The sequence below is a fragment of the Ovis aries genome, chromosome 7 (genome assembly GCF_016772045.2).
Source record: "Ovis aries strain OAR_USU_Benz2616 breed Rambouillet chromosome 7, ARS-UI_Ramb_v3.0, whole genome shotgun sequence".
Taxonomy (NCBI): domain Eukaryota; kingdom Metazoa; phylum Chordata; class Mammalia; order Artiodactyla; family Bovidae; genus Ovis; species Ovis aries.
In genome coordinates this window covers 11,939,866-12,000,813 of record NC_056060.1, presented here as the reverse complement: position 1 = coordinate 12,000,813, position 60,948 = coordinate 11,939,866, and the positions used below count along the sequence as shown (strand labels likewise).

Below are 60,948 nucleotides of genomic sequence, written 5' to 3'. Positions count from 1 at the left end.
GGACTTGGCTCTCACTCAAGAGAGATGAGACACACCCAAGGGTCTAAGCAGAGAAGCAACAGTTCATGACCGGTGGGTCATCAGGACAGCTCTGCCCATGTAAGCACGCTGGAGTGGCCAGCAGGGAAGCAGGCCCTGGATGGAGTGTGGGAAAGGCTGGTGAGTCCTCTTGCCTCTGTCAGGCAGGCTATGTAAGCAAACCAGAAAATTCCCAGGGAGAGGAACACTTGGGGTGCAGGGCATCCAGCATCAGGGTCAGGGAGAAAGTTTACAGAAGACAGGAGGGAGCTCCAGGGAATGGGGCTACAGGGCTCTCATGGAAGTTCAGGGAAATGCACCTTACTGAATTAAGCTCTGTGTTTGTGTGTGTGTGTGTGTGTGTGTGCGCGCGCGCGTGCGTTTGTGTGTGTGTAGATCTCTCTGGAAGGACAAAACTTCTTAGAGTGTCTCTCTGGGCGGGCACAGAGAGATTTCAAACTCAGCCTTCTGGGCTCCCAATATCTCTGTAACTTGCCTTCCTGCACCTAGCCTGCTCCCCCAGGCACCTACATGCAGTTTGGATGCCAGGGCATGAGAGGTGGAGAATCCCAAATCCTGGTCACAGGTCCATGCTCTTCCACTTTACTGACTGTGCGACTCTGCGTGAAAGCCGAAGTTCTGTCAAGATCCCCTATCCCATCTCCTCCCAGACTTCTGCTTTCTGCAAACCACACATGGTAACCATCTTTGCCAAGGGCGCAGGCTGTATGAAGAAATGATGGAGCCTGACCTGTGAGGCCAGAAGAGGAGGTGGGCTGGATTATTAAAACCGCCCCACACCGAGGGAGTATCTGTCAATGTGTCTGATGCCCACCCCCAGGTCTTCATCAGTCATTAACACCCTTTCGTTAATTAATTAATTAACACCCTTTTGAAGGGGGCCATTCACCTCCCAGGTAGATCCTAAGGCAAGAGAACCCAGGACAGTTAATTTTCCTATCTCAGGGGTTAGAGAGAAAGGGCTGAGTCCAGGGGGGCAGATGAACCCCGAGAGAAGAGGTGCAGTAAGACGGGTAACAGGGAGGGGAGTGTAATTGATAGTGGCAGAACCACTCTGTCCATCCCAGTATGTCAGTGGAACAGGGAGGGGAGGCAGCAACAGAAAACAGCACATGGCCCTGGGGTCAAAGCCAGGATCTGCTACTTCCTACTCAGGCCTCTTCTAGTCACTGTGACCTTTAGGTGTTTGGGTTTGTTTGTTTGTTGTTGTTTTTTTAACTTTAAGAGGGGAGTGCGGATGTTGCCCAGCTGCCTACCACTTAAAATTCTTGCAAAGCTTAAATAAGTCTACTGTGGGAAAACTCTCTGTGAATACTGTGTTATTATTACACACAAAAGGCATCTCAGTAAGGGCTGCTCGGGACCAACGGACAACTGAAGCCTGGAGCCAGCAGGCCGGTCTGGGCTGGTTCATGTGGTTGGCTGCAGAAGCTGACGAAGGTCTGCGGGCTGAGAGAGCCGAGGAGCTGGTGGGCCTGGAGACCGGAAGTGTGTTCAGCATCAGTCAGGAGGAGTGAGCAAGGAGGAGAGTGTTCTGCGCTTTAAGAAAAATTATCCGTAACTTGGAAATAGGCAAAAGGAGGACTGTGTGTCCTTTCAGCGTCGTTCTGGGGCAGGGTTGAAGCACTCAGAGTTATTTAATTCTTCCTGGGTTGGGAAGATCCTCTGGAGGAGGGCATGGCAATCCACTCCAGTATTCTTGCCCGGAGAATCCAAGGACAGAGGAGCCTGGTAGGCGACGTATGGTCCACAGGGTTGCAAAGAGTCGGACATGACTGAAGTGACTTGGCAAGAGACTGTACCTTTGTTCTACAATTTACTGTTTTAAAAAACTATTTATTTGGCTGCATCAGGTCTTAGTTGTGTCACATGGGATTTTTCGTTGCAGTGCAGGTTTAGTTGCTCTGTAGCATGTGGGACCCTAGTTCCCTGACCAGGGGTCAAACCTGTGTCCCCAGGATTGCAAGGCAGATTCTTAACCACTGGGCCACTGGAAAAGTCCCAACAATTTACTACTGATTAGGGTCCTGACTTTGTAGAGTTATATGCTAACTTGTAGCTCCATATACAAGTATGTATGTGCATATACGTGAATATGAAAAGGAATTTAGCCCAGTAGAGAACCACAACATTTATGGCATTATTCCCTATAAGATATTAACCAGCTTCACCTCTACCTTAGCAAACTTATTTTGGTGTGCCTTTTCCAACAAAATATACAGAACTTTTGCCTCTCAAATGGACCACTGAACAAGCCTTACTATTTTTTGGTTCCCTTCTTAATGAGTTAGATTTGACATGTGAATAAAATGACACTTTGATAGAACAAAAAAGTGATGGGCTCTGTGGCGTGGGCCAGCCACTTGGTCACTGAACCTCACATATCTCATCAACTGGGAGAAGGTACACAACTCTCAGGCTGAGGCAGGGCTAGAATGGGAAGACAGATGAGAAAGTACTCTGCACATCATTCACAGGATGGAAAAGTCAGGATTTATTATTGTGACTCATCAGATTAGGTTAATCCAGGCCTGAAAGGTCCCAGGCTTCTAGGTCCACGTTCTCCAGGGTTTGGGACATAGTTCAGGGGAAAGGCAGCAAGGGGCAATCCAGACACTAGGCTCCATGCCCAGGAGGTATCTGGGTGATGCTGTTACTTGCCATTTGTGACGAGGCCAGGATTTCCCACAGGCCTTGCATCTTGGAGGACGGAGACCATTTAGGACCACTCAAAGAAGTCTGCCCAGGGGCATGGAGCAGCTGGGCGACTGAGCTGGGCATCTGACCAGAGACCAGCGTAGGGGTATGCTAAAGGAGAGATAAGAGTCCTAACACCAGAGGTCATCACCAGATCCCTAACTAGCAGTCGCTATAGCCTGGGGTCTTTTAGGACCTTGTGTTTTTCTCTTTAAAAAAATAATTTTATTGAACTATTTACAATATTGTGTTAATTTCTGGTGTACAGCAAAGTGACTCATATATATATGTCTATATATATATATTTCCATTATGGTTTATCACAGGATATTGCTTTTAATCCTCTGTGCTATATGTAAGTAGGACCTTGTTGCTTATCCATTTTGTATATAATAGTTTGTATCTACTAAACCCAGACTTTCAATCCTTCCCTCCCAAACCCTCCTCTTCCTTGGCAACCCCAAGCCCTTCTTTATGTCTGTGAGCCTGCTTCTGTTTTATAGATATGTGCATTTGTAGGACCTCATCATTTGATTCTGCAGGTAGGAAAGTGCCCCGGCTCAGCTGACAGCACAATAAGATCTGTGTTCCTGCTATCTGCATACGTGCACAGCTGCACGACTGTGCGCATACAGACACAGACAATGATGTCAGCCAGGGGTCCAGTGAGCAATGCAGGCAGTCAAGGCTGGGAACAGCCAACCCTGCACAGAGGAGGTAGGTACACAGGCAACAGAGAGAGAGAGAGAGGCATTCCAGGTTCAGGGAATGGCAGCAATGGAGGCCATTTGTTTATTTACTAAGTCCTATCTGACTCTTTTGCAACCCTATGGACTGTAGCTCACCAGGCTCCTCTGTCCATGGGATTTCCCAAGCAAGAATACTGGAGTGGGTTGCCATTTCCTTCTCCAGGGGATCTTCCTGGCCCAGGGATCAAACCCATGTCTCCTGCATTGGCAGGCGGATTCTTTACCAGCAGAGCCACCATCAGACCTGCTCTAAATTGGGCTCATACTTTGAGTAACCTAAAGTCATGAAAATTAACAGTCCACCGCCCCTGGGATGATGACAAAAAAGGCAGTGGGCAAGAGACCTCCGACTGGCCTCTCCCCTGTGGGCCCACATCCCATTAAATGGTGCCGGGATCCCGTTCTCCCTCACAGGTCTCACTCCAGATGCTGTTCAGTCTCTCTCTCCACAGGCCAGGCCAGCCTCGATGCCTCCCCAGAGGCCTCCATCTATAGCTGCTCTGCCTCAGAGACAGGGCTCACAGACTCTTCCCATCTGCTCAGCTTTCCCTGCCTCTCCTCTTCTGAATCTCCCCCTTTAGCAGCTAATTATCCTGTCTGTCTTAATACAGTTTGTTTACTACCCTCCTGCCTGGAATAACATATTTTCCCTCTCCCTATTTTCCCTTTGTCCTGATTGCTTCAGTACTTTGTTTATTATATTGCAGGGTTTGTTTCTTGTTTGTTTTTCTAAGTTGCCTTCAGCCCTCTGCGGATCAAGACAAGTGCATGTAAACACTTTGTTGTTCTGGGCTAGACTCTAAGCTTTTGAACCCCTGTCTGGTAACTACAGTCACATTAGGTGCAATGTACCTAATTCTTACTTCACTGGCAGTTTCATTAACATCACTTAACCCACTCCCAGCCGGTCCTCAATTACTGGCCCTTTCACACACAAGCCTGGATTATTGAAATCCTATCCCCCATCCCTTCCACTGACGTTGTGACCCACCAGCTCTCAAGAGAGCCCAAGTAATTTGAGGGTTGAGATCCCGAGTCGACGCTTCCTGAGATTCTTGGATACCTTCACACAACCAGAAGTCACAAGACCCTGGACATCTCAACCAGGGCCTGAAGTTTCCGGCAGCTCCTAAGGTCACTCTCATAGACTCAGCCATAGCTCACAGAAGGCTCTGGGCATCTAGTCCGAAAAGTCCAGCCTAAGGATCACAGTTCTGGTGTTGTCGAGGCCACAGGCCCCCGGGCACCGGGAGGCAGCCTCAGGAGAAAGGTCTGCAAGGAACCGGGCCGTGGGAAGCCGGCCTTCTCCCTAAGCAGCCGCCAGGAGCCGCCCTCAATGGCATAGAGCAGGGTGAACACGCGGTTGACCGTATAGACGGTGTCGCCGCGCACCACGGCAGTGAAGAGCGCGCCTTTGCTGTTGACGAACTGACCGGGCAGCGCTGTCCACTGGCCCGTGGCTAGGTTGAGGCAGTCGATGGCGCAGTGCAGGAAGTCATCCTTAGGTCCGTTACGCACCACGTAGAGGCTGTCGCGGTGGGCCACCATGCAGTGGCCGTAGCTCTGCGGGCGCCGCAGCTCGGCCACGGGCAGCCACTCATCAGCCCGCACAGCGTACTCCACTACGGCCGTCGTGTCTGCCGGCTGCCACAGACACACGAAGAGGCGGCCGCGGGCATGTGCGCAGGGTACGCCGGCAGCTGGCTGCGGCAAGTCGGCCATGAAGCTCCAGCAGCCCGAGGCCGGGTCGTAGCGCTCCACTGAGCTCATAGCTGTCCTCTGGAACTCCCCCCCGATGGCATAGAGGTGGCCCTCGAAGCCGGCCAGCGCCGTGTCGTAGCGCGGCTGGTGGGGGCTGGGGAACTCGCGCCACGTTCCGCCGTCGGGGTCGTAGCAGAAGCCCAGGTCCACCACCTCCTTGTTGGGGCCCCGCACACCCCCCACAATGTAGAGCTTGTTGCCCAGCGTGGCCACGCCGGCCAGGAGCGTGCTGGCCTCCAGGGGCAGCGCGGCCAGCGTCCGCCAGGTGTCCTCCTCCTCATCCAGGTAGCACATGGTGCGCGAAGGGTCCTCCAGGAAGCCGGGCGCCGGCGCATGTGTGCTCACGGCCACGTAGCTGCTGGGCCGCAGGGCCGCCACGTAGGTGCGGGCCTCGGGCAGCGCCAGCTCGGCCGCCAGCTCGCGGGCGCCGTCGCGGATGAAGAGCGCGGCGCTGTGGAAGACGTCGTGCAGGCCGAAGGCTGCGGCCGCGTCGCACAGCAGCGCGCAGTTCTCCGACGTGAGGCTGTGCTCTAGGAAGCGCGCCAGCGCCGGCGCCTGCAGGAAGGCGGCGCACTCCACGGCCTGCAGCAGCTCGTCGGCAGCCGCCAGCGCTGGACGCTCTCCGCGCAGCACCCGCAGCGTGGTGCGGAAGCCGTCCGGGCTCAGCGCGCCCAGGTGCACCTCGGCAGCGCGCGCCTCCCGCATGCCCGAGCGGAAGAGGCCGCGGAAGAAGCCGCAGTGCTCCACTAGCAGGGCCCGGTCTGCCTGGAAGAGTTGGCTGCCCACCCACACCTGCACCGGGGTCTCTGGGCCCTGCGGCATGGCGGGCTCGAGGGGCAGAGGCTGCCTCTGGGGGCCTGGACGCAGCGGCCACGCACACTGGGGCTCCCCCCGCAGCGACAGAAACTTCCCCCGGGAGATATAAATATCTCCCTGGCTAAAGATAGTAGGGCTCATGTGATGTGGTGGCCAGCAGGCTGGATGGCCGAGGGCCCGGAGGGCATCTGGACACCTGCCGGGTCACTCACTTCCGTGTGATAAATAATAATAATAACAGTGACCATATAGTGGGCACCTACGGGCCTTAGGGCACCGTGAAGACAGTTTACAAAGATATCCCATTTAACCTGCACTAAATCAGCTGTAACCCCTTGTGCAGATACCCTAACTCTGACCCTCTGCTTCCTCAAAATGGGGCCAATAATTAACACCTATTGCACGGTATTTGGACAATATCTAAAGTGTTCAGAATGAAGGTCGGAGAATTTATATGGCTTTTCAAGGTCATTCAGCTGGGAAAGTGCAAGGACGAGATTAATACCTGGCCCACCCCTTGGTTGGTGAGTCAGGGGTACTTGGGTGCCAGACGGACAGACAGAGGTAGAGTCTGTCCAGGGCCAGGCTGGGGTCCAGGGCAGATTCTCCTTTGCCTTGGGCCTCTGCCTCTGAATCGGGCTAGTCCAGTTTCTTTTTGAGCCTTGATTTCCTACTCTGTAAAATGGATGGGTAACAGGTGAACGTTCAGTAAGGCCCTTGAGTGTGGGAGTAGTCTCTGATTGGGGATGGGAATGGGAAGCTGATGTCTCTTCCCCACTGGGTGCTCCCTGCTCGTCCATTGCTGTATAGCTCAGATCTTGGGGGAAAGAAAAGCGGCGCTGCTAAGGGGACTCTGTGTCTGTGGATGGGAAGGAGACAGGCTGCTTCTGTTTAAGTGAAGCCTTAAACTGCACTGCAGGCCTTTTCGTGAGCACTTTAACTTCCATAATCCTTACAACAATCTGACGAGTAGATGCTGTTATTTTCCCTCAGTTGATAGATGTTATCCATTTTTTGCTTACAGCATGCATGAGTCAAGTATTATTAAACTCATAGATGAGGAGACAGAGTCACCAGGAGCTTTGCTCACCTGGCCTAGGTGACGTGGCCAGAGAGCAGCACAGCTAGGACTGGAGTGCACCCAGTGTGATCCCAGAACCCACATCCCTAACCGTTGTGTTCTCTGTCCTCTCTGTGCTACAAATGCTGCGCGATCACTTGGTGTCAGGAGGTCACAGTCGGAAGGAATTTCGGTCTCCTATGATTCAACCCCTTCATTTACAGTGTGAAAGTGAAAGTGTTAGTTGCTTTCAACAAGCCTTTGCAACAGCCTGGACTATAGCCCACCAGGCTCCTCTGTTCATGGAATTCTCCAGGCAAGAATACTGGAGTGGGTTGCCATTCCCTTCTGAAAGGGATCTTCCTGTCCCAAGTATCCAACTTGGGTCTCCTGCATTGCAGGCAGATTCTTTACTACCTGAGCCACCAGGGAAACTTCAGAAAGGGAATTGCCCAGGGTTGCGTAGCTGGTAGCAGAGAGCCCCAGGCCTCCTGCTATCCATCTTGCCTGGAACTTTCCTGGGTTACCAGCTAAGACTCTGGATTCTAAAATGTCAGCCCGAGGGAGCTTAGTGGTTAACTTCTCTGCTACTTTGTGCTACAAGTAGGTTAACTGAGGCCCAGCCCCGTGTAGGATGTATCTTCCCCTCAGGAGATTTTCAGCTGCAGGTCTTCAGGAGGATGGAGTGGCTCAGTGGCTCACAGTGATAAAGCTGTACTTGGGAGGGGAGCTGGGGAACTTCTCTCCCCTCAAGACACACACATGCATAGACCCTTACGTATCAATCTGTAGATCCAACACGAGTGTGCCTTTCTTGCCAGGGAACTCTCAGCCCAGTTCACCCCATCAAAGCAGGGCTGGGGTGTGGGGACCACTTGTGTGAGCCTGGGAAGCCTGAAGCCTGGAGGCAGCAGCCAGAAATAGCCAAGACTCTCTGCCCCAGAGACCTGACAGGAAGAGGAGGAGGAGATAGAAGGGGTGGGCCAGAGTCCCCATGGATACTATACCAGGCCCTTTGTCAGCTTTTCTCCTTCCCTGGGGCTAGATGTTGGCTATAGGCAAGACAGTCCCCCTCTTGAAGGAAAGTGGGCTCTGCAGTGCCCAGGCCTGACTCTGACCTTGCTGGTGGCCTCCAGGACAGGAAGAATGTCTCTGTTCCCATTTCATGGATGAGGAAAGGGAGGCCTAGAGATGGAATGGGCCTTTCCTTGGTTATGATTGAAGATGTGGGATGGATTGAAGCCCGTCCACTTGACTCCAGGCCCTGGCCCAACTGCCCCTCCTCATCTGCAGTAGCCTTGTCTTTGGGAAGGGTAACTGCTACCTCCTGCCAGGCTCAAACAAAGGGCCACAGTTCCCTCCCCAAATGTCTGATTCCAGGTACCTAGTAAGTGGCAGACAGGCAGAACCCCGCTTGTACCTCTCCTGAGAGCGTAAGCCCCTCCAGGCTGAAGTTTGCGTGCAAGCCCAGTTTTCCCACAAGTCCAGCGAGTTGGGCACTAGCACACACACCCAACCCCCACCCTTACAGCCAGGAAGGGAAGTGAGGAGGAGGCCACCCAAGGTGGGGTTCTTGATTCTGAGACTAGATCCAGGATCTGCACTCTGGCTCTGTGCCCGAGGCCCCAGTGGGGTGTTTTCTGCAGCTGGTGAGAGTTTCCTCCACCCGGACAAATGTCCCTCTGGGACTTGGAGAGGACAAGGAGCTGTCATGGCTGTGGACAGCCCACGGAATTCCCAGGCCCTGCGCGACCCCACACCAACCTCCCTCTCTACTTTGTGAGGTTGGGGGTGGGAGCAAGCAGTGGGGCTCTGTGTCAGACTCTGAGCTTTTCCAGAGCGCACCCTGCCTTGTTTATCTCTTTCCCTGCAGTGACTGGGCCCTAACCTGAGGAGGAGTCCCCAGTCTGGTGGAGAAGACACAACCCCTGACCTAGGAGATCCTGCAGGCTGGTGGAGGACTGGGCTCAGCTCCTCCTGTGCTGGGCAATTCCTTTTGATCCTCCACTATAAATGAAGGGATTGAACCGTATGAGACTGAAGTCTTTTCCAATTGTGACCTCATGGCCTTCCTGCCTGATGAGTGACTCCTGGCCTTTGCCACCATAGTGATGTTTCTGCACACAGGGTAGTGATGTGCTTGCTTGTACTTGAAGAAGAGCACTGTACTAGGAGTCAGGATTCCTGCTGGGTTTTGATATTGGTATTATCTCTGACTTGAAAAAGCTACCCAAGTTGTCCAGGCCTCGGTTCTTTGTCTGTAAAGTGGAGCTTGTATCTGACTTCTAAGGTTTTGTTCAGTTTTCACATCTGACTTTATAATTGAAAAATCACAGAAGAGGTTATCATATTGTGCCTCCAGGGAATGCAGTGACATCTCAAAGGGAGCCAAAAACATTAGCTTTATATATGGAATGGCTTCTAAGGGTGGGCTGGGTAGCAAGGGCAAGACTTAGTCCTACCTGTTCAGACCTGTCTAGATGGGACTCATGCACCCTGGAGACATCTACTGAGCATCTGTCGAGCCCATTGCTGGGCGAGGAGCCAAATCCTCTGCATTTTGAGTGCCTGAGGACCCCTTATAAGAGCCTCAAAGGTGGGGAAGTGGTGATAAGGAGGGGTGGGATACTGGTTCTAGTAGAATCACCTCTCTCTTAACCTAAAGTGCCCAAACTTCTGGTCATTAAATAGTTTTGACTTCTTGGTAGTTGGGTAAGAAGTGTAAGCTATTTGTGTCTGGGTGAGTTCAGGAAACTATCATTTGCTGTTTGGGGCTATGGGCCAAGCTCTGGGTGGAACATTCTCATGTTATCTAATCTAATACTTAATATTATCCCTATTTTAAAGATGAGGTGTCTCTGTAATTCTTCCACTATGAAATGGGTGTGATAACCATCTCTTAGGATGATAATAAGGAACAGATGGATAAAAACAGACAGTGTATTGTGAATAATTATAGGAGATTATTAACATATTGGCTTAGTCTAATAGATATTTAACTTTATTGCAGCTCTGGGAATTCTGAGTGAGTTTTGGGGTCTTTGAAACATAGACCAAGAAGGCCATCTGAAAATCAATGATAATTTCTCATTGATAGGCATTCCAAACACATGTATTTCAAATCCTTTAACTCAAAGAGTCCTTTTAGTTCAACATTGTTCATAGGTTTTTACAAAATCCCCAAGATAGATTAATAATTTGGTGATGGTATTTTCATATACAAATAGTGAATATTCCTATTCAATGAATTCTACCCTCCAGGGAATGACATAGATGGAAAATGTTGAAATTTTTATATTTCAACCTGATGGGTCTGATCCAGTACTTCATATTTCCTGTGTCAAATTTCCATAATTACTTGACTGTATTTTTGGTTGTTTTGTTTTGGCCACGAGATATCACACTCTAGTTCCTCAATCAGGGATCGAACGTGTGCCTCCGGCAGTGGAAGTGCAGAGTCTTAACCACTGGATCACCAGGGAAGTCCCTTGACTGTATTTTTGGATAGATTTTGGAACTGCTGGTAGTGTTGAGAAAATAGTGATGTGTGAGAAAAAACATGCAGAGAGTAATATTCTTAAAAAAAAAAAAAGATAATAAACTGAGGCCCAGTTTATTCCATGGTTTGACAGTAAATGATGATTCCAAGGGCCTTTCTGGTCCAAGTGGGCACTTCTGGGCGCTGGACAAGCAGCCCACAGATGAAGAGGCTGAGGATGGAGAATGGGCATGGTTGCAGTTGTGAGGTGGGCAATTGTTTTCTTCCTAAACCTCACAGGAGGGGCAGACTTTGAGCACTTAGCGGTCATAGCTGAGGGTCTGAACAACAAGCTGGCAACCAGTTCAAATAATCTCTGAACTAGAAGGGTATTAAGGATCATCTCATCCCATCTTGCAAATCATTGTGGTATCTTCTTACAACAGCAGTCCCCAATATTTTTGGCATCAGGGACTGGTTTTGTGGAAGACAATTTTTTCCCACAGACCCGGGGGTGGGATGGTTTCAGGATGATTCAAGTGTACTACATTTATTGTGCAGTTTATTTCTATTATGATGACATCAGCTCCACCTCAGATCATCAGGCATTAGATCCTAGAGGTTGGGGACCCCTGCCTTATAACACCTTGAAATCTCACCCCCATTTGCCTTTAGTGTCAAGAGGTTCATTTCCTCCAAAGACAGTAGTCCCTTCTAATTATGGACAGCTCAGGTGGTTAGAGTTCACAAAATCACTAAGCTGGAAACTGCTATCTTGAAGCTCCCATCTACTAGTTGGTCTGAGTCTTAAAGACAAGAAAAGTAACTCCCCCCAAATCATATAAGTAGAGAAGTAGCAGAGCCCAAGATTATTCCCTGTTGTGCCTCTGGGGGTCCACAGCTTGCCCTCTCTCCAGCAGTCCTCCCGTGAGACCGTGTCTCCCCATAGCCCCACCCAGAACAAGTCTGTTCTCCCCGGGGCCAGCCCACAGATGTGGCCAGAACTTGGCTCCCACTTTTTTTCCTTCTATGACTCAAAGGCCATTAGCTGTGTGAGCGATTCTGGCCTGTGGGTGTAATCTAAACAAATTCCTCCCAACACCTTAGAGTCTTAATAACACAGCTGCTTTACCATGATCTCCCAGAAACAATTAGGCTGAGTCACTATTTATGTCCTGTCCTGGAAAATAATTTTCTCTCTTGGTTGAAAAGAAGTTATTACCATCAGGCTCTGACTCCAGTCCCTCCATCTGCTGACCTGGACTTTCCTGGTTTCTTCTGTGCGTAGGTGGGTAGATTAGCTGTGGGAGAATAGGGGGGTTGGGGTTGGAGGGGGATAGGTTGCAATGAGAAGTCTCTTGAGATGCCCACATCTTTCCCCACTCTGGTCTGGGGTGTATTTCAAAAGAAAGATCCCACAGGGTTCTAGAAAGTACTTAGACCTGGAACTCAGGGTTGATTTTGGTCACTCTCCATTGGGCCTGAACCACTCATGGAATTTTGGATTCATTTCCCCCTTCCTTTAGCATTATAGATGAGAGAGAGAGAGAGAGAGAGAGAGTGTGTGTGTGTGTGTGTGTGAGTCATTTAGGTCGTGTCTGACTCTTTGCAACCCTATGGACTGTAGCCCACCAGGCTCCTCTGTCCTTGAGATTCTCCAGGCGAGACTACTGGAGTGGGTTGCCATGCACTCCTCCAGGGAATCTTCCCAACCCAGGAATCTAACCTGCGTCTCCTGAGACTCCGGCATTCCAGGCAGATTCTTTACCACTAAGCTACCAGAGAAGCCCGTAGATGGTGTCACCAAAGCCCAAAGAAGTGAGATGACTTGCCTAAGGTCACCCATTTAAGATCTGGCACTAGATCCTAAATGTCCAGATTCCTCATGTTGGTCCTTTGCCCTTTCTCCAGCAGGTCCAGATTTTTCCCTGGGTTTCAAGGGCAATGACAGTTGATCCCTACCAGGTTCATCCGTCCAGGTTTTAGAACAAATAAATGCCCCCTTTGCATGCTGGGCCACTCATAAGCTCCCATCAGGGAGAAAACCTTAATCCCGGTTGGGTTAGGTTTCTTGAAGCTGGGCCCAGGTTGGCCATGAAATCTTAGTAAGGAGATCTTCCCTCGCCCCTTTCCAAGAAACCAGGGTCCTTTATGGGTTCTGCAGGTCCCACATCGAAGGGGAGGGTAATGTGGTTGGGGAAGTTGAGCGCCAAGGCTGAGGGGGCTTGCGATCCAGAGAAAGCACAAGGCTTGGATTTGAACCCGGCAGGCTTCCCGGAGGAGGAGGCGGGGCCGATGGGTAAGACAAAGGGAGGGGTGGATCTTCTTGCTGATGGGAAGTGCCTGACTGGAGGTTCAGACCAGGCTGGAAACATCCTTCCCCCCAGTCCCTCTACCCCGTTCCTCCCTCTCTCCGGCCCTTGCCCTTTCCCGTCGGGTCCTGGGGGGCGCTGCGGGCGGTGACGGCTCCCAACCTGCGAGGCCCAGCGCAGCCGTGGGGCGCGCGGCAGGCGGGGAGCAGGGTGAGCGCGCCCCGCAGGGGTCTCGTCGGCCCTTACAGGGAGTCGGCGGCGCTCGGGGCGGCCCCGCCCGCCGGCACCCCCCGCCCCCGCCCCTCCTCCCCGCCCGGGCTGGCGGGGCCGCGGGAACGCCGCCCGCTGGGCGCCGGGCCCGGGAAGCGGACGCCGACGCCGCCGGGCCCGCGAGTGCCAGGGGCCCGCCACTCGCTCCCGAGGCCCCGACGGGCGGGCACGCTGCTCGCGGCCCTGAGGCGGGCCCCGCGTCTCTCCCCGCAGCGTCGCCATGGCCTCGGTGTTCGGGAAGCCCCGCGCGGGCGGCGGGCCGCAGAGCGCGCCCCTCGAGGTCAACTTGGCCATCCTGGGGCGCCGCGGGGCGGGCAAGTCCGGTGAGTGGGGTGCGGGCGGAAGGGAAGGGGCTCGGCGGGGACGGGGGACACGGGGAGCGGTGGGCAGAAGCGGGAGCTCGGGGTGTGCAGGCAGGCTCTCCCACTGTCTTCAGGGGCTTTCTGCGCCCAGGTGAGCTGGCTGAGACACCGCGATTTTCTTCTGTGCCTCAGTTTCTCTGTTGCTTGGCTCTCCCTCTTGCTTTGTTTTCACCACCTCCGTGTCTCAGCTGTCTTGGGTTCCTAGCCTGCCTGTCCCTCTGTGTCTCCCCACTGACTGTGCCCTCCTTGTCTGTGATCCCAGCTGTCCCCTTTCGTGTCTCTGGTCCCTTGCTGGTCTCCTCCGCGCCTTGTACCACCACCCTCCGTCCCCTCTTCCGGGCCAGCAGATAGCCCTGGTGACTGGCCCCAGAGGGATCTGTGAGGCACTGATTCCCAGCCCGTGCCCCATTAGCTTCCTCGCAGCCTTGCTGCTTCTTGATTTCGGCCAGGGGTGAAGGGGCCCCAAACCCCTGAAGGGAGGTGATGAAAGGCACTGACTTTGGGGGTTTCCCAGGGGGAGAGTGCCACTCCCCACTCTCCACCTCAGTTCCCTGCAATTCTGGAACAAAGTGTGAATTCTTTTCAAATGTATTTGTTTCAAGCCAGACCCTTCTCCTGACTTTCTGGAAACACATTGGACTGTAATCTCAGGTGCCTTGGACTGAGCCTTGATGAACAAAGCTCTTGGATTTCTACTCAGGCCATTTCTAGCAACACTGAACAGCCTTCATCACTTCTGGTAGCTATCACCCAGCTGGAGCTCAGGTGGTGGGGGTGTCACTGTAGGCAAAGATCCAGAAAAAGGGTTCACAGCCCTCTTTGCCACTCTCAGTCCCAGGCAGCTGAAGGTGGGAGGGCGGAGGGGGCTCCTCCACTGGCTGTCTTCCAGTTACAGCCATTAGTAAATGGCCATCATGGACTCCGCTATGAGTTTCCTTCTTTGAGAGTCACCAGGGGCCTCCTTTCCACTTTTGAAGCCAGCCCCCTGACTCAGAGTGGGGATTCTGAATCACGCTGTCCTACGGAAAAGACTTCCCCTCGTCCCTTAGAAAATCAAACTGTTATCCGCAGCTCTGTCACTGGTACATTAGCCAGTGACTACATGAATGAAGGAATTTAAATGTTAAAATATGTGTTCCCTGGATAATTAGTTTGCAAACTGACCCTGTTAGGAATCCTGGGATAGAATTTTAAGGATTTTCTTTAAAATATTGTGCTTCTTTTGAAGAGTCCAATATAATAGTGAGCTGGCCCTTGGCTTTACGTGGCTAAAGTTCTGAACAAAATCAGTCTTGTGAATGCATTCCACCTGGAGACAACTTCCCTGGGTTTTATGTTCTGAGAGACTTGCCTGATGAGTGTGGAGGCCTTAGAGGCGAGACTTGAGGACTAAGGACTAGAGTGTGTTTACTTGGGACTCAGAGGGTTCATATCCCTCCCAGAGATTACCCATTGATCAGCTCAACTTCTACTCTCTCTTTGGCTTATAGCCAAGACTGGGATAAGTGCCCCCATACTTCAGAATCTCTGTGCCTCATCTCTGAAGGGGATCTCTCTCTTCAGTTTCAGTTTCACTAGGCAGACCCTATGGTAACAGTTGATGGGTCCAGACGCCTTAAGTAGGGCCTTCATAAACATAAACACCCCTTAGACTTGCCTCTCATTTCTTTGCTTGCTGCCTCCCCCACCCCCAAAAAATGCAACTGGGAAGGACATGTTCCCCATATTTCTGGTTTCATCTGAGCCTTTCAAACCAGCTCCCCAGCCACATTCCCCCAGAGAGCAGAGGGGTTACAGCACCTAGAAAAGTCTTCTCTAAAATGAGAGGAGCAGCCTCCAGTGTCCAGCAGCCAGACACAATGGGGATACTAAGCCAACTTCTTTCTACTTCTTGCAGCCCTGACCGTGAAGTTTCTGACCAGGAGGTTTATCAGCGAATATGACCCCAACTTGGGTAAGGACCCATCCACTCCTCCCTGTTCCTCTGGCTGTGTCCCATTGGACTCTCCCCTGCACACCCACATACACTGTGGTAGGTCCAGGCCTGACCGGAACCACGCATCTGGGGGCCAAGGGGAGGAGCCATCAGCATAACCCAGGCCATGGGCAAAATATTTTACGTTCCAGAAATGTACCCTTCCACAGCACACCCCAGATAGCTTGGGGCTTAGCCCAATTAAGAGAACTGAGAGACGTTGATTTGCCCTAAAATATTAGGTAGGATGAGACTTGAAAAAAAAAAAATCAAACATTGCAGAACATCCACATCCATTAAGTGTGATTCTTTCAGACCGTCATTCAGTATACTTTTCCAGAAAAGCTGGACAAGACATTTGGAAAATTCCCTAGTGATACTAGGTTCTAAACCAGTTTTTTAACCGCACAAGAAAATTAGTCTTGTTTGGTGGCTCTCTCATGGTATACTGGGAAAAGGGATGCCCTGGTGTCCCTTTTGAATCCTGAGTTTGAATCCTGGCTCTGTCACTTACTGGCTGTGCACCTTTGAAACAGTCACCTAACCTCTCTGAACTTTTGTTTCCTTATCTGTAAAATGGGCATAAAAATAGCTATCTCAGAGAATTACTGTGAGGATTAAAGAAATAATATACGTAAGAGATCTAGCCTAGGCCTTGACCCACAGGAGACACTAAATGCATGTTTTCTTCTCCTTCCTTCTTCCTTCTCAGATGGCTTCCCATCTTTGGTGGCTGAGATTCCCCCAAGTTAATCAAATCAGTGTTTCTGAAAATTAATTTTAGCAGCAGAATGCTTTCCTCAGATAACTGCTTAATTGAACCCCAATATCTAAATAAATACAGAATTTTATTAGTATAAACATAATTTAAGCTCACATTTATAGCATTTCTTTATGGTCAACTTTCCACTGAGAAAAATGGGGTGTCTGGATGCTCTCTGCTTTTTGGAAATGGGGACTGCAGTCTTAGATTATTTTCCCCATTCATGAGAATTGAATAAGCTTTTGTGGAACTCCCGAAGGCCCTCTGAGGAAATCCAAGGCTCTGGGAGGACCCTCGGGGTCCCACCCATTGAAACCTCCACAGTGAAGCACCTCTCACAGCAGGCCTCTGATGGAATGCCCCTGTGACACCAGAAGGAAAGAGCTCTTTAGCCCCTAGGTGTCCATCAGCCCCTCAGTCCAGGCTGGGATATTGACTCCCAGTGTCAGACCAGGAAGGGGACGTCATGGCTATTTGGTCCATCGGCTTTTAGAATTTGTTCCTTAATCAGCAGAATCTCTTCTTCCAAGGAGGTCTTACACCAAACCCCAGGGTGTCAAACAGAGAAAGCAAAAGGGGTCCCTGGCTAAGTCAGGAGTGCAGGGCAGGCAACTTGCTGACAGTCCCTAAGGGGATTTATTCCTCTGAGTTTGGGGTGACCACCTGCGCTTTGACACACCCCTCCGCTGCAGTGGAGAAGTAGACCAAGAACTTTCTGGGCCAAGGTCATCAGTAAGTCTGAGGGGAGCCCATTGATTAGCGGAGGTCAGTGACCTCTGGAGTGTGACACAGGACGCAATTGTGGGTGGCAGGGGGTGGTGTTGGGAGAGGCCAGACTTGAAGTTGGTCACTGAGGGGAGAGGGAGGGAGAAAAGTCACATAGCAGGGATGTCTGGGAAGGAAAAATGGAGATGCCCAAGGACAGTGCCTCAGAAGACAGATTCTGCCTGCCTCAATATAAGTATGGGACATACTTATAACTATTAGCTGTTTATCTGAAATTCAAATTTAACTGGTCATCTTGTATTTATTTGACAACCCACCTCCAGTCTCTCTCCTTCCTGTCCCCCAATTCATACACTTCAGGCAGGGTCCCACCAGGGGCGCCTAGTACAGTGGTGGTTTGAGCCTCCTGATTGAGCAGTTTTGGAGTTCTGAGCGGGTGGAGGAATATGAAGTCAGATGGCTGAGGGCGGGGCAGCTGTGCAGTGGTTAGTCACCTCAGCCTTTGGTCTCTCACCCTGCCCTCAGAGCTTCTGAGCCTGTCCACTGTCTAAACATTCCAGCCACTATCCCATGGCTGGTTCCAGCAACAGCGGGGACTCTCTGACCAGATCCTCTTCTGTGCAGAAAGGTCTGAGCATCTAAGGGAGAGTTAGCCATGTGGAGATAAAAAACCTTCTAAGAGCTTGAGCCCAAAGAGGCTTCTTCGGGGTGGAGACCTGTGTGGTTCATTCCTGTTTCCAGCTTGGAGTGCAGTGGAGGCACAGCATAGATGATATTAAACGTGGGATTTGAAATTGGGTTTTAGGATTGCCCTTTAAAGACCTCCTATTAGTGTGTATGTTAGTCGCTCAGTCGTGTCTGACTCTTTGTGACCCCATGGACTGTAGCCTGCCAGGCTCCTCTGTCTGTAGGATTCTTCAGGCAAGAATACTGGAGTGGGTTGTCATTCCCATCTCCAGGGGATCTTCCTGACCCAGGGATCAAACTAGGTCTCCCGCTTTGCAGGCAGATTCTTTACCATTTGAGCCACCAGAGAAGTCCAGACCTCCTATTATTATCCCCATTGTATAGGTAAAGAAACTGAGGCAGAGAGGGCTCAGTGTTTTGCCTAAGATCATGGAGAACTTCAGGAGTAAAGGAAGATAAGACACCACTCCAGCTGTCCTCCGTTAAGGGTATCCTTATGCTATTGAGGACTTCCCAGGTGGCTAGGTAGGTAAAGATATATGGGTTTGATTCCTGGATTGGGAAGATCCCCTGGAGGAGGACATGGCAACCCACTCTAGTATCCTTGCCTAGAGAATCCCCATGGGTAAAGGAACCTGGCGGGCTAGTCCATGGGGTCAAAAAGAGTCAGACACGACTGAGCATGCATGAGTGGTATGCTGTCGAGGGCCTGAAGTCAGAAGTCTGTGGGATCTCTGAGCCTCAGTTTCCCCATCTGGAAGATAGCACTAATAGACTGTGTTCTGTGTGTGAGTTGTGCCTTGTTATGGGACTAATAATAATAAGTTATGTCTTGTAATGATAATTAATAGTACTAATAAGTTGTGCCTTGTAATAGGACTAATAGACTGTATTCTGTGTGTGAGTTGTGCCTTATTATGGGTTGGGAGCTACTGGAACCAAGAGATTCAGTGCCTGTGTGCCTGTGCTGAGCTCTCCAGGAAGGGAGCAGGGTCTCCAGAACACCCTCTTCTCACAGAGGGACTGGGGGAATCTTAGCTGGTTTGCCTAGGGCAGAATGACAGCTTCTTACCTCTCTTCCCCCCGCAGCCTGCTCCAACAAGGATACAGGTAACATTTCAGAAGTATTATCCTATACATACTCACAAGAGCGCCTTTGGTGGTGCTTTAAAAATTATCACTGTAAATGAGAGGAAAACAGTTGGGGGAAAGAAACTTCTCCCAGCATCAGAGTCCTCAGAAGCTCATTTAGAACTGGGAGTTGTGCTCTGTGCTCAGTCACTTCCATCGTGTCGGACTCTGACCCCGTGGACTGTAGCTCCCAGGCTCCTCTATCCGTGGGATTCTCCAGGCAAGAACACTGCAGGGGGGTGCCATTTCCTTCTCCAGGGGAATCATCCGTGTCGCTTATGTGTCTCATTTCTCCTGCAGTGGCAGGCAGGTTCTTTACCACTAGTGCCACCTGGGGAACCCTAGGAGTTATGAAGGCCCGATTTATTAAAGGACTCCAGAATGTCCTGAGGGCAGGGAATTTGTGACAGGAAGGCAGGACATGACTGCATTTTGGAAAGGAGCCCCTACCCCACCCCCAGCCCCTGGAGTCACCTCACTTGCAAGGGAGCGAGGGAGCTGGGTAAGATGATCTCATGACCTCTGAGCCTTCTTCACTCGCCCGTGTATGTTTCTCAGTTGCGGCCCAGTCAGAGCTGGAGGACTGGCGGGTCCACTGAACAGAGGGCCTGAGAGGGTCTCACCGTGGAGCCCTTGAGTTCACGTTCTTTCTGGTAGGGTGCTGTGTGCCTGTGACCGAGTTCCCTCGTCTGGGTCTCACCTCCTTGTCACCTCTCTTCAGCAGAGCTAACAGGAATCTCAAAAGGCTATCGTGTTGCACGGGGCTACAGTAGACCAAGCCTGGGCTAATATTTCCCCCCAGGCTGGGCACAGCAACGGTGCCTCCTTGGGCCCAGGACTTGGGAAGCACCTAAAAGGCACGCATCAGACAACTCTGGCAGGAAAATAAAGACAAATCTGAACGAGACGTAGGCATCCACTCTTCTTGCACCAAATATAGTTAAACATTTGGGGCATATTTTCCATTAGATTTTTTTTTCTTGTCTTTGAATAAGAGCGGCTATTTATCCAAGTCCCCGCAGCAGGCTGGGGATGGGAGCTGTCTGCGATTTCTGCTGGCTGCTAGTGGGCCTGGCGTGTGTCCAGGCCTGGCTTGTCTGCCAGTGACCCTCGGAGAGAAGTGTTTGTGAATTCCGCCAGAGTTGGGGGGGACTATTCTCACAGTGGATTCTGCCAGCAAGGCAGAGAGGACCCCAGTTCTGCACAGAGCATTCTTCTTTGGGGTCATCTGGGGGCCCAGGGCCCCCCAGGGAAAGGTGAGGGCCAAGTGCACCCCACATGTGGGCCAGTGGCACAGGGGAAATTTGGGGATGGGGAAAGAAATTGCCTGTGACAGTGAGGTCCTCTTTGCAGGCCCTGCCACTTGACTCTTTCTCAGGTTTGAGGTCATGAGAACTTTGGAAAAAAAAAAAAATATATATATATATATAAACCAATTTGAAATCCGAATAAGATCAGTCATTCGGCTCATAGTATGGCACCAAAGTCAGTTTCCTAGTTTTGATCCTTGTACTATGGTTATGTAAGGGGCTAACAGTGTGGGGGAGAGAAGTGCGGGATAGGGCACACAGGAACTCTGTGTACTGTTTTGCAACTTCTACATGAGTCTAAAATTATTTCAAAATAAAAAGTTAAAAAAAAAATCACCTAGGAATGTGAACCTGCCCTGGAAACTTGGGAGCATCAAGTCCCCAGCATCCTTTCCCAGGCATTGTGGAGGGCCAGGTATGTGCCTAGGGGCCCATCCAGTCCTGCCACAGCCCTTTGAGATGGTGCAGGGACAAGCCTTTAGCACAGTGCCTGACACAGAGTTGAAACTTGAAAACTGCTAGCCAGTGTTATCATATTATCCCTGGTGCTGCTGCTGCTGCCAAGTCACTTTAGTTGTGTCCGACTCTTGGAGACCCCATGGACTGCAGCCCACCAGGCTCCTCTGTCCATGGGATTCTCCAGGCGAGAGTACTGGAGTGGGGTACCATTGCCTTCTCCATCACGCTATCCCTATTCACTTTCAAAATTTTTTTTTGGCTGAGCCAGGTGTTAGATGTGGCATGTGGGATCTAGTTTCCTGACCAAGGGTCAAACCCAGGCCCCCTAGCCACTGGACCACCAGCGAAGTCCCACATTATCCTTATTTTAAAATTAGAAAACAGAGCCTCAAAATGTTGAAAAGACTCGGCCAAGCCACACAGCTTAAAAGTAGCTGACACTGGGTTTGATTTCCATATCTCCAACCTAAAACTTTCAACTCTACTAGATTCCTCTGCATTTATTTTGACATAGATTATGTGTGAAACTTCCTTGGAACTTCTAAACAAGATCTGACTCCCCAGCCTCAGTCACGTTGTGTGTTTCTCCTTTCATGTCCCTTCCCCTGCTGACTGCGAGAGGATTGTCCTGACCGTCCTTGAGGGGCTTCCTGTGGGCAAGGTGCTGTGCTAGGAGAAGAGGGTGGAGAAGCTTGGGGATCAGGAGGAAGGGGCTAGCAGTGTAATTCCCGAGGCCTCTGCTGCTCACTGGGCCCAGGAGCCGCACACCTCCTTCTGCAGGCATGGTGGGTGGACCCAACACATAGTCCCGTCCTCTGTGGCATGTCCTGTGAGTGACCTCTGATGCTCTGAGCCCTGATAGGTGCAGCAACATCTGCTTGGTGGGAGGTTCTGCTCGTGTCCTCTATGTGAGTGAGAGCCAAGATCCTCTCCTGTGGTCCCAGCTCAGCCAGCCCCAGAGCAGCCCCCCAGGGGTGCACAGGGTCTAGCAGAAAGGCGAGCTGGGAGTCAGACCTAGCTCACCCTGGAGTGGCCAGCCTGCCTCTGACTGGGCTGACCGTCTGTTACAGAGGACACCTACAGCTCTGAGGAGACCGTGGACCACCAGCCTGTCCACCTGAGGGTCATGGACACTGCAGACCTGGTAACATTACCCCTCTCCCCACCCCCACCCCCCCCCCACCCCCGTTACCCCCGAGGAGCTGAGAATCCGTGCAGCCTCTGGAGGAGTCCTGTTTCCAGAGTGGGGGCCTCGGATGGGAATCTGTAAACCTTTTCAGCTCCAATCTGCTGTGTCCCCGAGGTGCTGACCTCTCTGGGTCTGAATCCATTGATTTGCCAAATGAGAAGGGATAGGACGGGGCCTGGGGAGGACTGATGATTGCTGGTGCCAGCCCTGAGATCCTGTGCTCTGGGGCTTGGTGCCTGTGTCCACAGGTGCACACCTATGTTTACAGATGCTCCTCTGACCCCAACTCCCACTCCCTGCCCAGTACATACATCTTCCTATGCTCTCACCACCCCCTACCAAGGCCCGATGCCAGTTCTTCTCAGAAGCTAAAGGGGCACCGTGAACCTGACCCCAAACCAGCAGTGCCCAGGCACAGCCAGGTCTCAGTGGGGGCCATGCCAGAGTCTTGGCTCCGTGCCCCAGAGAAGGTCTCCCAGTCTGTGGTTGGGTGGTGGGAGTGAGGCTCAGAGACAATGTCTCCTTTCACATCAAGCCAAATCCACACTCAAGTGCCCCTTTGAAAAGGGCCCTGCTGGGGAACAATGTACAAAGACCCGGGGAGCAGGGAGGCGGGGAGAGGCAGCTCAGGTGAAGTCCTTTACCCCCGCCTGTTCTGCCCCTGACTGAGGCTGCCTGCTTTGTCCTAGGACACCCCCAGGAACTGTGAGCGCTACCTGAACTGGGCCCACGCCTTCCTGGTGGTGTACAGCGTTGACAGCCGCCAGAGCTTCGAGGGCAGCAGCAGCTACCTGGAGCTGCTCGCTTTGCACGCAAAGGAGACGCAACGCAGCTTCCCGGCTCTGCTGTTGGGCAACAAGCTGGACATGGCCCAGTACAGGTGAGCACACACTTCATCCCACAGCCCAGAGCTCGCTTTCTTCATCCAGGCGATATCATCTTTGGGGATTATTTGGCTGCTAAGAAGAGTGATCTCCTCTGATGTAGGTGGAAGGGAGGGGACATGTCGTAAGGGTACAGGGTGGGCAGGTCTTCCAGGCAGTGCCAGGCGGGAAGGGAAAGGCATCCAGGCTGCACAGGGGCTGGACCCTGAAGGTCGGAAGAGAGGCCACTCCTTCCATCTTCCCGGGGCTCTGAGGTCTCTTGGCTTCACCCTTTCTTGCCTGAGACTATATGACCTTCTGTTTCCACTCCCTGCGGCTGGCTGGTCATCCAGGGCCCAATTCCAGTTCTGGAGAGAGAGGCTCTGATAGGCAGCCTGCGTCAGGCCAGTCTGCTCTGGTTCAGCCAGCTCTCGCCTCCCCCAAGTGAGGTCCCCAGGCTCACTCCCACCATTGGCTGTGCCAAGGGCAGGAGTCTCTTAGAAAGGGCTGGACTTCAATCAAAGGCCACAGACTGGCCTGGGGGCAGATGACCACTGAGTACTGCAGTCATATTTTGTTTGGCCGGCACAGTGTTTTAAAAGACCTGGAACTGGAATGCTTTAGGGTGGGGTGTGCTCCCTCCAGCTGACCGCAGGCCACACCGTCCCCATGGCTTACTCCTCCCCACACATTCAAGTTGCCTGCCTGGCCCCTGAGGTGTTTGAGACTATGATGCCTTCACCTGATGAGTGACCCCACTGGCCTTCTCTAGCTCGGATGTCCATCCCTTGTGGCCAGTCTACTTGGGAGGTAGGGCAGCCTTCCTCCCACCCCTCCCTCCTCACAGCCAGTCACCCCTGCTTCCCAGATGCCAAAGGCCCATTGACTGGTGTTATAAAGGAGGGGATGCTTGATATAGATCAGGGCTGATGGGCAGTGGGGAAAAGAGGTGTGGTCTCATGAAGGAGGTTCACAGGAGGAGCCTTCAAAGGCGGGCATGCCCTCACACCCAGACAAATTCTGTCTCAGGGAATGAGGGAAGTTGTGTGAACTTAAAGCCAAAAGGTAGTCTTTGTGGAGTCAAAGAGTCCCCAGAACCTAGAGGAGGAATCAGAAGACTGGATTGAGAATAATCAGTTTTAAATATGAAGGAAAAAACTAGGCCACTATTTTGGTCCTAATATTTGCCCAAGGGATTGTCTGAAAGTGGTTTGGGAGCAAAGAGCAAAGCAGCCTCAGTTCCCTAAGAAGGAGTCATGATGATTTATCCCCATTTCCTTCTTTGGTTCAGTCCTGATGTTGGTAGGTCAGGATTTGACAGGCACAGTCAATCTAACTTTTGCTGAGCAGTGGCCAATGTCTCCCATGACTGTCTTGCAGCTGAAGGGTAAAATGTGGGTTAGGGCAGTGGTTCCCAAACCACTGATACCATTTTTGCTAGGCTATGCCAAAATAAGCAAAAAGGGTGATAATGTTACATGCTGGGTCAGCCATTCACACACGTGCATGCGCACATGGGGTTGTTGTTTCTGAAAGCTCATTATTCAAGGCCCACAATGACAAAGTTTCAGATTCAAGTTCATCACAAAGGCATGTAATACCAAATATTCTTTCAAAAGCTCCTCAGGAAACTGAACTGACAGGACACCAGCCTTGGGTGGGGAATGGATTCTGTGCTGTGCCCTGACCCTTTTTGTCCTAGACACTCTCCCTGTCTGATGGGCTAACCTGCTCCTAGCCCTTGCTTCTGCTAGATTATCCTTGGCTCAGAAATCTTTTCCCTCCATACTTGCCCTGAGTTCTCCTCTAACCTCACAGTCTGTGCCATTGTCCTCAGGGATGATCGGTGAGGCTGCTCAGCAGTGGGATTCAGCCACTGAAACCTTGATCTCCAGCCCTCAGGGGCTGCCCCCTGCTGCATCTCTTCTGGACATCTGGTCTACCAAAGGACCAGTATTTTTCTCTCACCTGATGTCCATGCTTTCAGGACCTTCCTGAAAGTTACAAATACTTGATCCCACCATCATGAGAGGTGGTTACAAATACTTGATTCCACCATTATGAGTTGTTCAGTCATCCAGTTGTGTCTGACTCTTTGAGACCCCATTAACTGCAGCATGCCAGGCCTCCCTGTCCCTCACCATCTCCTGGAGTTTGCCCAAGTTCATGTTCATTGCATTGGTGATGCCGTCCAGCCATCTCATCCTCTGAAACCTTCTTCTCCTTCCCTCATTCTTTCCCAGCATCAGGGACTTTTCCAATGAGTTGTCTGTTCACAGCAGATGATCAAAATACTGGAGCTTCAGCATCAGTCTTTCCAGTGAATATTCAGGGTTGATCTCCCTGAAGATTAACTGGTTTGATCTCCTTGCTGTCCACGGGACTTTCAGGAGTCTTCTCCAGCCCCGCAGTTCGAAGGCATCAATTCTTTGGTGTTCTTCTTCCTTTACAGTCCAGCTCTCACAACTGTATGTGACTACTGGGAAAACCATAGCCTTGATAAGGGACCTGTACGGACCTTTGTTGGCAGAGTAATGTCTCTGCTTTTCAACATACTGTCTTTAGGTTTGTCATCGCTTTCCTGCCAAGAAGCAGTCATCTTCTGATTTCATGGCTGCAGTCACCATCCACAGTGATTTTGGAGCCTGAGAAGAGGAAATCTGTCCCTACTTTCCCCTTTTCCCCTTCTATTTGCCTTGCAGTAATGGGGGCGGATGCCATGATCTTAGTGTTTTTAATATTAAGCTGGCTCTTTCACTGTCCTCCTTCACCCTCATCAAGAGGCTCTTATTTCCTCTTTGCTGTCTGCTGTTAGAGTGGTATCATCTGTATATCTGAGGTTGTTGATGTTTCCCTCTCCTATCTTGATTCTTTGGGCAGAAAACTCCCTTGATGTTTCCAGTTTTCCTGTAGAGATCTCTAGTCTTTCCCCTTTTGTGTTTTCTTCAATTGTTAAACCCTGTTCATTGAAGAAGGCCTTCTTGTCTCTTCTAGCTATTCTTTGAAATTCTGAGTTTAATTGAATGTACCTCTCTCCCTTGCTTTTTGCTTCTCTTCATTCTTCTGCCATTCCTAAAGCCTCCTTAGATAATCACTTTGCCTTCTTGCTTTGGGACGGTTTTGTTCACTGCCTCCTGTACAATACTACGGACCTTTGTCCATAGTTTTTCAGGCACAGTGTTATCTAGATCTAGTCCCTTGAATCTATTCATTACCGCTGCTGTGAATTCATATAGGATTTGATTTAAGTCATATCTGACTGGCCTAGTGTTTTTTCCAGTTTTCTTTAGTTTAAGCCTGAAGTTTGCTATAAGAAGCTGGTGATCTGAGCCACAGTTAGCTCCAGGTCTTGTTTTTGGCTGACTGTATACAGCTTCTCCATCTTCGGCTACAAAGAATGTAATTGATTTGATTTTGGTATTGACCATTTGGTGATGTCCATGTGTAAAGTCATCTTTACACATCTTGTGTTGTTGAAAAAGTATTTGCTATGACTGATGCATTCTCTTGGCAGAATTCAGTTAGCCTTTGCCCTGCTTCATTTTGTTCTCCAAGGCCAAACTTGCCTGTTACTCCAGGTATATCTTGACTACCTAGTTTTGCATTCCAATCCCTGATGATGAATAGAACATATATTTTAGGTGTTAGTTAGTTTAGGAGACCTTCTAGGTCTTCATAGAAATGATCAACTTCAGCTTCTTCGGCATTGGTGGTAGGGGCATGGACTTGGATTATTGTGATGTTGAATGGCTTGCCTTGAAATGAACTGAGATCATTCTGTCATTTTTGAGGTTGCACCCAAGTTCTGTATTTCAGACTCTTTTGTTGATTACGAGGTCTACTCCATTTCTTTTATGGGATTCTTGCCAACAGTAGTAGATACAATGGTTATCTGAATTCGCCCATTCCCATCCATTTTAGTTTGCTGATTCCTAGGATGTAAATGTTTATTCTTACCATCTCCTGCTTGACCACATCCAATTTTCCATGATTCATGGACCTAACTAACATTCCAGGTTCCTATACAATACTGTTCTTTGCAGCATCGGATTTTACTTTCATCACCAGACACATCCACAACTGAGTGTCATATCTGCTTTGTCCCAGTCGCTTCATTCATTCTGGGGATATTGGTAATTCTTTTTCACTCTTCCCCAGTAGTATATTGGGCACTTTAAGGCCTGAGGGACTTATCTTGTGGTATCATGATTTTTTGACCTTTTATACAGTTCATGAGAGGTGGTTACAAATACATAATCCCACCATCATGGGAGGTGGTGCAGGATAAAGTCAGAATAGGTGCTGCTCCCTCTCTTGTGTTGTCATCGCCCTGAAAGCTCTGCCAACCACAGGCGTCCTGAGTCACGACCATAGCCCACCAGGCCTCTGTAGACACTGTGGTCTCACATGCTTCTGACCAATCCACCACCTCTCTCCAGAGCTTAATCCACACCCTAGGGCTGAGGGCGGCTCATTTCCTGACCAAGGAAAAGAGCTGAGGAGACGTGGGGCTGAGAGCAGCCATCTTCCTCTGGCCACAGGCAAGGTCTAGCCAGGGACTTTGGGCCAGCTTCTCCTTTCCCCTCAGTCTTGTTTTGACATTCTGGCTTAGGTGACATCAGCTGCCATTTACTGAGCAGGGACTGTGCTAGGCCCTTGACACAAATCGTCTTTCTTAATCTTAACAACCCTGAGAGGCAGCTGTCATTCTCCCATTTTACTGATGAGTAAAACTGAGCCTCAGAGAGATGAAGATGGCTCCAGGTCATGGAGCTGGTAAGTGAGGAGCCAGGAGTAGGGCTGGGCCTGCCTGACTCGGATGCTCCTGACCCTGACTCCCCCTGCTTCCTCGCCAGGCAGGTCACCCAGGCAGAGGGCGCCGCCTTGGCGGGCAGGTTCGGGTGCCTGTTTTTCGAGGTCTCTGCCTGCCTGGACTTTGAGCATGTGCAGCACGTCTTCCATGAGGCAGTACGGGAGGCGCGGCGGGAGCTGGAGAAGAACTCCCTGGCCAGGCCTCTCTACATCTCGGAGGAGCGAGCTGTGCATCACCAGGCCCCACTCACGGCCCGCCACGGGCTGGCCAGCTGCACCTTCAACACACTTTCTACCGCCAGCCTGAAGGAGATGCCTGCTGTGGCACAGGCCAAACTGGTCACTGTGAAGTCATCCCGGGCTCAGAGCAAGCGCAAGGCACCCACCCTGACGCTATTGAAGGGCTTCAAGATCTTCTGAGGGCCCCTGCTCAGGATCCCAGGCTCGGCACTGGTCCGTCTGCCTGACAGGGGCTGGCTTCTCACCACCGGCTTTCCTTCTGATGGAATAGTAGCCCTCACCATCCAGCGGACAGCTGAACCCTCCTCCAGTGCCAGACAGTGTCCCTGACACCCAGATCACTGTAGGAGCCGTAGGGACAGACAGGAATGCTGTTCCTGTTCCCTCCAGGTCTTAGTTTCCATGGTAACCACTGCATCCCTCACCCTTAAGGAAACACCACTGTGACAATGTGGAGAGGTCAGCCGGAAATGGAAGAAAATGGCAACATGCTTCATGGTGCCATCACCCCCTTTCCTGCTCCAGCTATAGCCTGGCCTGATGTGGCCCCAGGGGACGGCCCTGGGTGGACAGCTTCATGAGGCCTTCCTGAGGCTTGAGAGCAGCCCACCCTGAAGTCCCAGCACCTCCTGGTGGATGGGCAGGGCAGGGCAGGGCAGGGGCAGGTTTGGGAGGGCTGGAGCCTGACCCTCCCTTTGTCTTCTGACCTCTCAGAACCACCAGGCCACAAACCCCACAGTTTATTCAAGTAAAATCTAGTTGAGAAATCCTACTCAGCCTGTGAGAAGCAGAGGTGTTTAGGGAAGGGGTATTTCCAGTGCTTTGCCTCTCAGTGAAGGTGGAGGGAAAGTGCTGCAGGCTGGCCAGTGCAGGGAGCCTCCGGGGTATTTCACCAGGAGGCAGGGCCCCTGTATTTTCCAACCTTAAGTCAAGGACTCTGTCCACAGACCCTCAGGACCAGCCTCCTCAAGGTGACTGATCAAAACTGCAGAACAAAGTCGTCCTCTCCAATGACAATAACCCAGGACCCCAGGGAGCCCACCCTGGGTGTACCAGGCATCCAGTAAGGAGAAACTGTTCTGCGTGTTCTGTCTCTAGTCTGGGATGGCAGGACCTAGGATCTTTGGCAACGGGCCTGTGTGTTCAAAGTCCCCTTTTGTAAGATAGCACCTACAGCATTTGGGGTTCATAAATTTTTCATAAATTATTTGGGGTTGCCACCCCAGCTTGTACTGCAACACTGTGGCTCACACACGGGATCACGACACTCCTTTGGGATCCCATGGTTAGTAAGAGAAAGGCCTCAGAGGCAGGGGGTTTCATAGTTTTCTAGCTCTGTTTACCGCAGGGCCCCTGGCCCAGAGGAAGTCTTTCATGGACCCTTGGCAGATCAGCAGGTAAAGGAGAGGGCTGCAGTGGAGGGAACGGAGTGTATACATGCCAAGTCACTTTAGTCGTGCCCGACTCTGTGGGACTGTATGGACTGTAGCCCACCAGGCTCCTCTGTCCAGGGCTTCCTTGGTGGATCAGATGGAGGGAAGGGACGGGAAATGAATTCTGAGCCCAGAACCCTGCCCCTTCCTTGCTCAGCCCTTCCAGGAACTTGGATTGAAAACAGGATCTCCAGCCCAGGCTTCAGCCACATTCTACAGATGGAGAAGCCGAGGTCAGAGGGAGGCTGGGAACTCCTCAAGACCACGCGAGGAGTCTGACCAGGCTTCCTGACCCACAGGCTGGCTCTGGATTTCGCACTTTCACTCCAAGCCTCTTATGTGTGGCCCACTGCCATTTGAACAAACTATGCAACTCCAACTGCCCACATCCAGAAGCATTTTAATAAAAAGATTTTGTTCGTTTTTTTCAAAACAGGGTTTTAGTTTGCAGTTCACTCACTCTGTCTGCTAACACTCCGGGGGCACTGCCCTGCACCCTGACTAGTTTTCAGATTCTTGTGGGTCTGGAAGATGGACCAGCGGCACATCCCTGTATTTTGCCTCCATTTCTCCCTGGGCCAAAGTTGGCTTTTCAGAGAGCAGAGTCTCTGTTAGGATGGTCAGGTTGTTCTCATCTTTGTTTCCGCCCTCAGCCAAGTTCAGGACTTCTGGAGTTTGTTTTTCCGGTGGCAGCTTCTTTTGATTTCTGGGAGGAGAGAAAACACTATTGAATGTGGGTTCCCTGTGTGGGGGTACCAAGAGGTTGGAGCAGTGGTTGGGGCTCCCAAGTGGGTTAGCAAGTTTGAAGGGGTAAATCCAGTACACAGTTCTGGAAACAGTCTGGGGAGAAAGCTGAGATGATTTGATAGGTTTTTGGCAGAGAAACATCTTAGACTTCTCCATGCATCTTCTTACCAAACCCGCAGCGCCATCTGTGAACTCAGCTACTGTTGCTCCTCTTGCAAGTGACATAAAATGGCTCAGAGGGGCCTAAGGAGCATGTGCCGGGGTCATGCATTTCTCTCCTGACTCCCAGCCCTGTGTTCTTTTCACCAAGCTACACTTTTATCCTGCTTAGTGTAGTCCTTATTACCCCATCCCCACCCTCACTCCACTCCATCCCAAGACAGACTGTAGCAGGAAATTCCTACCTAATCCTTCTGCCTCTAGGTGCTTATGTCTCCAAACCGGCCTGCACACAGCAGCCATGATTCCAGAGTCCTCAGCTCAGGTACCTTCACTGGCTCCCCACTGCCCACTTCTGGAACCTGGCATTCAAGGTCCAGCCTTCCTACCAGTAACTTACCCAAGCATCTTCCCTCCGAGGTGGTTCTACTCCAAGTCCCCACCCCTAGATCTCCTAGTGGAGAGACCCCGCCAGGGTTTGAGCTGACTGCCCAGACAATCTGTTTGGGTCACAGGGGAACATCTGACTGTCCGCTGCTCCTGAGGACAGCTGCCTTGTCTCTGAGGTGACTTTGCTGAGGCGGATGCTTCCTGACAATCTGAGAGAGGAAAAGTCACCTTCTCAGAGGCACTACCCCTCTGGGTCCTTCTTGCAGACTGATCTCGCTAAAACATAAAACTTTCATGTCCCTGTACAAAGCTCTTCTCTGGCTCCCCAGTGCCCATGAGCTAGAACCTGAAAAACTCCTTAGGGAGCCCCCAGGGCGTGTACACTCTGGGCCCTGCTGCCTCTTGACCTCCCTTTCCTCCCGCCCCCACAGTCCACACTACAGCCCCCTGGACCCTCCTGCTCCTCCTTTGAGCTTGGGGCATGCTGTCCCTTAGTCAGCCCAGCCTCCGTCTCTTTTTTGCCCTCAAGGCCCTAGATCCCACCTCTATATATCCCTCAGTCATCACCTGTCATTCTCAACTACAGTTGTCTCCCCTCCAAACTGTCAGCTCCATAAGACCGGGGCTGAATCTCTCTTGTCCAGCCCTGTGGTCCCCATTCTCGGCACAGAACCTGGTACAGAGCAGTGCTTGGCTTATTCTGTGGAATAAATGATGACTGAGCCGTAGCAGTTCATCACGACTAGTTACTGATGTGAACGAAATAACTGAGTTATTTCTTTCTGGCTTTATAGCAGAACTATGAGGAGGATTCATAGATGACATAAAATATAGCATAGGAAGAAGAGCTTGGAGGTTAGGCCAACCCTTCCATGGATCCTCAGTGAGCTTATTCTGTACAGTGGGAATAAGTAACTTGTGCCAGCCCCACCTTACAGGGCTGGTTTGATCAAGTGAGAGAATGTGAAGATGCCTTCAAAGTTGCAAACCATGATACAGATCTGAGGAGGGATTCTCAGTATTACTGTTTAAAAGTTACTGCCAGTTACTAAGATATAGTAATTATTGAATGAATGAATGGGAATGAGTGAACCAAGTATTTGTTGAATATCTTCCAGAATCTGACACTGCCAGTTGCTCGGGGAAGCAAAGTTGAGTCAAACGTAGTTCCTGCCCTCAAGGAGCTTTCAAAAGTTAGTCCTGGACTCATCCAGAGAGTTTAACAAAATGCCAGGGCCCAGGTCCCCTCCCCCGCAGACCCTCTGCATCAGAATATCTAAGGTGAGGCACAGATTTCTGTGTTTAACATTCTTCCGCAGGTGATTTGTTCATCCAGGGTTAAGGAGTAATGTTGTTATAAAAATGGCAGAATTACCCAGGAGCCCCAAGTGCTCTCAGGTCTCTATCCATGCCCTGCATTTGACCTTGGAGTAGCACAAGGTTGTGCCATGTAACCACATCCCTAATTCTGCAAAAGCCCCCACTGAGCACTCCCCACAATCCTAGGAGGGAAAAATCCATCACGGTTGCCATTTATAGAAGGAGAAGCCAGCCTGGAGGTACTGAGTGTCTTGCCCAGCTAGTGAGTGGCAGAACTGGAATCTGAACCCAGCCTGTATGACTCCAGAGCCAGGGATCCTGATTTCTGAGACACACCAGCCCCCGCTCTGCTTGCTGGTCAGGGAATGGTCATTGGGGACAGCTGCTAGTTTTTCTGCAGCTTTGGGTTCTCAAACAAACAAAACCCTACAGGCTGCATTTTACTGATCCAAAGGGTGGACAGCCAAGGTCTCTAGATGACCCCTCTTTAGATTTCTCCACCCTCCAGAGACCACCCCTAGACCAGCTCCTCACCTGTTTGCCTGGATGTTCCTTCCCAAGAGGATGAAGCTTATTATGACCACCAAGGCCGCCAGGACGAACATGGAAATATTCCAAGGAGTTGCTGGGGAGGGACACACAGGATGGAGCCTTAAGGACAGGCTGGGTGCACCTCAGGCCCCTAACAGACCAACTCACAGCATCAGCTTCCCCCTGCTGTGGGCCACATATTGTAGAGAGAGACTAACCAAGCTGAAGATGAGCCAGGGAACTCCTGGTCCAAAGCAGGGGACAGGGGGAGAAGAGATCTCTGCTCCAAAGAAGTTCTCATCTACCTGGGGGAGATAGCACTGCAGTGGGATAATAATGGTGGGGAAAGGAGGAAGAGTGAAGGCAAACTTCACCATCTTCAGAGTTTTGCTTGGGGCTGGCCAAGTGCAGTCCAAGGGAAAGAGGAAGGGAGGGAGGAAGTGAGGAGAGGGAGGAAGGGAGGGAGGAAAGAAGTGAGGGAGGGAGGGAAGAAAGGGTGGCAGTTAAATTAGATTTGACAAGCTGCCTGCAGATAATACATAAAGTAGCTCATCTGAGTTTGGATAATCAGGATCTGTCCATAGCATACCCAGATGAGGCAGCATCTAGCTTCAGAGCTTTTGCGTCTCCTGTTGCCTCTACCAGGAATGCCTTTCCCCACATAATCTGCATGGTTAATTCTGTCGCCTCCTGCAAGCCTTTATTCAGATATCAGCTTCTGAGCAAGGCCTTCCTTGACCACATTACATTCCCTGGCTGCACACTTCCTATTCCTTTCTTGGCTTAAATTCTCTCCTTATTACTCATTTCACCAGCATGCTATGCATTTTAGTCACTTGTTGGTTTTCCTTTTTCACTAGAAGGAATGCTCTATGAGGGCAGAGATTTTTGTGTGTTTCCGCTTCTGTAACCCCCATGCTGAGAACAGTCCCTGGTGCAGAGAAGCAGCTTAATAAATATTTGTAATGACAGGATGGGTGAGTACATGAGTGACCAGCTCTGAGGAAAGGAGAGCGCAGTTTAGCCAGGCCCCTCTGGGTAGTGAGACCCTCAGCCTCAGTTCTTGCCCTGGAGGAAACGTGCAGCCTGCCATGGAGGAGGGGACCATGACGGCGGCTTCAGCCAGGAGAGTGCACCCCCACCACCCATCCCCGCCGCTTACCATCCTCTACTCGGAAAAGCCAAAGCACTTCTTCCAGCAGCTCCAGAGGCACCTCGGTGATGGGTGGGGCTCCGGTTAGCCCCTCGCTGTAGCTCATGCCCTTGCTCCTGGTTGGGATATGTTTCTGACAGGGAAATTCTCAGACCCCTTCGCTCCCAGCTGCTCTCCTGGTCTACTAAGGTTATGACACTTGACAAAGGCCTGAAGACTCCTGGAAACGAAGAATGGAGCATGAATGGATATCCCACCCCAACTTAGTCTCCTCTCCCTGCCCAAACCCTGGGCCCAAACCCTGCCCTTCCCTGGGCCCAAAGTTACAGGGCTGAAATAGCCGGAACTCCCGGAGCAGGTGGGGCCTGAAGCAGCAGAGACCATAGAAATGGGAGCCACTCAAATCTTTATTAAAACTCATTACACGTGGGGAGGAGCACTGATGCGGGTTGTGGGGAGGACTGAGCCACTGATGGGCTGTGGGACTGACCCTTGCAGGGTCTCTCCAGTTCTTGCCTGCCCAGCATCCCCTCCAGCTTCTGCAGTCCACCCCTCTCCTTCACCAAGTTTCCTTAGCAGCGGATTTTCCTGTACTGGCCAATCACAGGTGCCCGTCTTCCCCACGTGATGAAGGCTGGGCCTATCACCGTCTCTCTCCTGGATATCAACATACCCAGGACCCAGAGTGGAGAATGGTGAAGTGCCAGACAAAGGTAGCTGCTGGTTAAATTGGACCATTACAGTTTAATATAGTCCTGGAGGTCCTAACAAGTGCTATAAGGAAAGAAAAGGAAGTGTAAGACTTGATAAGAAAGAGTTAAAACATAATTTTCAGATGACAAGATCATCTATTAATACCTAGAAAAATAATAGAACTAATAGACGCATTCACTGAAGTTGCTGTATACAAGCTAGAAATAGTATTTCTCCCATTATTAGTGAAACTGGAAAATTAAATAAAAATAAGATCATTCACAGTAGCAGCATCCCACAGTAGCACAGTAGCATATGAAGAATTTTTTTGGGCGGGGTGGGCTGTGCTGCAGGGCATGTAGGATCTTAGTTACTCGAACAGAGATCGAACCTGTGCCTGCTGTAGTGGAAGCATGGAGTTCTTAACTCCTGGACCACCAGGGAAGTCTCTTGAAGAACACTTTTTAACTCTAGAACAAGATAATAATAATAAATGATCTGAATAAATAGAGTGAGATTTATGTTTTCAGACAGGATAAACTTACTAAGATATCTGCTGCTGCTGCTGCTGCTGCTGCTGCTGCTAAGTTGCTTCAGTCGTGTCCTACTCTGTGCGACCCCATAGACAGCAGCCCACCAGGCTCCCCCGTCCCTGGGATTCTCCAGGCAAGAACACTGGAGTGGGTTGCCATTTCCTTCTCCAATGCATGACAGTGAAAAGTGAAAGTGAAAGTGTTCAACTCTCAGCGGCCCCATGGACTGCAGCCTACCAGGCTCTGTCCATGGGACTTTCCAGGCAAGAGTACTGGAGTGGGGTGCCATTGCCTTCTCTGTACTAAGATATCAGTTATCCCCAAATAAATCTATAAATTCAATGCAATCTCAGTCAAAATTCTAACTGGATTTTTTTGAGGACCTTGATACACTTACCCTAGTATTTATATAGACAAAGTAAACAGGAGTTTAGAGTCAAACAGGACTGAGCACATAAACATCGGAAAAAAGACTAAGAGGGGAGACTGGCCCCATCAGATGTTGAGATGTATTATAATAAAAAATGTGGTTCTGACATAAACCCAAGTCATTAAACCAAGGCATGGGAACAGAGATTTCATAGACACCTATATTCCTGTAGAAACTTGGTATTTCTAAGGTAAGGATAGCTCTGCTGACCAGTAGGGAAAGAAGGACTTGTTTAGTAGACGGTGTCAGGAAAACTGGCTCACTCTATGGAGAAAAGGAAGACCAGTCGCACATCTAGGGCTTTCCCAGGTGGCTCGAATCCACCTGCCCGTGCAGGAGATGCAGGTTCAGTTCCTGCGTTGGGAAGATCCTCTGGGGGTGTAAATGGCAACCCATGCTAGTATTCTTGCCTGGGAAATCCATGGACAGAGGAGCCTGGCGGGCTACAGTCCAGGGGTCACTACAGTCCATGAGCCGGACACACTAGCACACATCATGCACAGATGCACATCTAACGAACAGCACAGACACACGCAGACTCCAATATTAGAGGCCTCGATGCAAGAGGGAAAAGTGCAAAGTTAATAGAAGTAGGGCAGCACTTCTTAAAACCGCACACGCTTAAGTCATTGAATAACAACGGAAAACTGCTGAATTTGATCATATCAAAATAAGATGATCTGTTCAATGAAGAATTCGATCAATACAGTAGTAAACACATTTCTTACTGGGATAGGATACTTGTGATGCTTAAAACCCAGAAGAAACTGATATCTAAAATGTACAAAGAATTCTAACAAATTAACGGGAAAAAGACTAGAATCCTAATAGATACTATAAACAGGCAGTTTACAAGATAAGAAGCTCAAAAGGCTAGCAAGCATATGAAAATACGCTTAAACTCTTTGGAAATCAGAAGAATGACAATTAAAATGAAACACCACTTGACATCTATTAGACTGGCATAGTTTGCAAGGTGGATAATGTCAGGCGTTGGTGTGGTTCTGGGGCTGTAGCCCTATGCACCGCCAGGGGGTGTAGACTGGGGCAGCCATCTAGAGAGCAAATTAGTCACAGTAAGTGTACACATGACCCAGCAGTTCTACTCCTGAGCGTCTTCATATCCTGAAAGTATCCCCAAGGATCATAAGGGAGCATGCAACACCATTTATGAAAATTCAAAACACATGCATACAGAACAACAATACACATTTTACAAAGACACATTTAAAAAAAGACACATTCAACACATTAGATAATTATCTCTGGTTCGGCGGTGGGCATGGGAGGGAGAAGGGAGGAAAAGGGGACAGAAGTGGAGATCAAAGTAAAGGGTTTTGAACAAACCAATCATGAAAACATGTCATAGGGCTAAGAGGACAACAAGGCAAAGAGAGGCCAGAGGCCGTCTCAAAATCCCCCCACTCTTGATGTCCAACCCAAAATAGCCTTTGCAGGCTCAGCCAGGAACATCCAAAAACAACCGGATGGCAAGCAGCCAAACAAAAAACCAAGGTACTAATAAAAAGACTGACGTCAGAATTTTCTCCAACTCTAAGTGCTCTGAGAAAACTGAACAAACATCTACAGATTTTGAAGGAAAATATTTTGATACAAATATAATACTGAGCCAAGTTTTTCATATGTGAGTCATCATTCATGTGCCAAGGGCTTGCTGGGTGGCTCGGTGGTAAAGAATCTACCTGCAATGCAGGAGATGCGGATCTGACCCCTGAGTTGGGAAGATCCCCCGGAGAAGGAAATGGCAACCCATTCCGGTATTCTTGCCTGGCAAATTCCAGGGACAGAGGAGCCTGGCGGGCTACAGTCCATGGGTCACAAGAGTCGGACACAACTTAGCAACAAAACCATCACTACACTACTAATGTGCCAAGACAGAGATGGAAGTCAGGGAAAAAGAAAGATTTTTTTTTTTTTTAAGAGTTTCATGGACTCAGATGCCCACTACCTACTTACTCGTTTGAAGGATATATATATACTGAATGATGGAAAGACAAATTTCAGGGGTGGCCAATCGATGTGACCTTGTGTTCCAGCTCCAACTTCTCCAGAGCACTTGTTAAGGGCTGTGATCTTCTGTCTAGCCTCAGATGCAGGAATGCCTGGACTAATTGGTAATATTGGCCGCAGACCCCTGCTGCATATGCAGAACACCCACCCCCTCCCCTGACATGCACCCCCAGAGAAAAGAACATGGAGGCCAAGATGCCAACGCCAACTCCCTCTAGGGAAGTGAGCTGGGGCCTAGACCCATGGGACATCCACTTTGAACACTTCTGTGCTGTGTACATTTCTCCTGAGTACCTACTACCTTTGTGAAAACGATACATGTAATTACAGTTTTAAATGTATATATTTTGTATGTATATTCTAAACACGTATTTTTTGTGTTTGTGTGTATTTTAAATGTATGCATATATTAGCCAAAGAAAATGAAAACACCGATTCAAAAGATACATTCCCTCTGATGTTCATAGTAGCATTATTTACAATAGCCAAGATATGGAAGCCACCTAAATGTCCATTGACAGAGAAATGGATAAAGATGTGGTGTACCCATACAATGGAGTCAGTCATAAAAAAGAATGAAATATTGCCATTTGCAACCCCATGGATGGACTTGGAGGTATTAGGCTAAGTGAGATAAGCCAGGCAAAGACAAATACTGTATGTATCACTTATACATGGAATCTAAAAAATAAACTGGTGAATATAACAGAAAAGAAACAGACTCACAGGTATCTAGAGAACAAACTAGTGGTTACTAGTGGGAAGAGGGAATGGGGAGGGACCAGAGAGGGGTAGGGGATTCAGAGATACAGACTACTACGTATAAAATAAATAAGCCACAAGGATATATTGTACAGCATAAGGAATACAGGCAATAGTTTATAATGACTATAAACAGAGTATAACATTTAAAAACTGTAAATCACTATGTTATACACCTGAAACATATAATATTGTAAATCAACTATACCTCAATAAAAAAAGTATCTATCAATTGTATTTATACCTTTCTGGACAAAAATTCCAATTTTGGATGTTTAATTAGTGGAACTAATCAACATGTCAATTCTTCCCAATGTGATCTATAGATACAGGCAACCCAAATCAAAATCCCAGCAAGTTATTTTATGGATATTGACAAAATGAATTTCAAGTTTATAACGAGAAGCAAAAGGCCCAGGATACTCAACACAGTATTGAAGGAGAAACAAAGTTAGAGGACTGATGCTCCCCAACTTTCAGAGTCACTTTAAAACTCCAGTAATCAAGACAGTGAGGTACTGGAACTAATCAAAAAGCGTACACATCTGCGTGTGGACTGATGCCCGCATTGGAATGTATATTTTAAACATGCATAATATTGTTATAATAAAAATATAGCAACAAATGGAACAAAATAATAAGGTGGATGCATGTTGGCCCTCTCTATGTTAATACTACAGAAACAAAGGATACATTCCCCTCAAAGCACTTATCCAGTTTTCTTCTACAGAGAGCATAGCAGTAATATCTCTGAATTTTAAAAAAATTATTAGCTAAACATTATGATTTACTTGCATTTCACTTTTCTGTTATTGTCTTTTTCCTGCTTCTGGTTCCCATCCAGGATATCATATTGCATTTAGTCATCATGTGCTCTTAGGCCCCTCCAGGAGATTCCTGCTTTATTTATATTTTTATCTTTTCTTTTTTATTTTTCTTTTGAGCTTTTAATTTTGTATTGGAGTATAGCTGATTAACAACATTGTGACGGTTTCAGGTGAACAGAGAAGGAACTCAGCCATACATCTACATGTATCCACTCTCCCCCAAACATCCAGGCTGCCACATAACATTGAGCAGAGTTCCCTGTGCCATACAGTAGGGCTTTGCTGGTTATGCATTTAAACATAGCAGTGTGTAGAGTCTATCCCAAACTCCCTGACGATCCCTCCCGCGGGCAGCCATAAGCTCTGTTCCCTCAGTCTGTGAGCCTGTTTCTGTTTTGTAAGTTCATTTGTATCATTTCTTTTCAGATTCCACAGATAAGGGATGTCACAGGATATTTCTCCTGTCTGACTTGCTTCACTCAGTATGAGACGCCTGCATTTTAATCAGAGCTTAACCACCTGCTCCTGGACATGATTCCTGCCAAAGACCTGGCACCCGCCACCCCATTCCCGCGGCAGGCTGAAGACACTCACCCTGGGTCCCGGGTTCCAAGGACTCGTCTGGTCTGCTGGCGGGAGCAGCACTGATTTCTCTCTTCCTCCTCCTTTCAGGGTACACTGGCTGGTCTTTGCACCTAAGCTTCCCGCACAGCTGTCACCTGGGGGGCAGTGCGGCAGAGCCTCTGGCAGCCGGGCCCATTTGGGAGCTCTGCATTTAGCACACGCCCAGGCCTGGAGCCTCCTTTGTCACTCCGGGGTGACTGACCTCTTGAATGAGTGGCCGCTGATGGCAAACAGGCCCCATCTGACTTTCACAGTCAGCAAGAACCAGGAGCCCGATACTTTCCTTCTTATCTCTTGGCCTCAAGTAACAGGAAAACATCCAAACCCTCCTGCCAGCCCAGAGGAACGGGCTGGGGAGGACCCTCTGTCTGGAGCGCCATCATTGCAGGGGGATGTGTGGTACGCCCACTCTGGGCCTCTATTTCCTGGTGTTATCAATATTTAACCACCGAGCAGGGAGCCAAGGCTGGCCTTTTACAGCCTCTGCTTTCTCACAGTGAGGGTCATGGCCTCATGTGATAGCCTCACAGGAAGCTATAAAATAAGACCTTTGGAGGGCTGGGGGTGGGGAGGCAAGACACGCGAGGCTGTGCAGGTGACCCAGAGAGGAGGAAGCAAGTCAGGTTGAACAGCGCTGAGTAGCAAGGGCTTGGTGGGGAGGCAGGAGCGAGGTGTCCCCCCCCCAAGCCAGACACATCCAATTCTGATCATCAGTGGGCTTTTCTACCTACCAGCTCCTTGCATCTCCAAAAACCTTTAGAGCTGGCTTAGCAAGGAGTAGGGTTCTCATTTCCCAAATGACAAAAGAGGTTGAAAGAAGTCACATGACAGGTGCAAGCTCCTCTACGAGTTAATACTGGCCAGCGGTGTGGACAACAGAGAAAAGGCGGGGCAATGGGGACCTAGGTCCTGAACGGAATTCCAGCTCCTCCTCATTCCGTCACTCATTCAGTCAATAAATATTACTCAAACGCCTACTGTGGACACAAGGTAAGCAAGACAGGCAAGGTCTCTAGTCTCCTGAAGCTCATAGTCTAGGGGACAGACAGCCCACACAAAAGTAAGTAAAACATAAATAATTTCAACTAGTGTCAATTTCTGTGAATAATTTCAACAGCAAAATGATACAGAAATAGATGGGGAGCTATGATAACTGTATTACGTTACTAAAAACTGAATGATGAAGAATTAATGATGCAAAGACTTGGGGCAGCAGGTGCAAAGGTGCTGAAGAAATAATGAGGTTCACAAGTCTGAGAAACACACAACAAAGGGCAATGCAGCTGAAGCACAGTGATGATGGGAGGTGGCACGGAGTAGCTACAGGGTAGACAGACGCAGATCATGCCGCAAAACAGGATAAGGAAGATGGATGTAGAGAGAAATCACTGGAGGTGACATCATTGGACTGACATTTATCCAGGATCAGTTGGCCTTCTGGGTGGACAGTGGTTTGTCAGGGAGCAAGAGAGGAGATGGGAGCCTGTTGCATTCATCCAGGCAAGAGACAGTGGTGGTTTGGACCAGGTTAATGCAGTGGAGATGGTGAGAAGTGCTCAGATTCAGGATGTATTTTGGAGAGAAAGGCAGCTCATAGATTTCAAAAAAAGGACCGCAACTCTAACTTTCTTAAGCACAAAAGAAATTTAAAAGGAATTCATTGGCTCGTATAATTAGGAAGAGCAGAGTAGAGTCGACCTTAGGGATAGCTGGAATCAGGAGCCTGAAGATTCTTTGCTCTTTCTCTCTCTTGGTCTCTCTCTGTTCTCTCTGGATATCAGGTTCTTTCCTACAGGCAGGCCATCTCCTGGCAGCTGGACCAGACTGTGGGAAATCCAGGCTCACACCCTCACAGCCAGAGGGGGAAGGAGTCTCTTTTCTCAACTCCAGTTTCAGTTCCTGGGACAGGACCCTAATTATCCAGGTCTGGGTCACAAACCCACATTTTGGATCAGTTATTGTGGTCAAGGGTGAAGTACTATGAATGCTGGCTCAAATCTCATGCTCATCGAGTAGCCAAGAGAGAAAGGCTGTGAGCTGGATAGGCATGTCAGTGTGGGTCCCTAAAGTGGCCCGTGACCAGTGTCGTCTGAATCTGCCCTGGGGGAGTGTCACCGGGATTGTGTCCCCTTCAAGAGGTGCCTGCCCCAGCCAAGGCTTTCCACTCTCCGGCCTGTGTCTCTTTTCTTCCTCCTCTCATTCAGTTCTTTCTGCTATAACTTATCCAATAACTGTTATTCCATGTCTGCCCTGTGCCAGGATTTATGCTACTAATGAACAATCACAGGCATTGTCCCTGACCTCATGGAGACTGCAGTCTTGCGGTCACACCAGGGATCATGCAATTTATGGCTGTGTGATAAGTGCCATGAAGTCCACTCTGTGAACTCACAGAGATGTGAGTTCATTACCAAGCCCTCCCTTCCGCATAGGGTCAAATGTCACTTCTGGATAAACCAATCTTACCTTGAACTCTCTTGACCTCTCCAGCCCATAGTCTCCCTGCCTGGAAGACGGTGGGCAATTAGTGGTGGAAGGCAATAGAAAGGGCTTTGGACTTTCCCCTGCTACTCTTTCTGCTACCTCATAATCTGTCTAGTCTCAGCTTAAACATTATCTTGTTAGGGAAGCTTTCCATATCAATTAAGAATTGTGATTGGCTCCGGGTAACAAAGACCCAATTTCAATGGTTTAAATACATCAGGGCTTATTTTTTCATATAGAATTTGAAAGGTAGCCAATTACTAATTTAACTGCTCAAAAGCTCAAAGAAATCAGTGCTTAGATTTCTGAGATTTCCCTCATGGCTAGTGCAGCCCTTCCTATGATGTTCAAGTTCCGAGGAGAAGAAGAAAAAGGGGAAAAAGAAAAAAAAAAGTGCCTATCAAGTATCATGGACAAATAACCCGACAGAGAGTAAATCCAGACAACAGAGGGAATTACAGACGATGATGGCATTCCCATAGCAGGCTAACCAGGGAAGCTTGTTGCCAGGGGAACCTCACGGGTCATGCCCAGCAACCAGTGATGGCTGCACAGACTGCAACAGAGCCTTCTAACTGTCTCTAGAATACATTCTTACCTTCTTCCTTTTCATAAAAGAACCCTCTGAATTTCAGAGTCATACGGCCACCCAGCTAGAGACCACATTTCCCAGATCCCTTGCAGTTTGGGGTGCTCCTTTGATTCAGTTTTGGACTAGAGATGAGAGACAGTAGTGTAGTACTTTTGAATTACTCTTTTTTTGCAACTTATGTAAACCTTCTAATTGATGTGTAACCTATGCACAGAAAGGTAAACAAATATTAAGCTGTGGTTTAGTGGGTTTTCATGTGTGAACCTACCCACGTGTGGGAAGTTACATCCTCCGGATCAGAATATTGTCAGAAGCTAGAAGCCTTCTTGTGTCCACCTCTGGTTCCTGACCCCATCCCCTCGAAGGCAACCACTATCTTGACTTTTAATACCATATGTTAGCTTGCCTGTTTTTATATTTTCCATAAATAGAATCGATCAATATGTAATCTTTTGTGTCTGGCTTCTTTTGCTTAACGTTATATTGTGGTATTCATCCATGTCGTGTGTAGCTGTGGTTTATTCTTGTTTTCAGGATATTCCATTGTGTGACTATGCCACACTATTTTTGATCTATGGATTTTGTTTCTATAAGAGAAATTTCAACCCATCCACTTCCTTTCTCTGTCTGGAACATGAATATGATGGTGGAAGGAACATCTAAGGGTAGGAGTCATTAAATTACAACCCATAGGTCAAGTCTAACCTGCTTTTGTAAATACAGTTTCATTGGAACATGGTCATCCCCATTTGCTTATGTAATGCCTATGGCTACTTTTGGGCTTTCCAGGTGGCTCAGTGGTAAAGAATCCATCTGCAATGCAGAAGACTTAGGATCTGTGGGTCGGGAAGATCCCCTGGGGAAGGAAATGGCAACCCCCTCCAGTATTCTTGCCTGGAAACTCCCATGGACAGAGGAGCCTGGTGGGCTACAGTACATGGGGTCACAAAAGAGTTGGACACAACCTTTTGTGTCCAGTGTAATGCTTTTGCATTACATTAGCAGAATTGGGCAGTTGTGACAAAGACTGCACAGCCTGCAAAGCCTAAAATATTTACTCTTTGGATCTTTACAGGAAATGTTTGTGGACCCAGACAAGAAGTTAGGAGGACCTGGGTCCCTGGATGACCTCATGGAAAAGAGCAGCCTACCTGCCCTGGGTCAGCTGTCCACCTCTGGAGTGTTATGTGTGAGAGAGGCACACTTTGGTGTGATTTGAGGCACTGTGTTTGAGATCTCTTTGTTACAGAATCTTAGCCTATACTGTAACTAGTACATACACTATTTATGCTCAGTAACTGCTTAATTAGTGAATGCAGTGGCATCAGAAGAATTCAGTACTAGTCCAGTACACTTTTACTATGACCAATCATACATCCTTGGACCTTGGACTTCTTTTTCTTATCAAACCATATAAACTTCAGAGAGGAGTAAAAAGGAAAGGTATTTTAGACATTATTACCATGACAAAACCCAGGCCCTTTAAACTCAGGAGGTTTTTAACCTGGGGCTAACCAGTTAGCTTTTCTGCTTAATAAATAAACAGGTAAAACCCAATATAAAGTGGTGAACCCTTTGCCTAAGAACGAGGGTAGTGAAGGTAGGGTCACACCAACTGAGCTGTCCAGGGTCCTGATCCCTCAGTTCAGGGCACTTCAATATGAGCACAGGATTAAAGTGCCAGGTAGGGTCCTCCCCTGAGCTCCAGGAACTTAGGGGTGAACATCTTTCTGCTTTTCAACCTCCTTCTTTCTTCCTCCCCACAAAAAGACTTGATGCTTGCCAAGGCTGAAAGCCAGCAAAGGCTTCAAGGTGGTGGAGACTGCTCTATATTTTCAGATCAGACTGTTCCGTTTTTGGGGGGTGAGCCATTCATTATCAGCTGAAGCCAAAAGAGATGGTCACGCCCTTGACTAGCTGTTTGTTCTTTCCTTCATTTTCACAAACATCACTTACACTCAGAAGCCAATTTAGTCATTAAAACAATAATTTTTCCAAGTCCCCCAAAGCAGCACATTCTCTTCTCAGTAAACTTCACAGAAAATGAAATGAAATCCAGAGGGAAATGATAGCACACAAGATAATGCAGTAGAGATACATGTATAAAGATGTTCACTGCCGCATTGTTCAAAGAGACTTTTTAAAATCTAAGTGTCCAAGAACAAGGGGGAGGTTAAATTATGGTACAATTGGAAACAATATTTCTTCTAAGAGCCAATTTTTATGTTAAACTTAGAGGAGGGAAACCCGTAGTAGATTTAGTGAGGAGATTTTCTGAAAAGACACAGCAATTAAGTGTCCAAAACTATTGGTGCTTAATCACTGACCTGATGCCTCCATCTGCAATAGGGTGATTGAGAAAAGAGATCAGTATCCAAAGGGAAGCCGCCGTTACACTGAAATGAAATCATCTCAGTGATTAAATGCTTTTTCAACAGACATAGGTTTTGCTGGAAGTATTTCAGGGACATTTGCGAAATATTGGAAGTTTGGGCAGAAGCTGGTGTGAAACAATGGCACAGAGTTTATGCTTTCTCCAAGAAAGTACATTCTGTACCCAGCACTTTTACCTTAGCTATAACACTAGAAACTTAGTATGTCATTGACCCTTAATTCTATGTCATTGACCCCTTGCTCCTGGTTATAGTATAACCAAATATCTTCTTCAGTCTCTGGCTAAATCAAAGTCCAAGAGTAGAATAAAGCCAAAGTCTATCAGCCTTTCATTTTAATCATATGAGGTACTTGAAGTTTAATCATTCCCCTGCACAGAACACTGAATAGTTTTATCTTGAAGAAAGGTGCTCAATAATCTGATCGAGAAATGTCTAACAACTTGGTCAATAAGCATTGTGTGTTACTTTGTCTGAATTTTGTGGTTATCACCTTCACAAGCAGGTAAGCATTCTTTCAGGAAACTAAGTAGAATATAGTTGAGAACTCTTGAGACTGCTTAATTAGGACTATAGTTAAAGTTTTATCACCATCTTGCTGTCTGGGGAAAGGCATCTGGTAGTCCCAGTTTGGAGAAGGCAATGGCAACCCACTCCAGTACTCTTGCCTGGAAAATCCCATGGGTGAAGGAGCCTGGTGGGCTGCAGTCCATGGGGTCGCTAAGAGTCGGACGCGACTGAGCGACTTCGCTTTCACTTTTCACTTTCACGCATTGGAGAAGGAAACGGCAACCCACTCCAGTGTCCTTGCCTGGAGAATCCCAGGGATGGGGAAGCCTGGTGGGCTGCTGTCTATGGGGTCGCACAGAGTCGAACATGACTGAAGTGACTTAGCAGCAGCAGTCCCAGTTTAGATGTGTACTTTTGGTCAATAATTAGATAACCATTATGAGATTAGATTTAAAACCAAAACCAAAACCAAAACCAGGTTCAATTAGAAAGTCACTAAGACTTTTGACTGATGTCAATTGTGTGAGTAAGTGACTAGGCTTTCCAGAATAAGTCTTAATCCCCTTAAGTTTATAAGAAAAATTTTTAATTTTTTTATCAGAAATTTTAATTTATTTCCAGAAGGAAGGTATGAATTAAATCATTCAAAAAGAAAGAATTCTATCCCGGACCATATTTGGAACAATTTTTCTCCTGCACAACTCCTCCTTTGGGCTCAGATAAGTTTTAAAAATCTGCCCTGGTTAAAAAAATAAAAAAGATTGTATGTCCACTAAGTTTCTTACCTAGTTGATCACTTTTTACTTTTTTGAGAAAATGGAGGCAAGTAGTCATATAAAAATATAATCATTGATGGAAATATTTGTATCCACATTAATATTATTCCTTTAAACCAACTTCCTATATTTGGAAGGAATTTCTTTTTATTTTTAATTGTTTTCTTGAAATGTAGTTGATTTACAATGTTGTGTTAATTTCTGCTGTATAGCACAGTGATTATATATATATATATATATATTCTTTTTCATATTCTTTTCCATTATAGCTTATCACAGAGTACTGAATATAGTTCCTTGTGCTTATGCCGTAGGACCTCATTGCTTATCCATCACGTGACACTAGTTTGCAGCTGATAACCCTAAACTCCCACTTGATCCCTCTCCCAATCCTCTCCCCCTCTTGGGAATCCAAGTGTCCTCTATGTCTGTGAGGCTGTTTCTGTTTCATAGATCAGTTTGTCTGGGTCATATATTAGATCCCACATGTAAGTGATATTATATGACATTTGTCTCTCTCTCTGACTTACTTCACTTAGTGTGAAAATCTCTAGGTCCATCCATATTGTTGCAAATGGATGCAACATCCATTTAGTTCTTTTTCATGGCTGAATAGTTTTCCATTGTATATTTGTGCCACATCTTCCTCATCCATTCCTCTGTTTGTTGGCAGACACTTAAATTGTTTCCATATTTTGGCTATTGTTCATAGTGCTTCTATGAACACAGGGGTTCGTGTATCTTTTTGAATCCTAGTTTTGTCTGGGTATGTAGATATGCCCAGGAGCGGGATTGCTGGATCATATGGAAACTCTATTTTTAAATTGTTGAAGAATGTCCACTGTTTCCATAATGACTGCACCAACAGTGTAGGAGGGTTGGGAGGAATTTCTAAACAGATATGGTATGGTTGTTTCATCAGTCTGGCGGTAGCTGTCTAATGCAGTTTATGAACCTGAATGATGTAAGTTCTACTCTACATGTCATGTTTTAAATCAGGAGTGCGACAAGAGGCATCTATAAATGGGCAAAGCCTCCTTGCTGAGTGGTAAACAAAAGCAGAGCCATAAGATTAGCAGCAGAAAGTTAACTTTTGGCTGTACATGGTTACCAGGCTGTAGAGCTGAGTTCCCGTTTCTTCCACCAGAAGTGCTTGATACTGACCTTCTCAGTGTGTTTGCTCTGAGAACAGAAACTAAGCACCCTCTAATTCCCCTCACCAGGTTCGGTCATCAGTTCCCACATCTCTTCTGCAGCTCAAGTTTGTCGATGTTTCTGGCCTGCCTAGTAGTGGCAGCCTGTATGACATGTAAGTTTGTGACTCTGTGAGTCATTTCCCTGAAAGGTTTTGTAGCATCATTTCCATATATAAAATGAAGTGCTTGTTTCTTATCCATGGGAAGCTTTACAACTCATAAAAAGAAATTAATCTCTAAATATGACCCTCCTGACTGGATTTACATGTGCGGATCTTCCAATCATACTTTGGTGAGAAGGAGAAGCAATTCTAATTGAACTTACGACTGGAAAGCAAGGGCCTTTCAGACCTCTCTTCTGAATGGTGCTGCCGAGAAGGACACTTTGCACATCCTAGTCTCTAAGGCAGTGTGATGTTGGGGCATGTATTCTGAGGCACCCAGTCCCTGGCTTCTGAAAACTGGATGATCTGAAGTATACAATATTATTTCTTCCATGAATTTTGATGGGTCAAAATAGGAATAGGATTTATCTGGGAAGTAATTAAAATGTTCTAAAATTGACTGAAATAAAACACAAACTTACGGGAAGGATTCACAAAGCTAATAATCAGGGAGATTTAGGGTAATATTTCCTTTAACTATGTTGCTGCTGCTAAGTCACTTCAGTCGTGTCCGACTCTGTGTGACCCCATAGATGGCAGCCCACCAGGCTCCCCCGTCCCTGGGATTCTCCAGGCAAGAACACTGGAGTGGGTTGCCTTCCTTCTCCAATGCATGAAAGTGGAAAGTGAAAGTGAAGTCGCTCAGTCATGTCCGACTCTTAGTGACCCCATGGACTGCAGCCCACCAGGCTCCTCCATCCATGGGATTTTCTAGGCAAGAGTCCTGGAGTGGGGTGCCGTTGCCTTCTCCAAACTATGTGTGTTAAGGGAGAGCATTCCTGGACTTCCTGGTTAGTCCAGTGGTTAAGATTGTGCCCCTAATACAGGGAGCACAGATTCTAGCCCTGTTTAGAGAATTAAGATCCTGCGTGGTGCAATCTGAAAAACTATAGAATATACTTTTCAGTTTGAACAGTTAAAGCCTGCTAGACTGAAGGTTAGAGATGCAATAAAAATGCCTTTAATCAGTCATATGTATAGCAGAGTACAGAAAAGAACAAAAATACCAGAAACATTCCAAGACAATGCCATCCACATTCCATCACCGGTTTCATTCAGTCCTACATGATGAATTCTCTGTAGGCAAATATGGGATCAACTGTCCAAATCTACAGATTTATCCGCTTCTAGATAAAGGAGTTTCAGAAGTTTTGGGATTTAAGTGCTCTGGTACATCCTGCCAGGCAAAGTCAACTCACACCAAAAGGCCAGAGCTCATGAGTTAATTCTCTGTAGTATTAATAGTTAAAATTGCTGGCACACCGTTGTACAATGCTGGTGGAAATATAAAACAGTGCACCTACTTTAGGAAACACCTGACAGTTATTCTAAAAGAAGAATGTGAAACTATCATATGACCCAGCAATTCCACTACTAGGTCTATACCCAAGAAAACTGAAAACATACGTTCACACCAAAATTTGCATGAACATGAGTGTTCACAGCAGTATTATTCATAATAATTAACAAGTAGAAACAACCCAAATGTCCCTCAGCTGATGAATGAATGAGCAATGGAACATTCACCAGCTATAAAAAGCAATGAAGTACTGATATTTACAACAGATGAACCTTTAAAACTATATAGTGAAAGAAGCCAGTCACAGAAGACTACATCTGATATGATTCCATTTACATGAAATGTCCAGAACAGGCAAATATATGGAGACAGAAAATCAATTAGTAGTTGCCTAGGGGCAATGGGGAGGTTGAATAGGGGTAATGGAATAGGATTTATATGGGAAGTAACTAAAATGTTTTAAAATTGACTGAAGTAGTTGGTGCACAACTCTGTAAATATACCAAAAGCCACCAACTTGTACATTTTAAATGAGTGAATTGAATAATATGTGAATAAAACTGTTAAAAATAATGAGTATCTGATACAGTCCTTGGGCTTCCCTTTGTGGCTCAGTGGTAAAGAATCTGCCTGCCAATGCAGGAGACACAGGTTCGAACCCTGGGTCAGGAAGACCCTCTGAGAAGGAAATGGCAACCCACTGCAGTATTCTTGCCTGGAGAATCCCACGGACAGAGGAGCCTCGTGGGCTACAGTCCATGGGTTGCAACGAGTCAGACACAACCTAGCAACTGAGCACGTATGCATGATACCGTCCTTACGACCAGGGTTATTAGATTTTCCTCTGACATTTCTTGCAGAAAATCTCTGACTTATGTACAAGGGCATTTATAGAAATGTGAAGAGAGAGCAAAACCCACATGTTGATGACAAGCCTACGTATTAATAGCTCTGCTTTCACTTATTGTTACAGTGTCAACTAAATACCTCAGAACGAAAGAGAATGGAATTCCCTACTGGAGAGATGGATAGAAGCAAGGGGCTGTTCCATAACTCCTATATAAAGACTTAATTGATCATCAGTCCCAGAGGAAAAGATGTATTACAGACAGTGAAAGTTTTGACAGATATCTAGGATATGACCCTCTGTCTGTAAAGTGTAGAGTGGATATCACAATCACCTCCAACTGACAAAGTTATTATCATTCTAAGAGAAACCTTCTTAGAAATAAATTTATTGACAACTTTTATTCATGAACAGAAATATGCTACTATCCAACACAGGGTCTATAATAATATAGCCACAGTGATACTTTACCTGTAGAAACTAATAGGGTAGTAGCTTGTGCTTCTCTTGTTAATTAGGCAGCTTTCTCCATATTCTGAATCCAATAAATAGAGGCGCATGCTATTGAGGTAACTGAAAACTATGGAGTGTAACTCCATATGCAACTTATTTCTAGCATCTCTCTGCTCTGTGCGTGATATCTGAGGGTAAAAGGAGAAAGAGCCTTTGGTGCTGTCTAGGAAATAAAAAAGATGGGTTTGGGTGTAAAATCAGGCTAGCTATTTTATTACTTCAGATGTGGGGCCCAATTTCAGGGAAGGGCAATGTCAAAAAGAACCCAGGTGTCCAAGAACAAGAAATGGCCATTGCTTTAGCTAATTTACTCACCAGAGTTTTGCAAGGCTTTGAACACTACAGCAGAAGGCAACACAACAAACAGGAATTCCAGCAGCTCAAGAAGCAAGGCATCCTTCACAGTTCCGTTTGTTTGCTTACAGTCATTCATAGATTTTATTTATTTTATTTCCAAAAGTTTCGTGAAAGTTAATAGACTCCTTTCAGATTTCCCCAGTGGTGCTGTGGATGGGAGTCCTCCTGCCAAGGAAGGGGACACAGGTTTAATCCTGGGTCCAGGCAGACTCCACATGCCACGGAACAACCAAGCCTGCGTGCCTAGAGTCCATGCTATGTAACAAGAGAAGCTACCACAATCAGAGGCCTGTTCAAGGCAACTAAAGTGTAGCCCCTACTTGCTGCAACTAGAAAAAGGGCAGAAACAAAGGAACAAATTCTCCAAGCCAGGCTTCAACAGAACGTGAACCAAGAACTTGCAAATATTCAAGCTGGATTTAGAAAAGGCCGAGGAACCAGAGATCAAATTGACAACATCTGTTGGATCATCGAAAAAGCAAGAGAGTTCCAGAAAAACATCTACTTCTGCTTTATTGACTATGCTAAAGCCTTTGACTGTGTGGATCACAATAAACTGTGGAAAATTCTGAAAGAGATGGGAATACCAGACCACCTGACCTGCCTCCTGAGAAATCTGTATGCAGGTCAAGAAGCAACAGTTAGAACTGGACATGGAACAATAGACTGGTTCCAAATCGGGAAAGGAGTACGTCAAGGCTGTATATTGTCAACCTGCTTATTTAACTTATATGCAGAGTACATCATGAGAAATGCCGGGCTGGATGAAGCACAAGCTGGAATCAAGATTGCCGCAAGAAATACCAATAACTTCAGATGTGCAGATGACACCACCCTTATGGCAGAAAGTGAAGAACTAAAGAGCCTCTTGATGAAAGTGAAAGAGGAGAGTGAAAAAGTTGGCTTAAAACTCAACATTCAAAAAGCGATCATGGCATCTAGTCCCATCACTTCATGGCAAATAGATGGGAAAACAATGGAAACAGTGAGAGTTTATTTTCAGGGGCTCCAAAATCACTGCAGATGGTGACTGCAGCCATGAGATAAAAAGACACTTGCTCCTTGGAAGAAAAGCTATGACCAACTTAGCATATTAAAAGCAGAGACATTACTTTGCCAACAAAGGTCTGTCTAGTCAAAGCCATGGTTTTTCCAGTAGTCATGTATGGATGTGAGAGCTGGACTATAAAGAAAGCTGAGCACCAAAGAATTGATGCTTTTGAACTGTGGTGTTGGAGAAGGCTCTTGAGAGTCCCTTGGACTGCAAGGAGATCCAACCAGTCCATCCTAAAGGAAATCAGTCCTGAATATTCATTGGAAGGACTGATGCTGAAGCTGAAACTTCAATACTTTGGCCATCTGATGCCAAGAACTGACTCTTTGGAGAAGACCCTGATGCTGGGAAAGACTGAAGGCAGGAGGAGAAGGGGACGACAGAGGATGAGATGGTTGGATGGCATCACTGACTCAATGGACATGAGTTTGAGCAAGCTCCGGGAGTTGGTGACGGTCAGGGAAGCCTGGCGTGCTGCAGTCCATGGGGTTTCAAAGAGTCGGACATGACTAAGTGACTGAACTGAGCAACAAAGACCCAGGGAAGCCATACACAAATACTTGTTAAAAAAGACTCTTTTAATAGCATACATTTGGGAAGTTACAGCAAAAACCTTCTAAAACCTACGCAAAAGAAAAATGCAAATCGATTTCACTACTTCGCGTCAAGGACAGACCATATACTCATGACCAGGTATGTGATTCCTGTTTCAAGCTAGAGTTTTCAGTGCTTTATTATACACGTGTGTGCACGTGCGCACACTCGGCCTCATCCAACTCTTTGCGACCCTGTGGACTGCGGCCCACCAGGCTCCTCTCTCCGTGGGATTTCCCAGGCAAGAATATTGTATTGTGTCGCTACTTCCTCCTCCAGGGGATCTTTCTGGCCCAGGGATCCAACCGACATCTCCCGCATCTGCGGCATTGCAGGCAGATTCTTTACCACTGAGCCATCAGGGAAGCCCATTTAGTATACATGAGCTTGCCAATATAAGCTTTTAATATAGCTCTATACATCTATATTTTGAATGTGCAGCCTAAATGATAGGTACAATGTTATCTAAAGTTTAAAATTTTGGCTTTAAAAATAAAATTAGCCTAATAAACATACTTTAGGACATTTTTTTACTGCGTTGATTTTATTCTAACAATTTGAATCTAATGAAAAAGTACATTCCATACAGACCAGAGTATGTAAAAAACATGTTTTAATAATTTTATTGAAATATAATTGATGCACCACATGATTCATTCATTTAAAATGTGTGCAAGTCAATGACTTTTAGTACGTTCAAAGAACTGTGTCACCATTTCTGTCTCTACACATCTGCCTATTTTGGACATGTGTGTATATGGAATTGTACACTTCTTTGGTCTTTTGTGATTTTTTCTGTGACTGGTTGTAAAAGGGATTGTGTAACCTTCAAGAACTTGGATGCTGTCTATTCTTTTTAACTTCTTTAGTTTATGTCAGATAACCAAAAATAATTTATTAATTACTTTAATGTCTAAGCTCTTAAAGTTAACTAGTGATCTGGGAATTACTATTTAAACTGACATTGAATAATGAATTAATTACTGTTGATATGAAATACACACCCGAACTTTTACTGAGGTATTGCAAGCAGAGCAGTTCTGTGGTTCCCCATGGTTTGCAGTGTTGCCTAAATTTTACATATCACATAGTCATGGCATTCAGTTGAGAGGCCACGTTTATGTCTACATAATTTTATGTTCTTGGTGTAAAGAATAATTAGTTATGTAATCTATAAGATAAGTGTGAGGAACTTAGAAAATTCCAATTAATTAGGCTTATCAGAATATAAATCCAAGCCTCCCATGAATTAAAATGCTATGTTGGCATTTTACCCACATTGTGATCAAATTGAGTCTTTAAAAAAATAGAATTACACCACACACAGAACCCATTAATTATAAAAATAGAACTTGATGAATTTTCACAAACCAATCCCACCTGCGTCATCAGTCCCCAGATAAAGAAATGGAGCCTGACCAAACACCTAGAAGCTGCTCTGTGCTCCTTCCCCAGTCACCACCACCAAACCCCCTCCAAGGGTAACAACTGTCTTGAGTCTTTTTTTTCTTTAATTGAGCATGCGCTTGGCCAGCTTTAGTCTCCAAGCTTAGTCTTTGGCTGCACTGAGTCTTCTGTGATGCTTGTGGGCTTTCTCTCGTTGGGGTGAGTGGGGGCTGCTCACAGTGGTGGTTTCCCTCATTGCTCTAGGCACAGGGCCTCAGCTGCCCCTTGGCATGTGGGAATCCTATTTCCTGGACCAGGGATTGAACCGGCGTCCCCTGCACTGGCACGGTGTCCACGACCGCCTGAGAATTTCGCAACTATCCTGCTTCTAACACCATGGGTCGCAAAGAGTCGGACATGGCTGAGCAACTGAACTGAACTGAAACGCTTTACTGACTTGTCAGTGTCCCTGTGGCTAGGCAAGGGTAGTTTATGAAAAGACATTATAGGGGGAAGGGGCTGAGAAACAAACCAAAGATTTTATGATCTCTTTAAGCCTGTTTCAATATTTCTCTTGGTTTCCTGGGTTGACTGTGGGCAGCACAGAGACACTTTCTTCGCCCTCTCTCTTATCCCTAAGCTGCGTCCCATTCCTGTAGTACCTCATCTGGCTTCCCTCCTTGGGACTGAGACATTCTCCAGCTGTCATGTGACTCCTCCAGTCTCTCTCCTCCAGAGCACTCAGTCCTGTGGGTCCACCATGCTTCTTAAGCTTTCTCCCGAGGTGGAAAGGCACACAGATGTTGCATTGAATAGCCTCTTCAATATTTGTGTATCATCTGTAAGAACTGAGGCCTTCCCTGGTGGCTCAGATGGTAAAGAATTTGGTTACAGTGCAGGGGACCTGGGTTCGATCCCTGGCTCAAGAAAATACCCTGGAGAAGGGAATGGCAACCCACTCCAGTATTCTTGCCTAGAGAATTCCATGGATAGAGGAGCCTGGCGGGCTACAGTCCATGGGGTCGCACAGAGTGGGACACAACCGAGAGCCTAACACTTGTAAGAGCTGCGGCGACTGTAGGGACGTGGGGTGGTCAGCAGGTCCTGGTCCTTCCCCAGCGGGTGGCCTTGCAGCCCAACCCTGCTTTACAGAGCGGCTAGACAGATTAGGAAGTGAAATCTACTGAGAGTACGGATGGCAGTTAAGAACAAAGCCGAAAGGGAGTCGGAAGCACGTTCAAGGACGGGAAATTAGTGCGCAGCGCCCCCTCGCGGACTTCTGATGCAACCACAGGCAGTAGATGGTAGGGTACGAATCTTCGCTCTAAGGAGGCTGCACCCCAAAAGGCACCGCTGGGCTTCGTCCCTCGGTTCAGTTCCCGCCGCTGACAGTGGCGCGATGCTTACATGTGGCAAACCTCCCCCTGGTTACATGCGGCACGGCCTCCCGGGCCACAGATTCTTGTGAACTAAAGCATCAGCCACCTTGCTAACCAGAGCTCTGACCATTTTCCTCTTGTGCCTCAGTTTCATCTTTCCCAGGGCTCTGACTGTTCCTCCTTAAACTCTCAATGCCAACGGGCTAATTTTACACACACACACACACACACACACACACACGCACACGCGCACACACACACACAGAGTCTGTGGCAGATCTCCTGACTCCTCAAAAATCATGTACGCATAGGTTTAGGTGGGATGATGGGGAACAAGGGACATTTCCTTAAACTGGATCACCTCTCTCACCAGCTTCTCATGGAAGCCAGTCCCACATTCTAGATTTCTACCAAACACCTCTGCTTGCTTGTCTCATCACTTCGGTTTCAAAGCATTCAAAGCTGAAATGATGTCATGGTTACCAGCAGGCAGTAAGAGCTGTCCTCTGTCAACCACACTGCTGCTGTCTTGTCACCCAGACTCAGAACTTGGAGTAATTTCATTGATTCAAATGCACACATACTCCATTCACCAGGGGAGAGAAATTTCTGGAAACTGAAGCACCAGCCAAATTAGCACTATCTGGGTTCTATAAGAGCCCAGTCCTCTTGGATATGCTTTCTGAACATCTTAATTTATTACCTAAAACTCCTTGCCATCAGCGGCTGATGTCTTCATCTTTGTGTGCTCCAGCTATGGATTTGTCTGGGGTTGGAAATAGATTTCACCCCACTCCCGCCCCCATACATCCCCAGTTTACTATCAAGACTTTCAGAAAGATTTCCAAGTTAGCATTCTGGGAAAATGTCAGTTGTTACAATAACATCATGTTCAGGTTTTTTTTTTTTTTTTAAGAAATTTGCTAAAAATGAAAAGAACCCCTGCTAGAAACTTAGATGTCAGTGGTTCAGTTCAGTTCAGTTCGGTTCAATTCAGTTGCTCAGTTGTGTTTGACTCTTTGTGACCCCATGGACTGCAGCACACCAGGCTTCCCTCTCCATCACCAACTCCTGGATCTTACTCAAACTCATGTCCATTGAGTTGGTGATGCCATTCAACCATCTCATCCTCTGTCATCCTCTTCTCCTCTTGCCTTCAATCTTTCCATCAGGGTCTTTTCCAGTGAGTCAGTTCTTTGCATCAGGTGGCCAAAGTATTGGAGTTTCAGCTTTAGCACCAGTCCTTCCACTGAATATTCAGGACTGACTTTCTTTAAGTGACTGGTTGGATCTCCTTTCAGTCCAAGGGACTCTCAAGAGTCTTCTCCAACACAACAATTCAAAAGCATCAATTCTTTGGCACTCAGCTTTCTTTATAGGCCAACTCTCACATCCATATATGACTGCTGGAAAAGCCATAGCTTTGACTAGACGCACCTTTATTGGCAAAGTAATGTCTCTGCTTTTTAATATGCTGTTTAGGTTGGTCATAGCTTTTCGTCCAAGAAGGAAACGTCTTTGAATTTCACCATCTGCAGTGATTTTGGAGCCCCCAAATAAGGTCTCACTGTCTCCATTGTTTCCCCATGTATTTGCCATGAAGTGATGGGACCAGATGCCATGATCTTAGTTTTCTGAATGTTGAGTTTTAAGCCAACTTTTTCACTCTCCTCTTTCACTTTCATCAAGAGGCTCTTTGGTTCTTCGCTTTCTGCCATAAGGGTGGTATCATCTGCCTATGTGAGGTTATTGATGTTTCTCCTGGCAATCCTGATTCCAGCTTGTGCTTCATCCAGCCCAGAATTTCTCATGATGTACTCTGCATATAAGTTAAATAAGCAGGGTGACAATATACAGCCTTGATGTACTCCTTTCCCAATTTGGAACCAGTCTGTTGTCCCATGTCCAGTTCTTGCTTCTTGACCTGCATACAGATTTCTCAGGAGGCAGGTCAGGTGGTCTGGTATTCCCATCTCTTTAAGAATTTCCCACAGTTTATTGTGATCCACACAGTCAAAGGCTTTAGCATAGTCAATGAAAGCAGATGTTTTTCTGAAATTCTCTTGCTTTTTCTACGATCCAACAGGTGTTGGCAATTTGGTCTCTGGTTCCTCTGCCTTTTCTAAATCCAATTTGAACATCTGGAACTTCTCTGTTCACATACTGTTGAAGCCTAACTTGGAGAATTTTGAGCATTACTTTACTAATGTGTGAGATGAGTGCAATTGTGTGGTAGTTTGAACATTCTTTAGCATTGCCTTTCTTTGGGATTGGAATGAAAACTGACCTTTTCCAGCCTGTGGCCACTGCTGAGCTTTCCAGATTTGCTGACTTATTGAGTGCATCATCTTTTAGGATTTGAAATAGCTCAGCTGGAATTCTATAGCTTTGTTGGTAGTGATGCTTTCTAAGGCCCACTTGACTTCACATTCCAGGATGTGTGGCTCTAGGTGAGTGATCACACCATTGTGGCTATCTGGGTCATTAGGAGCTTTTTTGCATAGTTCTGTGTATTCTGCCACCTCTTCTTAATTATCTGCTGCTTCTGTTAGGCCCATACCGTTTCTGTCCTTCATTGTGCCCATTTTTGCATGAAATATTCTCTCGGTATCTCCAATTTTCTTATAGGGATCTCTAGTCTTTCTCATTCTATTGTTTTCCTCTATTTATTTGCATTGATCCCTGAGGAAGGATTTCTTATCTCTCCTTGCTATTCTTTGGAACTCTGCACTCAAATGAGTACATCTTTCCTTTTCTCCTTTGCTTTTTGCTTCTCTTCTTTTCTCAGCTGTCTGTAAGGTGAGGTGAAGGTGAGGTGAAGTCGCTCAGTCGTGTCCAACTCTTTGCGACCCCGTGGACTGTAACCTACTAGGCTTCTCTGTCCATGGGATTCTCCAGGCAAGAATACTGGAGCGGATTGCCATCTCCTTCTCCAGGGGATCTTCCCGACCCAGGGATCGAACCCGGGTCTCCCGCATTGGAGGCAGACGCTTTAACCTCTAAGCCATCAGGGAAGCCCCTTAGCTGTAAGGCCTCCTCAAACAACCATTTTGCTTTTTTACATTTCTCTTTCTTGGGGATGGTTTTGATCAGCGCTTCCTGTACAATGTCACAAACCTCCATCCATAGTTCTTCAGGCACTCTATCAGATCTAATTCCTTGAATCTATTTGTCATTTCCATTGTATAATTATAAGGGATTTGATTTATGTCATACCTGAATGGTCTAGTAGTTTTCCTTCAGTTCAGTTCAGTCACTCAGTCGTGTCAGACTCTTTGAAACCCCGTGGACTGCAGCACTCCAGGCCTCCCTGTCCATCACCATCTCCCGGAGTTTACTCAAACTCATGTCCATTGAGTCAGTGATGCCATCCAACTACCTCATCCTCTGTCGTCCCCTTCTCCTCCTGCCTTCAATTTTTCCCAGCATCAGGGTCTTTTCCAATGAGTCAGCTCTTCGCATCAGGTGGCCAAAGTATTGGAGTTTCAGCTTCAACATCAGTCCTTCCAGTGAATATTCAGGACTGATTTCCTTTAGGATGGACTGGTTGGATCTCCTTGCAGTCCAAGGGACTCTCAAGAGCCTTCTCCAACACCACAGTTCAAAAGCATCAATTCTTCGGTGCTCAGCTTTCTTTATAGTCCAACTCTCACATCCATGCATGACTACTGGAAAAACCATAGCCTTGACTAGATGGACCTTTGTTGGCCAAGAAATGTCTCTGCTTTTTAATATGCTGTCTAGGTTGGTCATAACTTTTCTTCCAAGGAGCAAGTGTCTTTTAATTTCATGGCTCCAGTCACCATTTGCAGTGATTTTGGAGCCCCCCCCCAAATAAAGTCTAACAGTTTCCACTGTTTCCCCATCTATTTGCCATGAAGTGATAGGAGCAGATGCCATGATCTTAATTTTTTGAATGTTGAGTTTTAAGCCAGCTTTTTCACTCTCCTCTTTCATTTTCATCAAGAGGCTCTTTAGTTCTTCACTTTCTGCCATAAGGGTGGTTTCATCTGCATATCTGAGCTTATTGATATTTCTCCCAGCCATCCTGATTCCACCTTGTGCTTCATCCAGCCCAGCGTTTCTCATGATGTACTTTGCATAGAAGTTAAATAAGCAGGGTGACAATATACAGCCTTGACGTACTCCTTTTCCTATTTGGAACCGGTCCGTTGTTCCCTATCCAGTTCTAACTGTTGCTTCCTGACCTGCATACAGATTTCTCAAGAGGCAGGTCAAGAAGCGGTAGTTTTCCCTACTTTCTCCTGTTTAACTCTGTGGAGGAAAGCCAAGGGACTGAAAACGACTCTTCATACCGAGCAGTCGCTATGTGATCGGCAGAGGGCGCTGTGAGCGACTCAAGGCAGCTCGGTGGGGCGGGGCTGCTGCTGCTAAGTCGCTTCAGTCGTGACCGACTCTGTGCGACCCCAGAGACAACAGCCCACCAGGCTCCCCCGTCCCTGGGATTCTCTAGGCAAGAACACTGGAGTGGGTTGCCATTTCCTTCTCCAATGCATGAAAGTGAAAAGTGAAAGTCAAGTCGCTCAGTCGTGTCCAACTCTTGGCGACCCCATGGTCTACAGCCTACCAGGCTCCTCCGTCCATGGGATTTTCCAGGCAAGAGTACTGGCGTGGGGTGCCGCTGGGTCTAGTGGAGACCTAATAACCTCAATGTATAGAGGTCACCTGGAAAAACACTGAATAAATTTCTCAGGACCAATTTTTTTTAAGGCTATATCTCTGAAAGTCACAATGGAGATCTGTAGGAAAATATACACATTTTAATTGTACACAAAGCCTTTTAAGAAAATACTTCATGTGGAGCACAAACAAGATGTATTTTACACAACACTGCATTGTAAGGTAGTAAATCTAAACTGAAATCATATGATCTGTACATGAGAAGACTCAGTCTGCGGTAACCCCAAAGGGATGCATATATATAACCACTTTAGAAAGTTTTCAGCACCTTGTAGGAGGGCTTTTGCTCCTGCTGTCTGCTTTGTTTTTAAACTAGACAGAATTAAACTACATTTTTAGTTTCTAAAAGAAATTTTCTCTGCTTTGAATTCAAATGTTTAAATTTATATATGGTTAGTTTTTAAAAAAATCTGATCCCTTTTAAGTAGAAAAAGGAAAAAAAAACCTAAGTTACATTTTCATAGTAAGTTGACAGTGTCTCTTTAACCCGAACCCTGAGCCCTCAACTCCTGAAGCTGCAGTTAAAGCATCACGTGGATGGAGTGTGCTTCGACAGTCAATGCTGCTCTTGACAGTGTTGAAGGGGCTATCAGAGGTGAATCTGGGTTTCTGAAAATTAACTGGATCATAATGCAGTCTCGCTAATTCAAGGAGAAAAATTACATAAACACAAATATGAGGAGTCACACTTTAGACAGCAGCCTCTGAGGTGAAAACCCAAATGACTATTTGACTTGTATTTATAGGTCCTATTGTATGGGAAAGTGAAAGTGAAGTCGCCCAGTCGTGTCCGACTCTGCAACCCGTGGACTGTAGCCCACCAAGCTCCTCCGTCCATGGGATTCTCCAGGCAAGGAGACCATTAAATAATATTAGAGGAAATTCCCTGTGGGTCCAGTGGCTAAGACTCTGTGCTTTCACTGCCCAGAATGCAGATTCAATTCCTGGTTGGGGAACTTAGATCCTGCAAGCCCTGCAGTGTGGCCAAAAAGAAAAAAAAAAAAATCATATTCCACTTACATGAGAGGATGTTAGAAGATAACTTGACGGAAGAAATAGATGGTTGAGATCGTATCTCCATCCCCTTCTCATATACAATCAGATGAGCAGAATCACTGGAAATACAGTCCCTCCCTGCCTCTTTGCCTATCTCTTTTCTATTCAACACACAGGTGAATTTGTCAATGTCTATGCATACATCAGACAACTTCCCTCAGTAATTCCAAACTGTGAGAAGCAGAGGTCCCCACAGAGCATTAAAAGGATACATAGAGGTACTTTCCTGGTGGTCCAGTAGTTAAGATTCCACCCTTCTACTCCAGGGGACACTGGTTCAATCCTTAGTCAGGGAAATAAAATGTTACACGACC

The 60,948-nt window shown here is 47.5% G+C and overlaps 3 protein-coding genes across 7 annotated transcripts; 1 reads left to right on the top strand and 2 right to left on the bottom strand.

Moving 5' to 3' along the window:
• Nucleotides 1-2,509: 2,509 nt before the first annotated feature.
• KBTBD13 (kelch repeat and BTB domain containing 13) lies at nt 2,510-6,127 on the bottom strand. Its single transcript, XM_027972167.3, has one exon. The coding sequence runs from the start codon at nt 6,066-6,068 to the stop codon at nt 4,692-4,694; it is 1,377 nt and encodes a 458-aa protein (XP_027827968.1). The 5' UTR covers nt 6,069-6,127; the 3' UTR covers nt 2,510-4,691.
• Nucleotides 6,128-13,321: 7,194 nt separating this feature from the next.
• RASL12 (RAS like family 12) lies at nt 13,322-29,565 on the top strand. Its single transcript, XM_015096802.3, has 5 exons — nt 13,322-13,505; nt 15,442-15,498; nt 21,666-21,739; nt 22,474-22,664; nt 27,504-29,565. The coding sequence occupies exons 1-5, from the start codon at nt 13,403-13,405 to the stop codon at nt 27,877-27,879; spliced, it is 801 nt and encodes a 266-aa protein (XP_014952288.2). The 5' UTR covers nt 13,322-13,402; the 3' UTR covers nt 27,880-29,565.
• Nucleotides 29,513-39,354, bottom strand: SLC51B (SLC51 subunit beta). Of its 5 annotated transcripts, XM_042252043.1 has the most exons (6): nt 39,303-39,354; nt 34,517-34,595; nt 34,106-34,206; nt 33,442-33,652; nt 32,283-32,373; nt 29,513-29,838 (listed from the first exon to the last, which is right to left on the bottom strand). In XM_042252043.1, exons 4-6 carry the CDS (start codon nt 33,536-33,538, stop codon nt 29,634-29,636), a joined length of 393 nt encoding a protein of 130 aa, XP_042107977.1. In that variant the 5' UTR covers nt 33,539-33,652; nt 34,106-34,206; nt 34,517-34,595; nt 39,303-39,354; the 3' UTR covers nt 29,513-29,633. The 5 variants fall into 5 exon arrangements, with proteins under 5 accessions (XP_042107977.1, XP_042107975.1, XP_042107976.1 ...); XM_042252041.1 differs by lacking the exon at nt 34,106-34,206 and having other exon boundaries at nt 34,500-34,595; XM_042252042.1 differs by lacking the exon at nt 34,106-34,206.
• Between the last annotated feature and the right edge of the window lie 21,594 nt (nt 39,355-60,948).

What these genes read in the sequence shown, in the direction of transcription:
- RASL12 (XM_015096802.3), top strand. Translation starts at nt 13,403, where the DNA reads ATGGCCTCGGTGTTCGGGAAGCCCCGCGCGGGCGGCGGGCCGCAGAGC. An exon ending in CGAATATGACCCCAACTTGG is followed by an intron (nt 15,499 to 21,665) that starts GTAAGGACCCAT and finishes CGTCTGTTACAG; the next exon opens with AGGACACCTACAGCTCTGAG. An exon ending in TCATGGACACTGCAGACCTG is followed by an intron (nt 21,740 to 22,473) that starts GTAACATTACCC and finishes GCTTTGTCCTAG; the next exon opens with GACACCCCCAGGAACTGTGA.
- SLC51B (XM_042252041.1), bottom strand. Translation starts at nt 33,538, where the DNA reads ATGAGCTACAGCGAGGGGCTAACCGGAGCCCCACCCATCACCGAGGTG. An exon ending in GCTTTTCCGAGTAGAGGATG is followed by an intron (nt 32,374 to 33,441) that starts GTAAGCGGCGGG and finishes GTCCCTCCCCAG; the next exon opens with CAACTCCTTGGAATATTTCC. An exon ending in AGGAACATCCAGGCAAACAG is followed by an intron (nt 29,839 to 32,282) that starts GTGAGGAGCTGG and finishes CTCTCCTCCCAG; the next exon opens with AAATCAAAAGAAGCTGCCAC.
- KBTBD13 (XM_027972167.3), bottom strand. Translation starts at nt 6,068, where the DNA reads ATGCCGCAGGGCCCAGAGACCCCGGTGCAGGTGTGGGTGGGCAGCCAA.